The sequence below is a fragment of the Astatotilapia calliptera genome, chromosome 18, assembly GCF_964374335.1.
Source record: "Astatotilapia calliptera chromosome 18, fAstCal68.1, whole genome shotgun sequence".
In the NCBI taxonomy this organism is placed as follows: Eukaryota; Metazoa; Chordata; class Actinopteri; order Cichliformes; family Cichlidae; genus Astatotilapia; species Astatotilapia calliptera.
The window spans coordinates 5,816,810-5,877,253 of record NC_137439.1 but is presented as its reverse complement, the minus strand read 5'-3'; the positions used below and the strand labels follow the sequence as shown (position 1 = coordinate 5,877,253).

At 38.6% G+C, this 60,444-nt stretch overlaps 5 protein-coding genes and 3 long non-coding RNA genes across 10 annotated transcripts; 5 read left to right on the top strand and 3 right to left on the bottom strand.

Moving 5' to 3' along the window:
* Positions 1–5,293: 5,293 nt before the first annotated feature.
* LOC145421849 (tripartite motif-containing protein 16-like) lies at positions 5,294–8,878 on the bottom strand. The gene has a single exon (XM_080292705.1). The coding sequence runs from the start codon at positions 7,428–7,430 to the stop codon at positions 5,763–5,765; it is 1,668 nt and encodes a 555-aa protein (XP_080148831.1). The 5' UTR covers positions 7,431–8,878; the 3' UTR covers positions 5,294–5,762.
* A 6,570-nt stretch (positions 8,879–15,448) lies between these two features.
* On the top strand, positions 15,449–19,473 carry LOC145421983 (uncharacterized). Its single transcript, XM_080293048.1, has one exon. It carries the CDS (start codon positions 16,325–16,327, stop codon positions 18,014–18,016), a length of 1,692 nt encoding a protein of 563 aa, XP_080149174.1. The 5' UTR covers positions 15,449–16,324; the 3' UTR covers positions 18,017–19,473.
* A 2,780-nt stretch (positions 19,474–22,253) lies between these two features.
* On the top strand, positions 22,254–29,162 carry LOC145421848 (uncharacterized). Of its 3 annotated transcripts, XR_013903207.1 has the most exons (5): positions 22,254–22,362; positions 25,498–25,561; positions 27,008–27,208; positions 27,302–27,382; positions 27,990–29,162. It is a non-coding gene; the product is annotated as an uncharacterized LOC145421848 (long non-coding RNA). The 3 variants fall into 3 exon arrangements; XR_013903205.1 differs by having other exon boundaries at positions 27,302–29,162; XR_013903206.1 differs by having other exon boundaries at positions 22,259–22,362; positions 26,624–27,208; positions 27,302–29,162.
* Positions 29,163–29,964: 802 nt separating this feature from the next.
* On the bottom strand, positions 29,965–31,966 carry LOC113010482 (tripartite motif-containing protein 16-like). The gene has a single exon (XM_026149558.2). The coding sequence runs from the start codon at positions 31,898–31,900 to the stop codon at positions 30,434–30,436; it is 1,467 nt and encodes a 488-aa protein (XP_026005343.2). The 5' UTR covers positions 31,901–31,966; the 3' UTR covers positions 29,965–30,433.
* An 831-nt stretch (positions 31,967–32,797) lies between these two features.
* Positions 32,798–34,933, top strand: LOC145421847 (uncharacterized). Its single transcript, XM_080292704.1, has 3 exons — positions 32,798–33,651; positions 33,797–34,079; positions 34,207–34,933. Exons 1-3 carry the CDS (start codon positions 33,179–33,181, stop codon positions 34,876–34,878), a joined length of 1,428 nt encoding a protein of 475 aa, XP_080148830.1. The 5' UTR covers positions 32,798–33,178; the 3' UTR covers positions 34,879–34,933.
* A 5,605-nt stretch (positions 34,934–40,538) lies between these two features.
* Positions 40,539–43,404, bottom strand: LOC113010483 (tripartite motif-containing protein 16-like). Its single transcript, XM_080292703.1, has one exon. It carries the CDS (start codon positions 42,664–42,666, stop codon positions 41,008–41,010), a length of 1,659 nt encoding a protein of 552 aa, XP_080148829.1. The 5' UTR covers positions 42,667–43,404; the 3' UTR covers positions 40,539–41,007.
* A 10,154-nt stretch (positions 43,405–53,558) lies between these two features.
* On the top strand, positions 53,559–54,714 carry LOC145421846 (uncharacterized). The gene is made up of 2 exons (XR_013903204.1): positions 53,559–53,684; positions 54,262–54,714. It is a non-coding gene; the product is annotated as an uncharacterized LOC145421846 (long non-coding RNA).
* A 4,051-nt stretch (positions 54,715–58,765) lies between these two features.
* LOC113010485 (uncharacterized) lies at positions 58,766–59,098 on the top strand. Its single transcript, XR_003270349.2, has 2 exons — positions 58,766–58,931; positions 59,025–59,098. It is a non-coding gene; the product is annotated as an uncharacterized LOC113010485 (long non-coding RNA).
* Positions 59,099–60,444: the final 1,346 nt, after the last annotated feature.

Sequence of the window (60,444 nt, the reverse complement as noted above, 5' to 3'; positions counted from 1 at the left end):
GTATATCTCAGATTTCTGTAAAGTTATTTATTTCATATTCTGTATAGTTTTTCATATTTATATCCTGTTCATAGCCTGTACATAGCTTGTACTCACTACAGCCTGTACATACTTAGTTATAGAATATTCACAACATACTTCATACGTGTACATTATAACATACCATAATAGACCCATTTCTGTAATATACTTACATATCTATACTATTGCTAATATATATTGTAATATATCTATATCACTAAAGCACTTCTGGATGGATGCAAACTGCATTTCGTTGCCCTGTACCTGTGCATGTGCAATGACAATAAAGTTGAATTCTATTCTATTCTATTCTAAAATAAAACTTCCTTTTGCCGTCCCCATTTTCTGAACACAATACAAATAAACTTTGTAACTTAAGAGGTAGTGTTTTATTTTTTGCCCTAAACATAATAGTTAAAGTCTGTAATTTCACTATGTCTTCTAGTTTTAACAATTTCGATTTTATAAACAAATTATTAGTGTGTTCTCTATATTTAACAATATGCATAATTCGAATCGCTCTCTTCTGTAATAAATATAATGGTTTCATATTAGTCACGTATGTATTCCCCCATACTTCAACACAATAGCTCAGATAGGGTAGAAACAATGAAAAATATAATATTGTCATTGTCTTGTAATCTAATATATATCTAACATTACCCAGGATATAAATACTTTTAGCCAACTTTTTTTTAACATGTTCAATATGTGATTTCCATGTTAACTTGTCATCCACTATTACACCCAGAAAACGGAATTCTGTCACTCTTTCAATTAATACTCCCTCTATAGATAATACTATCTCTTCCTCCTTTACACGGTTTCCGAATATCATAAACTTTGTTTGTTCCAAATTCAGTGATAACTCATTTACATCAAACCATTTTTTCATTTTTTTCATTTCAATAACCATAATTTTAGCCAATTCTTTCAAGTTCTCTCCGGAACAATAAAAATTTGTATCGTCTGCAAACAAAACAAAATTCAACATTTTTGACACATCACAAATGTCATTTATATATAAATTAAAAAGTTTTGGTCCTAAAACAGAACCTTGAGGGACCCCACATTCTATTTTCATTCTATCAGATGAATTGCCTAAACACTGCACATACTGAAACCTATTATGTAAATAGCTGCTTAACCAGTTCAATACTATTCCTCTCACACCATAAGTTCTTAACTTAGAAATCAAGATGGAGTGTTGCAGAGTGTCAAAAGCTTTTCTTAAATCAATGAATAGTATATTTATTATGATGTGTTGCTGATGAAATGTCTTCAATAGTATTCATTAATGCTATTGCTGTTGATCTGTTCCGTCGAAATCCGTACTGACTTTCGCTTAACAGTTGATGTTTTTCAATGAAACTATCAAATCTTTGTGCAAAGAGTTTTTCAAGCACTTTAGAAAACTGTGATAGCAATGATATTGGTCTATAATTATTAAAACTATGTCTGTCTCCCGATTTATGAAGAGGGATAACTTTTACCACTTTCATTCGGTCAGGAAATACAGCCGAATAAAATGAGAGATTAAAAATATAACAGAGAGGTTCGATTATACAATCCAAGGTCTTTTTTACGATGACCATGCCTAACCCATCATGGATGTCTTGTTTTTAGATTCTGCTACAATGATTTCTTTTTCAGTGATTTCCCCTAAAAACATAGACTTTACCACTCCATCTCAAAATCATCTCAAATCATCTCAAACTGGTTTCTTGAACATGAAGATGAGTTCACTGTACTCCAATAGAGCATCTTTGGGATGAGGTGGAACGGCAGATTCAAGTCAACAATTAATGAACATGACTTCATGACGCAGTTCTGTCAGCAACAGGGGTCATACCTGCTATAAACAAGGTGTACCTAACAAAGTGACCAGTAATTGCATATATGCTGTTATGATGGATGTTTATAATAAATATTAACTGAGAGAGAAAAGATACACCAACGCTACTCTAGGGTAATAAAAAAATGAGGGAAATTAACAAACTACATCTAACTGTTTTGGATTCAGAACAATTATTTTCAGCCTTTTATAAGGATTAAAATTTAATTCTGGATTTATTTTGGCAGCTTGAACTAGTTAAAGAAGATGCTGCCTATCCTGACATTTATATGAAAAGTCAAAACTACTATTTAAGCACAATGACGACAGACTCCAGGCAGACAATCCTGTAAAACATGCAAATATGAAGCATCTCTGATGGCTCAACACAGTAAGAAGAAGGGATGGAAATGATGTATAACTAGTTGAATACTGGAATCAGTGTTTTAAGCTGTGATGTAATAAACTAGTGCTGGGAAAATGAAAAAGAAAGAAGACAAATGTTTCCCTTTTGTGTTTTCCCGATTATGTGTCCGATATTTAAAAAACAACAACAACTATCTATCATGTACAGACTCTTTACAGGAATAAACCTGAAACCAATTGTTCTGCTGGGGAAGTTTTGTAAACGGTACGAAGTTTAAAAACCACCATTCACCTGAGGGAGGCTCCCAGGAGCTCAGGTCTGACTGGTTTCAGCGACCAGAAACTGGAATGTACGGTGAGCAAACTGTGTTAAAATGCAGTGACTGATAAAAGACGGATGAGCACCATCACCATCACAATTAGTTGATCAATATTCTCAATAATATAACAAAAGGCTTTCTTACAGACTGTATTATAATACAAATACAAACCACACATGGATTATTGCATGGTCCTGAAGCCAGCAGCGCCCTTGGTCATGAGATTGGTTTTAAATGTTTGCTGTATTATTGTTTTTAAATCATTGGAGTATACAGATTTTAAAAGCGTTTTATGATTACAATAGTTCGTAAAGTAGCAGAAGTATTCACACATCACAGTGATGGAGGTTAAAGGTTAATTATCAACCTTCTGTGGAGGAAATAAGGTGCTTGTTGTGCATTACGTTCAACATTTTCCTAATGTACCTTCAAACAGCTAATACCGCTTGAGCATTCCTGTCTGTGCCTAATGTCGAGTCATAGTCATGTAGTTTCTCTTTTCAAGTTCTTCTTGATGAAAATCACACTTTAACCTTTGACTTTCATAAATGATGTGACAGACTTAACACCATGTTAAGTCTATTTGGCAAATTCTGATCAATTATGAAGGATTATCCAGAATATTCTGACCGGCTACCTTTGATAACGCAGAAACAGAACTCTTGAGTTGTGGTATCAGGGTGCTCAGCCCACAGATATTGAACTTCACATACCCCATCTGCCTCCATTTGGGACTGCAATGGCCTTAAAAGCCCTACACATATCTTCCCTACTTAAGTGCAGCCTTTTTTCTAATGGAATTACAATATCGGCATCTGGTCTCTGACTTCTCATCAATTGTGTGGGCATCCTTTAGAGGACATTTCATCGGAATAAAGGCAAATACGGTGGTGCCTTTATCTGCAGAAATATGTGGCCTGTAGCCAGTGGGTGGGGCACCACATGCTCGCTCTCACTGTTAGATTGGATAGAAAAGTCTGCAGCAGGACAAGCGAATATTAATGACGTTAATACGTTAGTACCTGAAAGATCCCTTTGGACTGCTGTGCCATGGATAGTGGGAGGATCTTTCCATTGATGAGCATCAGTAGTCTAATCAGTTTAGATTCTTAAATTCAACTTCGTTCTTTGACTTTTCCCATTTGTCTGCAGAACAATTTCACAACATTTTGAATTCCTCTATAAACATTAATCTCGTTTTTTTCCTTTTGTCTGCAACACTTGTCCCTAGCATGTCCTCGTCCATGAAAGCATTTAATCTTATCTGAGCAATTCCTCTTGGTCTCCTGTATCACTGCTCATCATTCGACATGCTTTTCCCAGTATATCCACGGCCATTTTTGTATTTATGCTTGTATTTTCTCCCAGACTGGTAAACATCAACAGAGCTCAGCAAAAGAACTTTTAGTTCCTATTTGAACTTTATTAATACAAGTGTTTAACCTTTTCATGTTTATAGTTTTATCTTTCTTTGTAAAGTCAGCTGTTCTGCTGCTCTGTATGTGATTGGTCAAATGCCCCCAACGCCACCCCTTTCATGTAAACAGGCTAGTAGCTAAAATGAGAAACCCTGGTTTACCTTATAGAGTTGATAACTAGCGTCATGTGATCACTTAGTCTGATTGACAATGTTGGGATAAGTTAATCAAGATAACAGAAAGATTTCTTGAGTATGATGAACAATGAATTTAACTCCTAAATGTGACTTCCTAACACAGAATGTGATGACGTCATACGCTTTGTACTTTGATGTGTGGTGATTGGAAGTGTCTGTGTGGTGCAGCCTGGACAGACCAGACCAGCTGCACCACACAGACACTTCAAGAGAATGATTGTTATGAAACTTCCATACAAATTGAGTGAAAAATGGAGAGTTGTTGCCTATGAATTGCAGGAACAAAATGGTCACAGAGCAGTGTTCACTGATCTGGTTGCCTTCATAATAAAACAGGTGAAAGTAGCATAAGATCCAGTGTTTGGCAACATCCAAGACTCACAATCTGGAAACAGCTTTAAAGTTTCAAGTTCCACCAAGCAAAGAAAAAAGGGAAGTAGTTTTGCCACTAATGTCAGTACAGTTCCAGGAGTCAAAACTCAATCAACTGGAAGCAGAACAAATTCCACTGTTCTGCATAGTTGTTTGTTTTGTTCACACAGCAATCATTTACTAGAGAATTGTAAGCAGTTTAAAGCTAAAATGCATCGGGATAAGTTGACTTTTATCAAGGAAAGGGGAATTTGTTTTGGTTGTTTAAAAGTTGGTCACATAAGCAAAGACTGTAGGAGTCGTTTGAGACACAGCAGCTGAGCAAATGATCATTTCATGCTGAAGACGTCCTCAGACAGAATTAAACACATACATAAACACAGCCTGGTGCCAATAACACAGCTAATGACACTGCTGTATCACTGGCTTTACTGATTAAAGACCATATCTGAAGGAAATCTTTGAACACAACAGAAAGTGACCTTTTAAACCTGCCACACTGATGCTGCATTCAAGGACCATTAAAAACATTTGAAAGGACTTCAGAACATCAAGAAAATGTGACTTGTTTCTCTGTAATGAAGCTGTTTTAGTGAAGAAAGTTGAAAGGTCACAGAGCGACTGCTGAATCTTCTGCTCTAAACATGAACTCTAAACTTTGTGATGCTTCGGGAGGAAAACTGCTTCGGTTATTCTCTCAGATTAGTTTCATATTTTCTGCATCAGATTTGAGTGAGATCCTGGAATGACGACAGAAGAAAAGACTTTGTTCAAAGTTTGATTTATAGTCAAACCTTCCAGTTTATTCACACAATAAAACATCAACACAATATATGAATTCATTCATTAAAATCACAGTTTTTCCTCATTTGTTTGATGATTTTGACCAAAACAAACACAAACACACACACACGGTCTGCCATACTCATAAAGAGAAATGTCGACATTTTTCAATACAAATATTCCAGAAACATTTAGAGGATAGAGAAGTTTACATTTTCATGTGGAGAAATATTTTAGTAAATCAAAATGATGATGAGCAGTGATAGCCTCCATAAACAGTCACAGGAAAGATCTCCTTTAAAAACTCAGAAACATCAAGAGAACAACTAGAAGATGTGGCGGTACCACCCATAATGTTTGACTGACAGCTGATCTCTGTGCAGAAATGATGGAGAGAAAATAAAATGAAACTAAAACACAGATTTAGACCCACAATATGAAAGACTTCAGTCTATTTGAGCTTAATCAACTCAGCTGTGTCTCCATAATTATAGTAAACCAACAGTCCAGCATAGAGCGGCTGAGTGAATGTGGTCTGGACTCTGTGGAGGAGAGTCATGGTTTCAGAGACGCTGTAGAAGGACAAAATACCTGCTCTGTGATCCAGGTACACTCCTACTCTGGAGGAACGAGGACCTGAGACACGAGTTTTGATGTTGTTGTACCAACATGTAAAACTGTTGTTGTTACAATTTAATACCCAAGATTTGTCATTACATCCAAAAACACATTCATAACCTCCTTTTCTGCTGATATTCTTGTATGCGACTGCTACACAAACTCCTTCCCCTCTCCACTCCACCTCCCAGTAACAACGTCCAGTCAGACTCTCTCTACTCAGAACCTGAAACCATCCAGTGAATCTGTCTGGATGATCAGAATAAGACTGTTGTTGAATCACTGCTGTTGCTTTTCTGTTCCCCTCTGATAATAACAGCAGTTTGTTTGCTGTGTTTGGATCCAGTGTGATGTTACGCGAATATTTTAAGAATCCAGCTCTGGTCTTTGGCTCTGCTGGTGGATCTGGCACTAAAACATCCACTTCAGTGACTGTCAGTGAGATGTTTGTCCGTTCCTCTCTCAGAATGTCCTGTAGTTTATCTCTGACCTCTGACACAGCTGCTGTCACATCCTCAAAGTAGCTCAGAGGACGGATATTGATGCTGGATGAGTCTGTAGACTCACTGAGTGCTGACAGTGAGGGGTAGTTGTGTAGAAACTGGATGTGATCCTCTGTGTGTGAGAGCTGCTTCAGCTCAGCATCTTTCCTCTTCAGCTCAGTGATCTCCTGCTCCAGCTTCTCCTGAAGCTCTTTGACTCGACTCACTTCAGTTTCCTGCTGGGATCTGATCTGCTGCTTCACATCAGAGCTTCTTTTCGGGATGAGATGGATCAGCTCAGTGAAGCTCTTCTCACTGTGCTCCACTGTTTGATCAGCAGACTGATTGATGGCCTCCACCTCCTGTTGAAGCAGCTTCACATCTTTCTCTCTGTCCTGGATTCTCTGCTGGATGTTTTGTCGACTCACCTCCAGCTCTCTCTGCCTCTCAGTCCTTTCTGCTGCAGCTGAGACTGTGTCGTGGCCTTTATGTTCATCCACAGGGCAGAGATAACAGATACTCTGCTGATCAGTACGGCAGAACATCTTCATCACCTCATCATGACGAGAGCAGATGTTCTCCTGGAGCTTCTTGGAGGGCTCCACCAGCTTGTGTTTCTTGAATGTAGGTGAATCATAATGAGGCTGAAGGTGTTTCTCACAGTAAGATGCCAGACAGACTAAACAGGACTTGAAGGCTTTCATTTTTCTTCCAGTGCAGACATCACAGGCCACATCTTCAGGTCCAGCATAGCAGTGATCAGCAGGAGCAGCTTGGAGTCCAGTCTTCTTCAGCTCCTCCACTAAATCTGCTAACATGGTGTTTTTCACCAGGACAGGCCTCGCTGTGAAAGTCCTCCGGCACTGAGGGCAGCTGTAGATTTTCTTCTCTTCCTCTTCATCCCAGAAGCTTTTAATACAGTTCATGCAGTAGCTGTGTCCACAGGGAATAGTCACCGGATCCTTCAGTAGATCCAAACAGACTGAACAGCAGATTTTTGTTTGATCCATTTGATTCATGTGCTGTGCCGTTTCACCGTCTCTCAGTGACTGTCAGACAGTTTCACTTCCTCTGAACAGAAACTACCTCTGTGCTCTGAAGGGAAACAGATCTCTGCTCTTGTTCACCTTTAGACCCATCCTGATACAGACACATCTGTGAAGGGAGATATATTCTTACAGAGCGACCAAGAGCCAATCACATGATGCAGGGTGTGGTATGTGTGATTACATCATGCAGTAACAAGTCTGACCCAGTTAAAGTTTAATAGTTTATCTTTACTTGGTGCTTTGAAATGTGACAGTCAACACTCAGCGAGTTCATTTTATATTTCAAAAAGTTCAGCAAAGTTTAGGATGCTGTGATGAATAAAAATAAATCAAACTTTATATTTTGACATTTTCTAATCTTAGTTCATTCTCACACTTACAGAATGATGCATGGGAACAACTGACTCCACTAAATCAAACCTATGTTCAAATGAGATTATGATCATTAAATAGTAACAAATATTTAAATTTAGCAACAACAAATGCAGATCGCTCCACAGTGTTTACAAAACAAACAAACACATTATTTTGTAGTTTTTCCTGTGTACACAGTCACAGTGGAGTTTAAATGAAAACTTTCAAGTTTAATTCAAGGTTTTAGTAAAATTTTGCCTGAACTGTTTAGTAATTTTTCACAAAGTGTCCATGTCAGTAATTCATTCAAATGTATTTTTGTCTTAAACTGATCCAGTAAATGTAACTTTTTCTCACCTACTTAATCGAGTATTTTAGTTGTTTAACTGTCATTATAACTAAACTGAACATCCAAAGCTTTTCTCACTGCAGTTTTGTTGTGCAGTTATAGCAGCACTTTGAATCATCCACAGTTTTATAGAACTGTCTGTTGAATTGTTGTTTTGTTTGGTGCAATGCTTGCTTTTATTTAAATATTGATGATAATTTGATATATTTGATTATTTATTACAGGTGCAAACAATATTTTTTTTGTTTCACACATGGTACAGCAGTAATGCATTCCCATACACAACCTTCCTTTCAATTAAAGTAACACTGTTTCCATGCATGAAAAGGAGCAGGAAGAAGAATCAATTCTTATTGATACCTGCCCCCTATCTGTGGTAATACAAGTAGGCAACCAAAATTACACTATGACAATTTTCTGCACATAACAAAACAAAGCAAACAGAACAATATACTCAACAATGAGCAATACCACTAAATATCAAACTAAAAGGATCATTTTTCTGCAATTAAATTCAATTCTTTTCAACTTCTTCATATTGGTTTATCATTTTATTCTTATAGCAGATTTTAAATTGAGAAACATTTATACAACACTTAAGATGATCACTGAGAGAATTCCAGTTTCTTATGCCGATGACTGTTGGACACATTTGCCTTTGTGTGGTTCGAGCAAACAGGTGCTTAAAATAAAACTTCCTTCTGCCGTCCCCATTTTCTGAACACAATACAAATAAACTTTGTAACTTAAGAGGTAGTGTTTTATTTTTTGCCCTAAACATAATAGTTAAAGTCTGTAATTTCACTATGTCTTCTAGTTTTAACAATTTCGATTTTATAAACAAATTATTAGTGTGTTCTCTATATTTAACAATATGCGTAATTCGAATCGCTCTCTTCTGTAATAAATATAATGGTTTCATATTAGTCACGTATGTATTCCCCCATACTTCAACACAATAGCTCAGATAGGGTAGAAACAATGAAAAATATAATATTGTCATTGTCTTGTAATCTAATATATATCTAACATTACCCAGGATATAAATACTTTTAGCCAACTTTTTTTTAACATGTTCAATATGTGATTTCCATGTTAACTTGTCATCCACTATTACACCCAGAAAACGGAATTCTGTCACTCTTTCAATTAATACTCCCTCTATAGATAATACTATCTCTTCCTCCTTTACACGGTTTCCCAATATCATAAACTTTGTTTTTTCCAAATTCAGTGATAACTCATTTACATCAAACCATTTTTTCATTTTTTTCATTTCAATAACCATAATTTTAGCCAATTCTTTCAAGTTCTCTCCGGAACAATAAAAATTTGTATCGTCTGCAAACAAAACAAAATTCAACATTTTTGACACATCACAAATGTCATTTATATATAAATTAAAAAGTTTTGGTCCTAAAACAGAACCTTGAGGGACCCCACATTCTATTTTCATTCTATCAGATGAATTGCCTAAACACTGCACATACTGAAACCTATTATGTAAATAGCTGCTTAACCAGTTCAATACTATTCCTCTCACACCATAAGTTCTTAACTTAGAAATCAAGATGGAGTGTTGCAGAGTGTCAAAAGCTTTTCTTAAATCAATGAATAGTATATTTATTATGATGTGTTGCTGATGAAATGTCTTCAATAGTATTCATTAATGCTATTGCTGTTGATCTGTTCCGTCGAAATCCGTACTGACTTTCACTTAACAGTTGATGTTTTTCAATGAAACTATCAAATCTTTGTGCAAAGAGTTTTTCAAGCACTTTAGAAAACTGTGATAGCAATGATACTGGTCTATAATTATTAAAACTATGTCTGTCTCCCGATTTATAAAGTGGGATAACTTTTACCACTTTCATTCGGTCAGGAAATACAGCCGAATAAAATGAGAGATTAAAAATATAACAGAGAGGTTCGATTATACAATCCAAGGTCTTTTTTACGATGACCATGTCTAACCCATCATGGATGTCTTGTTTTTAGATTCTGCTACAATGATTTCTTTTTCAGTGATTTCCCCTAAAAACATAGACTTTACCACTCCATCTCAAAATCATCTCAAATCATCTCAAACTGGTTTCTTGAACATGAAGATGAGTTCACTGTACTCCAATAGAGCATCTTTGGGATGAGGTGGAACGGCAGATTCAAGTCAACAATTAATGAACATGACTTCATGACGCAGTTCTGTCAGCAACAAGGTGTACCTAACAAAGTGACCAGTAATTGCATATATGCTGTTATGATGGATGTTTATAATAAATATTAACTGAGAGAGAAAAGATACACCAACGCTACTCTAGGGTAATAACAAAATGAGGGAAATTAACAAACTACATCTAACTGTTTTGGATTCAGAACAATTATTTTCAGCCTTTTATAAGGATTAAAATTTAATTCTGGATTAATTTTGGCAGCTTGAACTAGTTAAAGAAGATGCTGCCTATCCTGACATTTATATGAAAAGTCAAAACTACTATTTAAGCATAATGACGACAGACTCCAGGCAGACAATCCTGTAAAACATGGAAATATGAAGCATCTCTGATGGCTCAACACAGTAAGAAGAAGGGATGGAAATGATGTATAACTAGTTGAATACTGGAATCAGTGTTTTAAGCTGTGATGTAATAAACTAGTGCTGGGAAAATGAAAAAGAAAGAAGACAAATGTTTCCCTTTTGTGTTTTCCCGATTATGTGTCCGATATTTAAAAAAACAACAACAACTATCTATCATGTACAGACTCTTTACAGGAATAAACCTGAAACCAATTGTTCTGCTGGGGAAGTTTTGTAAGCGGTACGAAGTTTAAAAACCACCATTCACCTGAGGGAGGCTCCCAGGAGCTCAGGTCTGACTGGTTTCAGCGACCAGAAACTGGAATGTACGGTGAGCAAACTGTGTTAAAATGCAGTGACTGATAAAAGACGGATGAGCACCATCACCATCACAATTAGTTGATCAATATTCTCAATAATATAACAAAAGGCTTTCTTACAGACTGTATTATAATACAAATGCAAACCACACATGGATTATTGCATGGTCCTGAAGCCAGCAGCGCCCTTGGTCATGAGATTGGTTTTAAATGTTTGCTGTATTATTGTTTTTAAATCATTGGAGTATACAGATTTTAAAAGCGTTTTATGATTACAATAGTTCGTAAAGTAGCAGAAGTATTCACACATCACAGTGATGGAGGTTAAAGGTTAATTATCAACCTTCTGTGGAGGAAATAAGGTGCTTGTTGTGCACTACGTTCAACATTTTCCTAATGTACCTTCAAACAGCTAATACCGCTTGAGCATTCCTGTCTGTGCCTAATGTCGAGTCATAGTCATGTAGTTTCTCTTTTCAAGTTCTTCTTGATGAAAATCACACTTTAACCTTTGACTTTCATAAATGATGTGACAGACTTAACACCATGTTAAGTCTATTTGGCAAATTCTGATCAATTATGAAGGATTATCCAGAATATTCTGACCGGCTACCTTTGATAACGCGGAAACAGAAATCTTGAGTTGTGGTATCAGGGTGCTCAGCCCACAGATATTGAACTTCACATACCCCATCTGCCTCCATTTGGGACTGCAATGGCCTTAAAAACCCTACACATATCTTCCCTACTTAAGTGCAGCCTTTTTTCTAATGGAATTACAATATCGGCATCTGGTCTCTGACTTCTCATCAATTGTGTGGGCGTCCTTTAGAGGACATTTCATCGGAATAAAGGCAAATACGGTGGTGCCTTTATCTGCAGAAATATGTGGCCTGTAGCCAGTGGGTGGGGCACCACATGCTCGCTCTCACTGTTAGATTGGATAGAAAAGTCTGCAGCAGGACAAGCGAATATTAATGACGTTAATACGTTAGTACCTGAAAGATCCCTTTGGACTGCTGTGCCATGGATAGTGGGAGGATCTTTCCATTGATGAGCATCAGTAGTCTAATCAGTTTAGATTCTTAAATTCAACTTCGTTCTTTGACTTTTCCCATTTGTCTGCAGAACAATTTCACAACATTTTGAATTCCTCTATAAACATTAATCTCGTTTTTTTCCTTTTGTCTGCAACGCTTGTTCCTAGCATGTCCTCGTCCATGAAAGCATTTAATCTTATCTGAGCAATTCCTCTTGGTCTCCTGTATCACTGCTCATCATTCGACATGCTTTTCCCAGTATATCCACGGCCATTTTTGTATTTATGCTTGTATTTTCTCCCAGACTGGTAAACATCAACAGAGCTCAGCAAAAGAACTTTTAGTTCCTATTTGAACTTTATTAATACAAGTGTTTAACCTGTTCATGTTTATAGTTTTATCTTTCTTTGTAAAGTCAGCTGTTCTGCTGCTCTCTATGTGATTGGTCAGATGCCCCCAACGCCACCCCTTTCATGTAAACAGGCTAGTAGCTAAAATGGGAAACCCTGATTTACCTTATAGAGTTGATAACTAGCGTCATGTGATCACTTAGTCTGATTGACAATGTTGGGATAAGTTAATCAAGATAACAGAAAGATTTCTTGAGTATGATGAACAATGAATTTAACTCCTAAATGTGACTTCCTAACACAGAATGTGATGACGTCATACGCTTTGTACTTTGATGTGTGGTGATTGGAAGTGTCTGTGTGGTGCAGCCTGGACAGACCAGACCAGCTGCACCACACAGACACTTCAAACCTCACCTGAGGACAAAAAGCACAAGAACAACAACAAAAAAAGAAAGAAAACAAACCTTAGAAACATGCAGGGTTACAGGAGAAGCCAGCCGTGCAGAGTCTGAATTTAACTCCTATTTATGACTTCCTACCAAAGAATGATTATGGGAGAATTTCGATTTATTTATTAACAGATTTATTACGCATTAGTTTTATGGGTCTGTTCCACTTAAGGTCAGATTGGTGTCTATGTACCAAAATGAGTTTCACACCAAGACTAAACTCGTGTCATGGTTTGCATTATGCAGTGGTTACAGTGGTGACACTTATTAGACTCTGAAGTCTGTGCACCAGTTTTTCAGGGTCCTATAGGTGCAATTGTTGCGACCACTTTAAATAAGATAAGAGAGATAAGATAGAACTTTATTAATCCCTCGGGTGGGTTCCTCTGGGAAATTCGATTTCCAAAAAAGCACAGCACCGACAGAAGTTACAGAGTTATACACACACACATATATATAAATACAGAGACAATATAAATAAAATATACGAAGGGGATAAATAGAATAAATAGGAATAAAAATAAAAATACAAGTGAATTGCACATTTCAAGTATTGAGTCTATTGCACCGTTGACTATTTACAAAAGTATTGCACAAAAGGTATTGCACAGTGAGGTGAAGAGGCACTACAGCTTAGTTGTTCCCCCCTCCTTTGTCCTCCTGTTTCCCCTCCCTCTCCCCTCCAGAGAGGAGTTAAACAGTTTGATGGCGTGTGGGACAAAGGAGTTTTTAAGTCTGTTAGTTCTTGTCTTTGGGAGAAGCAACCTGTCACTGAACAGACTCTTCTGGTTGTTAATGGCCGTGTGCAGAGGATGCCTGGCATTGTCCATAATGTCCATCAGTTTCTTTAATGTCCTTTTCTCTGCCACTGTCACCAGAGTGTCCAGCTTCATGCCGACCACAGAGCTAGCCCTCCTGATCAGTTTCTCCAGCCTGGATGAGTCCTTCTTTGCTGTGCTGCTCCCCCAGCACACCACAGCATAGAAAAGTACTCCAGCAACCACCGACTGGTAAAACATCCTCAGGAGCTTCCTGCAGATGTTAAAAGACCTCAGCCTCCTGAGGAAGTACAGTCGGCTTTGGGCTTTTTTATACAGGTGCTCTGTGTTGCATGACCAGTCCAGTTTATTGTCCACCCACAGCCCGAGGTACTTGTACTTGTTGACCACCTCCACCTCCTCCCCCTCTATCTGAACCGGCAGTGGACCTGCTCTAGACCTCCCGAAGTCCACAACCAGTTCCTTAGTCTTTGAGGTGTTGAGTTGCAGGTGGTTTGTGTGACTCCATGCGACAAAGTTCCTCACCAGACTTCTGTACTCCTCTTCCTGATCATCCCAGATACACCCCATGATGGCTGTGTCGTCTGCAAACTTCTGAATGTGGCATAATTCAGAGTTGTAGCAGAAGTCAGAGGTGTACAGGGTGAAGAGAAGAGGGGACAGCACAGTTCCCTGTGGTGCTCCTGTGCTGCTGACCACTGTGTCAGACGTGATGTCCTTCAGCCTGACGTACTGTGGTCTGTCGGTGAGGTAGTCGGAGATCCAAGCCACCAGGCAGGGGTCCACCTCCATCCTGTTCAGTTTTTCTTGAAGCATACAGGGCCGGATGGTATTAAAGGCACTGGAAAAGTCAAGAAACAGGATCCTGACCGTGCCTTTTCCCCCATCCAGGTGTGAGTGGGCTCTGTGTAGGAGGTACAGGATGGCATCCTCCACTCCGACACCCGCCTTGTATGCAAACTGTAGTGGGTCCTGGGCATGTTGTACCTGTGGTCGGAGGAGGTTGAGGAAGAGCCGCTCTAGAGTCTTCATAAGATGTGACGTCAGTGCCACCGGTCGGAAGTCATTCAGCTCATTGGGCCGGTTCTTTTTGGGGACCGGGACAATGCAGGATGTCTTCCATAGGGCGGGCACTCTCCCCAGTCGCAGACTGAGGTTGAAGACTCGTTGTAGCGGCTCCCCAAGTTCAGCAGCACACGCCTTTAGCATCCTAGGACACACCTTGTCTGGGCCTGCTGCCTTTCTGGGGCGAAGCTTCCTCAGTTGTCTCCTGACCTGATCCACTGTGACACTGGGAGATGTTTGGGAAGAGGGGAGGGGGGGAGATGTCTTGCTGCTGAGAGAGGGATTGGAGGAGGGGGGTGTCATGGTGTCAGGAAGGGGGGGAAGCGAGGGAGGCAGGAGAGTGGGGAGAGGACTCTGTAGTGAAGGTGAGGGTGAGGGTGGGGGGGTTGTGGGCTGGTCAAACCTGTTGAAGAAGTTGTTGAGTTCGTTTGCCTTCTCCACAGTCCCCCCCACTGTGCTTTTCTTGGTGTTGTGGCCTGTGATGGTTTTCACACCATTCCAGACCTCCCTCATATTGTTCCTCTCCATGTGACACCATCACAGAAAAATGGTATAAAATCAGAAGAAGAAAGAGAACTCTAATATGATGGCTGCACACCAGCTGGATCATTATAACAACATCACATCACATGAGTAACTTCAACATGATGAGACTTCAAGGACTCCAACAATGTTCATACAGTGAGGATAAATAATGTTTTTTATTATTTATTATAAAAAGGACACAATATAGATATATAAAATGCAGCCAGAACTCCAATAACTAACATGTCCATTAATTTGACACGTTGATTTATATATAATTTCTTTTTCTCTCTTAGCTTTTCAGCTCCACATTTTTGCCATTTCTTCCACACTCAACTCTTTTCTACAAGCTGAGCACACAGTGAAGGTAGGGGAGGGCTGGTGGCATTAAGAGATTTGATTGGGCAATCTAGGGGCCAGTTAGTTCTTTCCTTTGGTGAAAGTTGGGCTCTTCAATTCAGCATGGTACAACTCCAAAGATTCTGCAACATCAAACCCTCTGTCTGCTAATATTACATCCAGTTACAAGATGAGCTTCCCGACCCCCTGAACTACAGATGCCCTACATGACTGTTAGGACAACTTATGTATTGCAAGTATGCAGTACTAAGAATAACTTGATGTTTCTGACTTTGCATTATGAATTGTTTATCCACTGACAAACATTTCAAGTTCTACTAAATTAAAAGACAATTTGTGGTAACCTGATTAGGATTCAAAAAGAATAATTAACAACACTTCTTGTAATGGTGTTAAAATCAGCCCAGCTTTTATTTTCATATGCAAAAAGTAAAAGCAAATCAGCCAACATACTGGACACATAATTGTCAATTATACTGTCACCATTGTTACTGGTATTGAAAGCTTATTGATAATTTGTCCAAGTAAGGAATGCCCTCTCACAAATGTCATGTGACAACCTCATTGGCTTACGGAACTGTGATGTCACACACATTTAGAATCTTACCACCACTGTGATCCTTCGATCCTTTGATCCTAAAACCTATAAATAGGGGTGAGACGCAAGAACTTTTAGTCCGTTATTCGCAGCATTTATGTTTGCAGCATTCAAACGAACGTTCGCCAGAGAAGCCCTTTTTGGATCCTTTTCAGAGTCACTGTTAACAGATTCCAACATGTCTCCAAGAAAGCAGAAAAAAAGAGAAAACGTAAAGCCCAGCGCTCCTCCTTGCAATCGAGAAGACGATACGCAACTGCAGAAGATGTGCTTGGAAGAAATGCATGAGGAAAATCTAATGAACAATCACAATACGCGACACCCGCCCCAGCCAGAGTACACCAATTACATCTGGGAAAGTTTTTTTAAACAACGAACGGAGATTATCTCCGTATTACTGAGAGAGCACTGTGAGAGAAGGACCGCTGAAGCAGATAAACTGTTCAGACAGCTTCTCGATAAGGAAGATATTATAAAGGAGAAAGAAATGGAACTCCTAGACATGCAGGGAAGGATCTTTGAGCTCCAAGCAAAGCTTAATAAAGTACAAGAAAAACCAACAGAAGAAATCCTCCAACAGAAGAAAAACGAGAAAGAGAGGGAAAAAAAGATTCAGGAGCTGCAAGTAAAGCTGGATGAAGCTCTGCAAAAAAATCAAGAACTCCTCCAAGAGAAGAAACAACTGGTCATAAAACTCCAAGGCACTGAGATAAATGAAAAAGTGCTGAAAGGAAGGGTTGAGTTTCTTCGAAAGAAAGCGCAACAGACCATGAAAAAGGAAGATATGGATTGCAAGCTTCAGGACAGCGAGAAACACAAGGAAGCCTTGCAAATAAAGCTTGATGAAGCTCTGCAAAAAAATCAAGAACTCCTCCAAGAAAAAGAACAAATGGACATAAAGCAGCGCAAACTGCAAGGCATGGAGGGAAAGTACAAAGCACTGCAGGCGAAGCTTGATAAAACACTGAACAAAAATAAAGAGTTGCTTCAAGAAAAAAAGCAACTAGAAATTAAACAGAAAGAAACGGACTCCAAGCTTGAAGGCGTGGAGGAAAAATACACCGCGCTGAAAATAAAGCTTGATAAAACAGTGCAAAGAAATAAGGATTTCCTACAAGACAAAGAACAATGGGAAATAAAGCAGAAAGAAGATAAACAAATTCTCCAGGACTTTGAGAGGAAAAACCAACAACTGCAAGACCGTTATAACCAACTGAACTCCAAAACAACTGAGCTGGAGGGGGAAAAGAAAAAAGTGCAAAAACAATGCTCAGAGATGCAGAGTAAGCTCAGTGACATGCTGAGAAAAAACACAGAACTGGAGAAACTTTCCAACAATTTGAAGTGCAAAAACACTGAGGTGCAGATGTTAAAGCAGCAAGTAGAGAAAACAAACAAAGACCTGCAGTGTACACTTCAAGAACTCGAGAGAAGTCAGCAGCTACAAGACGCACACAACAAATTACAACACAGTTATACAGAGATGCACGAGGCAAAGCTTATGCAGGAGGCCAAATGTAAAGAACTGAAAGAAAGGCTCGAAGAAAAACAAGCCAAATTAGAAGAAGTGGAGACAACATGCAGGAAACTTGAGAAGGAAAACACACAAACAATTGATGAGTTACGAACCCTCATCCTAGAGAAAAGAGTGCTCGTGGAAAAGATCACGGAAAAGAAGAAAAAACGCTTCCGCTTCTTCTGGAGAAAGAGCACTCCTGCTTTTTCTACTTTTTCTACTTTTCCTTCTGCTGATGTCACCCCGTCTTCCTCCTCCACCGTTGCATCGTAATTTTCACCTTAACTCCTAACACCTGCCCCATCCCCCCCTCTCTCTTTCACCCTCACCCCCCAACCAGTCCCGACAGTTGACTGGCCCCTCTAGAGCCTGGTTCTGTCATAGGTTTCTTCCTTTAAAGGGAGTTGTTCCTATCCACTGTCGCACCCAGTGCTTGCTCAGAGGGCATAGTTGGGGTTCTCTCTCCTCTCTTTCCTCCTTTCTATCCCTTTCCTTTACCCTCTTCTTTAACCCCCACCCCTCCCCCCTTTTCTATTCCTCCGCTTTTCTATTTCCTTAATAATTAAATAATAAACTCAATTGGCTACATTTTAAATGTGTCTGATCAACGTCTTCATTCAAGAATGAATTGTCTTTCTCACGGAGTCATGTGTATTTTGTGTTTTCCTCGGGCTGGTGATCCCCGCGGTCGTTCAGCCCCGGAGTCCAGAGTTTTAGTGTTTTAATCACATTTAGTGTTACATTTTAGATCACCACAATAGGATATCCATAATTTAGGATTCAGGCATTTGTTTTAGTTCAATATCGTAATCATTCTATGACTGAGTAGTTTACAGAACCTTCAGTCTGCACCAATAACTTCTGTTGGAGCTATTTGTTCTTATTTTTTTATTATTTTGAAATTAGTTAAAGTTTGTTGTTAGTTTACTTATATTTTGGGGTTTATTTACAAGTTTATTTGTAGGTTAATATTTGTTTCAATGTTTTGTTTGTTTGATGTTACCTTGTTAAATTAGTCAGTAAAAGCTGTAGGGCCATTTTGTTTCTATAAATAAAGAGACTGGTATAGGACCAGCATGCACTGGGGTGAGCCTATGGTTTTTTTTACTAGAGCAGGAGAAGCAGCAGGACGTAACTAAAAATGGATCTTGTTATTGCTTGCCAAACTGGATAAAATAAACCATAAAAACACAACAACAATCAGCTGTCAAACTGTACAAGAAGTTCACAGTAATGTAAAAGAAGTTATATCACTTTATTTTTAAATGTACGCACTCAGGGTCAGGACTGAAGACACTGATCGAGAAAATACTCTAAATATAAATATTCACCTAAACATTCAAAATTATTCAATTGCATGAAAAGAAATATGAACTCTCTACAATACTGGCTTCTGATTGGTTGAAAAAGCAGGTGCTGAACTTCAGAAGAGCTAAAGCTGCAAAACTGTGTAAACCCAGAGTGGATGCTGCCCTCTGACCTTTCAGAAGTACGATCTTTTTATGAAGACACAGAGGCAGAGTTATTATTCATCACTTTAAAGATGATATTCGTTACATGTTCCTCACTCGTTGTCTAGTAAAGTCCAGAGAATGAGACACATGATTTCAAAACATACAGCTGCATGTTAGAGATCACAGAGTTCTTCAGTCTTATGAGAACTCATGGAGACTAAATGTCAGACACATCAACAGTAAATGTCGTTCCTCCCCCCGTCAGTTTGTGTCCTCCACACTTGTTTACACAAACATCTGAGGTTTGAACAGTGTGCAAAACCACATGTTACAAAGCTGCTGAGCTACTGAATACTGGAATATTTCATTCAATATCACCATCTGACCAAAGGACAAACACAGAGAGGATTAGAGCGCCAAACTTTGTTTCAAACTGTTTCAGATTTTAGAGGCAAAAAGCAGAATTTCTACCTGGACAAAGAAATCAAAGCAGGAGAAAAACAAGCTTTTTACATTTATTCAAAGGCATTATGTGAATGTACTCTGAGCCACAGCCTCCTAAAGTAAAGACATTTGATCATCTAAACCAGACAGAGTCATGTTTTCAGCAGTGTCTGTATCCTCCATATAGACCATGCCATGGTCCACCTAGGGTGACCAGGTGTCTGACTTTATGTGGGACTACACAGCGCTCAGTCCTTGTTTGCCTGTGCCACACACACATTGAGCCAATGTCCAGTTTTTTTATTGACTCTAGTTTCTGTCGATCGCTAGGCCCACAAAAAAACCCTGTACAGGAAGTAGATTTCATCTCTCTGATAAAAGGAGTTCTAATCCCTGATCCTATGAGTCTGACCCAGTAGATAATATTGATATGATCATATTTATGCCTTTGTTGTTCAGGCACGTCCAGAGGGGGGGGCTATAGGGGCTTGAGCACCCGCCCCTTTCCTGATGGGTGCCCAAAGTGCCCTTTTGTTGAGGCAACTTTTTAAAAAAAAATTATTATTTTTTTTATGTGTGTGTGTGTGCGTGCGGAGTCCTGTCTGTGCCCATCAACAATAATATTTAACTATTAACCCTCTGATGCATAGTGGTCACTGGAGTGGACGGCTACTAAAACGTACATATCTCTTTAATGCATTGGTTTCTATGGTGGAACTGCATATTAGCCTCTAGAGTGCTCTCTGCTGCCATGCTCCATTGAGGTCAATTCAGTGTTCAGTTAGTGCAACTGCAAGTAAATTTCCTCTGAATCAAAGATGGCAGACAAACTGTCACCCCTGCCGACCACTGCTGGCATATCCTGTCAATCCTTCTATGCTAAAAGAGCCCAACAGGTAAAAAAAATATGATGATATGCAGTAACATCTAGGGAAGGATATTATCTGTTTGGAATAAGAAATTGTTATGTCTAATATGTAGAAAACTACGATTAACCATGTGTCCACTGTAGTGGACATCATGCATTACCCACTATATTTTTTTAACATAAGTCATAAATTGTCTCACTGTGTTTTGGGACTGTTTTGGTTATTATTAAGCATATAATTGTTACATTTATAAGCTACTCATTTAAAATATATATTTCTGTGCAGATCAGCTGTAGTTTGAGTTACTATAATAATTAAACAACAGGAACCTTTCCCCCGTTTTCCTTTTCTTTAGATCACACAGCGATTTGCGATGTTTTATCATATTTTGTAGACTTCAAATGCAGCAAAGAATAAGGCAGCGTACAGAATAGTCCAGGAAATTCCATCCAGCTCCAGTGATGATGATTTCATTGATGAGTGCAGTGATGAGGAGTTCAGTGATAAGTCCAGTGATGATGAGAGTGGCTGCCAGAGCAGAACAGAGACATAGGAACTACGGATGATGAAGACACAGACAGTCAGGATGCAGAAAGTGAGAACGATGAGGGGCAGGATGAAGAGGAAGGTCAGTATGATCAGGGAGCTGTGGGAGATGGGTACATGGCACCTGACCATACTCAAGCCCGCAAAAATATTTGGAAAGTCCAAGACAATGACTTGGTTGGAGACTTGCCTCCTTTTCTAGGAGAGTGGAAATTGAATGTGGAGGGGAAGGATCCCATAGATTTCTTCAGACATCTGTTTCCAGCAGATCTAATTGATAATATAACATACAACACCAACTTGTATGGGAAAGAACTGTCAGTAACAAGAGAAGAGATTCACCCTCCAGCAATGCAAAAGAGGAAGACCCAGTGGGACCCCACAACCCGTGAAGTGGAGAGCAGTCACCAAAGTAGCCTGTGAGGTCAGGTTTGCCACAGGATATCACTGGCCCCAACTGACCGAGGTGAAAAATGCAAACAGGTGCCATGATGTTGCGTGCACACGGAAGACCAAATACATCTGCATGCAATGCTGTGTGCCATTGTGCCCTGGATGCGTTGCAAACTTTCGCACAGCCTAGGTGTGATGAACATAGAACTGTTTGGAGATGCAGAGACTAAGATGTCAGTTTGTGTTTTCTTCCAGCATGCTACTAAGGGCTTGGTAATACTGTCCTGCATCGTTATAGAACTGTGTAGACTCAAAAATGTTTCTCTTGTTGGAGATAGTTTGCCATATTCAGGTGTAGGATTCACAGCTAGGACTGTTGATTGGTTTTGTTATTTACGTCTAAACATTGGGGCCTTATGAGTTGAAAGTTCCAAAAAAATTGCTGAGATGTTTTTCAAAGGATACAAGCAAACAAGTGTTTGTATATTTACAATAGAACACGAGGTAATTAATTTTTACAGTAAATTCACAGTATTTCATGCTAAGTGCTCAGGCGCATGTAGTCCACTGGAGTGGACAAGTTTATAACTTTATAAAAAAACATATTTTTGGAAAAAAAAGAGTTAAACATTTTTTTTCATGTCCTGAGAAGAATAAAAGCACTTAAGAAAAAAATCTTGACCAAGGCTTTCATAATTCATGCATCAGAGGGTTAATCACAGTTTTGCTAAATAAAAGGATCTGGCTTGCATCAGTCACATGATCACATTTAACCAATGATCGCCCTTGACGACAGAACGCGCTGGTTACGAGCCGGGAACGAGCTCACAAAGAGCACGCGCATTTTTAGCGGTCCGGAGCTGTATGAGAAACACAAGTTAACTCAGAGACACAGACTGATGCGACAAAACCAGTAAGTAGGTGTACAGCGCACACTGTAGTGTATAGCACACAGGAGTATTGGCTTATTACGTACACGTTGGTAAGCTGTCTTGTTGCAACTGACGAACTGAAACAAACGAGCGTGCTGTGTGTGCAACAGCGTGACAAACATTACCTGTCCTTTTATTAACTACACAAGTTGTGCTGGTCACAGCTGCTGGCTACCTGTGTAAGGCTGTCATGGGTCTGTAGCTCTGTCACCGTTTTAGGGAACATATTTAGTTTTAAAGTATTTAGAACATATTTAGTTTTAAAGTATTTAGAACATATTTAGTTTTAAAGTATTTAGAACATATTTAGTTTTAAAGTAAGTTTCCGGGCTTTTCCTGCCTTTCTGGAGGGATTATATTTCACTAAAAAACGATCTAATATGCATGTCCACATAATAATTATTATAATTATAATATATTAAAACACACACGCTGTATTTTAAAGAACATACATTAAGAAGCAGATTATATTAGATTTATATTTTAAATAAGACAAAATTTGGATTTTACAGCAGTAAAATTATTGTATCTCTACAGTTTAAAAATGTAATAAGCTTTGCCCTGCACAGAGTGGATAGTGAAACAAATGGAATCATCATAATGACATTATTTCATATTTATTACTTCCCCCTCCTCATTGCTTTATTATTGTAGCTCTAGTAATAAATAATAATGTAAGGATTCTGGATCAGCACCATGATGCCCATAGTATATACAGTATTCTGAAGAAGGTCTAAAATGTCACTGTGTGTGTGTGCATGTGTGTGTTTTATTTAGATGGATTTTAAAAAAAAATATTACTCATGATATAACATTGTCCAGACATGCCTAGTAAGGACATGAGGAGGAAACATATCTATATTTAAACATATCTATATTTACATATCTATATTATTGCTAATATTTACTGCAATATATCTATATCACTAAAGCACTTCTGGATGGATGCAAACTGCATTTCGTTGCCCTGTACCTGTGCATGTGCAATGACAATAAAGTTGAATTATATTCTATTCTATTCTAAACAGTAGGAGCTGTGTGAGGCTACTAAAGGCAGGGCTATAACATTTTTCTGTCATCATTTTATTATAGATTAAGTGCAAGAGTTGTTAGGTGTGGATAATTAGATTATAGTTTATTGCAATAGCAAGTTGTGCCTTGTTCTCACATAGCAAGTGGAGAGTGATATATGAAATGATGGGATGGAAGGAAGAAGAGAAGCAAAGAGTGATTCACAGGCAGAGCCTAAATTATTTCTCACAGTTTTTTGTTGCCTTATGGTTCCAAGCGCTGTCACCAATCTTTGCATTTTGTTATTATCTCATGACACTTGTTTAATCAGCTACCATCTCTCCTATGGACTTTTTAATGTCTACAGTCTCAGATCAACATAGCCCTGCCCTTCCCATATTAGATTCTTGATGAATGTGTGTTGTTGTTATTCAGCCTGGTTCAATGTGCCCCTTTTTAACTTTGAGCACCCGCCCCTTTAAACCTCTCTGTACGGCCCTGTTGTTGTTTCACAAAGGGTTAAAAACATTCACAGGTTGGACTGTGGTTCTCCTTTTAGCGTCTCTGCTGGAATTTTAACTGTGAACCTCTTAGATCCAAACTTCTGAACTGCTCATCTCACAGAGGACAAAAGGGAAGAACCCCGAATCTCTTCTTCACCTCACTTTTATACCTGCTCACCCTTTCTCCCCCCCTTCCCTCAGTGGACGTCACATCTTCACACTTGGGCCAATCAGGTTGTTGACATTTGATCATCTGATGTCCACCCACACCTCATCTCTCTCTCTCTCTCTGACTCACAAGATTTAACACAAAGTTTAAACTTTAAAATCACTTCATTACATTTTCTTTGTTATTCTTAACACAGAAAATTCACATTCAAAAACTTAACACAGAATAAAACAGAGTAGCCAGTAGTGGGACATGGTTCCAGCAACTCTGATGGTGACGGCCCGTTTGAAGCTGAAGCTCCGGCACATGTGTCAAAAAATCAACACACTGCTTCAGAAACGCTGTGCTGAGGCTTGGTTTGACTGAACAGAGTCACGTGATCAATGACGTCTGAAGCTTCATTCAGCACGTCACTGCTTCAGTACCTGATTCAATGATTTATTGAAATCATTGGTGGGATTTGTGCCGTGTTTTGGTGGTTTTGTGAGAGCGAATCAGTGTGTGACATAATTATAGACATGGAGCCAGGAAGAGAGGACGCTCTGCCTGTTCCTGAATAAAAACCAGTTCATCAGCATTTCTGCTCCCAGGTCTAAAATGTACATAAGAAATATGATGTACACATAATTATAATGATATAACTTATAGTATATTATATATAAACGTACCAGTCTGCTGGTTAATTACATAATCAGGTGGAAGCAGTGACCTCACAACCTCCTATAAGCTTTAAGTTAAGGTTACTTTATTTATACCCACAGGTAAATTTGCTTTACAGAACAATGATAGCATTTGGCCTCCCTTCACAAACACACACACCTAATGAAACCTGACAAAACACATATTTAGTAATTAAACAAAGTGAATCAAATCAAAAACAATTCTTATTGAGTTCAGTGACAGCAGCAGGGACAAAGCTGTTTTTATAATGCTTTGTCCTGCATCTTGGAACTAGAAACCTCCGTCCTGAAGAAAGAAGCTAAATCCACCCCGTAGAGGATGGGAACCATTTTTAAGGATTGATTAAGCCATCTGTGGTACCTGTTTAGAGTACAGGGAGTCTAAACAGGCCTGTGACTCATCTATCAGACGACTGGACCATCTCACTCACTAATTCAGTCAATTTTTCTCTGTGACAGAGGTCTGACTGAACCATGGCACCAAACAAAAAGATAAAACAGACTCAATAAAAGAACAAGAAAACAAAGTTAAAATCTTTCGCTCAATGTGGAAATGAGCAAGTTTCCTGAGGCAGTAAAGGCACTGGTGACCCTTTTTACAGACCGATTTGCAATAAAAGTTCAGTTTTTCATTGATTATGGTCCCAAGATATTTATATGATTGCACTTGCTCTATTTTCTGACCTTTAATTAAAGTGACTCTGTGCCCATTTAGTTGTTTCCTAAAATCAATAACCATATCTTTTGTTTTAGATATGTTCAATTGGAGATAAGACTCCTCCCACCACTGAACAAAGCCATCAATGATTGGACTATGGTGAGTTTCACCCTCTTTCAGTAAGCTGACAATAACAAAGTCATCTGTAAATTTAATGATGGCCCTGTTTTCATATCTGCTCTGACACATGTTTGTAAAGAGAATGAATAATAAGGGCGATAAGAGACCCTGGAGGAGAAGCTGTGGAGGAGAACACTGGGTCAGACAGAACCCCATTTATTCTCACTCTTTGTGACCTGTCAGTTAAAAGATCTAAAATCCAGCAAACCAGGTTTTTCCTGATTTCAAACTCTTCTAAAAGTCTTTTCATTAAAATATGGGGCTGTATTGTATTAAAAGCAGAAGAAAAATCAATGAAAAGAAGTCTTGCAAAAGTCCCTTTACTCTCTACATGTTTAAGAATCAGATTTAGTCGAGTCAAAAGCGCGTCCTGCACTCCTCTGTTGGGCCTGTACGCAAATTGCATTGGATCCAGCTGATATTCAATCTCTTCCATAATCACATTTCTGAGGATTTTTTCAAAGACTTTCATGACAACTCAGGTGAGGCAACAGGCCTGAAGTCATTCAGGACGTTTGGACGACTAGATTTAGGGACATGAACGACGACAGCTTCCTTCCAAAGCGAGGGCACATTTTGTATTTGAAAGGATTTATTGAAAATAAGCTGAAATTTAGGACTGAGCTCTTTAGCACAAGATTTAATTAGGCGGCACTAATGTTATCAGGGCCCTGGCTCTTGTTCACATTAACTGTATGAAAGGCCTTTTGGACATCGCTGAGTTCAGTGATGAAGTGTTGAGTAACTTTCAGTTTCTGTTTCAGTTCAGAAGAACTAAAACGAGCATCAAGCATATTCAAATCTCTGTCTGGCTTAAAACCGTCTACAATGATCTGACTGCTGCTCTGGGGATTTTGAAACCCTGATATGGTTTTCATACAAGTCCAGGCAGACCCAAAATTTTTTGCAGCAAATTTTCTTTCAAGAAGGTTTTTGTAGATCTGTTTTGCTTTCAAGAGCTCGATTTTCAAGTCTTTGGTGACTGCCTGAAAGTCAGTAACAGCCCCCTCTTTTAAAGCCTGTCTCTTTTTCCTTGAACAGGATTTGATGCATTTGGTGACCCATGGCTTATTGTTAGGGTACACTTTAGCACGCTTAAGGGGTATAATCATGTCTTTACAAAACCTGCATATGAGCTAACATCCACCAAAGCATCAAGACTGAATAAAAACTTCCCAATCTGTAAATTGAAAACATTCCTGCAAGGTAAGCACAGATTCTTCTGACCACATGATTGATTGATGATAACACAATTTTATCACCCCCCGAAAATTCATGTTCAAAGCAACATATCAGCCCGATATCACACAGAACTGTCACATGACATCAAACACAAGCTGTCAGCTCTGCAGAGTGGGCAATCATAATGAAGCAGTTCATTATAAGCTGCAGACTCAAGCTGCTCTTCATATATTTGTCCACCAGATGTCACCAAAGAGGACTGTGATGAAAGCTTCGAGTAATGAACCGTTTTTCATTACAAGCTTGGCCAACTGACTACAATCTACAATAAACTAATATGGCTTTTCAATCCTCTCTTCAATCACTTGGTACCACCAGGAACCTTTAAATGGGCACTCAAGCTGCCTGGAGACTGTTTTGTCGTGCACATCAGAGAAACCACAGGTAAGACAATCTTATCCAAAAGGTCAGTGTAACAGTATTGTTTTCCACCAGCTTAACCAAACTTCCCACACTAACTGAAATTTCTTTTCCCAGGCAAACATTAAACAGCAGCAGCTGGAAAACTGGAAAACCTAAAGCCAAATAATCAATAAGACACAACAAACTTTTGTATGAGTGAGTATTGATAAACTGAGCATAATTAAACCTCAGTGAAACCACATATAAGTTCTGGTAACTGGCACATATTTATGTTTAATATGTTGTTTTATATTTTGATCAGTTTCAGGTGTTTGTGCGACTGTGTTAACCATCAGTAAAACCACATATAAATCACACTTCTGTGTTTAACAATTACAACACTTGATGCTGTTTTTCTGATTCAGGATTATGTGTGTGATGAGTTGGCCACACAGTTCTTATCTTTCTGCTTCAGACACACACAAAACTGCCGAGGTTGAAGCTTCAGTCTCTTTCTACCCCAGGTCTCACCACATTTCCAAAATGTAAACTCTGAGTCTCATAAGAAATGTGGTTCAAAAAGATGTGCTGATCTATGAATGCATCCTTACTGAAAGCTAAAGATGTCCAGCAGACAAAAACAGCAGCTGAATGAACAGTTATCATGAGCGAGTGTACAAACACTATCACAGGAAATAACAGAAATAAACTGTAGTTTCCATTTATACCTGTAGTATTTTTTCAGCTCCATGTCATCTTCCAATATGTCAAAATATGATTTCATTGTATCTTAAACAAATACAAACTTCTTTCTTCCCCCCAGAGAGCCAACAGTTTACTATCAGAACTGAGGCTGATCATTAACAGGGAGCAGCAGGTAACAAGGTCATCAGCAGTGGAGGAAAGTATGGAAGTAATACTCAGCTTCATATTTGAAGATACTCGAGTATCTTAGCTGCAGGTCTGGAACAATGGTTTTATTTCCTTTCCCATTAAACATCTCACACAGCCCCTCATCTGTGACCCTTAGCAAACCCACTGGATATCTACCTGTACATAAAGGAGATCAGATCAGTTCCATCTAGACCAGCTGTAACAGGAAAATGCTGCTTACACTTTGATGCATCACTTTCAGTTTGTCATATAAGACAATATATCAGATTGAGGCATTATTTTCCTGCAGTGAGTAAATTTACTTTGTACTTTACTCTTTTCTTTTAGGTAAAGGCTCTAAACAGCACTTGTACACTGTGGAAATCCCATAAGAACGTCTCCTGAACTCTGAAAAATAACAAAACAAAGACTAAAAGGAGGTCATGGGTGCTGATGATGATGCTGATGATGAAGAGGAGTAGCATGCATTTAAAAAGTGACTGATGTCCTAGAATACAACAGAACAGTGTCTCTACAAACTTATGAAAACATGACAGTCTTGCATTAGTTTGTATTGTTATGATTTCAAAAAACGAGGGAAAAATCTCCTTGAAATGCACAATTCCTTTTTGTTATTTCTTAGTGTGTGACGTATTTTATTGGCTTTATGATTGGTGCAAACAGTTTCCTGATTCATAATGGAAATAGATTTTAGACACAGGAGGAACACGCAGTGATCAGCAGGAGCAGCTTGGAGTCCAGTCTTCTTCACACTGAGGAGGGACATATATGCAGGAACAGTTGTCATAACTGTTACAACCACCAGATGGCGAAAGAGTCCCACTGCAACTTTAAGCCATGAAGGATGTGTCTTGATGTTTGCTTGTGATAAATCTGCTTTATGTGAGTCTTTTTCAGAGAGTAACAGTAATATGTCTGATTATATGTCTTTAATCAGTAAAGTCTCGCTTTGCTAGAAATAAATAAATAAATAATAAAATTGTAAACATGCAGCTGTATGTTAGAAGTCAAAGGGTCCTTAAGTCTTCTGTAAATTGACGGGGATCAAATGAAGGACACAAGTATCTGTTCTTACTCTAATAAATGCTGCTTTAATATCCAACAGACTATTTTCCTTCCTCATCAGCAGTAAACAGCTCGACTGCGTCTGTGCATTTGTGTCCTCCATACTTGTTTCCACAGACATCTCAGGCTTGATGCCACGATGCAGTGTAGAAACCTGACAACCCTCTGACTCATGTTCAAATGTTCAAGGACATTTCTCAGGATCATGTATGACCCCTTTTTGACATTTGGACTTTCATTAATAATATTTGTGTTTCTGAGTCATTTTTGTGGAGACTTCTGTCCAACGTAGTGTCCAAATGAAGCCTGAAGCTTTTCTTCACCCTCTTGTCAGATGGTCAGCAACAAAACTCTGTTCCAACCAATGTCTGATAAGAGATGAGACACAGCAGCTGAGCAAATGATCATTTCATGCTGAAGACATCCTCAGACAGAATTAAATACATACATAAACACAGCCTGGTGCCAATAACACAGCTAATGACACTGCTGTATCACTGGCTTTACTGATTAAAGACCATATCTGAAGGAAATCTTTGAACACAACAGAAAGTGACCTTTTAAACCTGCCACACTGATGCTGCATTCAAGGACCATTAAAACATTTGAAAGGACTTAAGAACATCAAGAAAATGTGACTTGTTTCTCTGTAATGAAGCTGTTTTAGTGAAGAAAGTTGAAAGGTCACAGAGCGACTGCTGAATCTTCTGCTCTAAACATGAACTCTGAACTTTGTGATGCTTCAGGAGGAAAACTGCTTCAGTTATTCTCTCAGATTAGTTTCATATTTTCTGCATCAGATTTGAGTGAGATCCTGGAATGAAGACAGAAGAAAAGACTTTGTTCAAAGTTTGATTTATAGTCAAACCTTCCAGTTTATTCACACAATAAAACATCAACACAATATATGAATTCATTCATTAAAATCACAGTTTTTCCTCATTTGTTTGATGATTTTGACAAAAACAAACACAAACACACACACATGGTCTGCCATACTCATAAAGAGAAATGTCGTCATTGTTCAAGACAAATATTCCAGAAACATTTAGAGGATAGAGAAGTTTACATTTTCATGTGGAGAAATATTTTAGTAAATCAAAATGATGATGAGCAGTGATAGCCTCCATAAACAGTCACAGGAAAGATCTCCTTTAAAAACTCAGAAACATCAAGAGAACAACTAGAAGATGTGGCGGTACCACCCATAATGTTTGACTGACAGCTGATCTCTGTGCAGAAATGATGGAGAGAAAATAAAATGAAACTAAAATACAGATTTAAACCCACAATATGAAAGACTTCAGTCTATTTCACTTTAATCAACTCAGCGGTGGCTCCATAAACATAAATCCTCAGACCAGCATAGAGCGGCTGAGTGAATGTGGTCTGGACTCTGTGGAGGAGAGTCATGGTTTCAGAGACGCTGTAAAAGGACAAAATACCTGCTCTGTGATCCAGGTACACTCCTACTCTGGAGGAACGAGGACCTGAGACAGGAGTTTGGATGTTGTTGTACCAACATGTAAAACTGTTGTTGTAACAATCTAATGACCAAGATTTGTCATTATGTCCAAAGGCACATTCATAACCCTCTCCTTTTCTGCTGATATTCTTGTATGAGACTGCTACATAAACTCCTCCCCCTCTCCACTCCACCTCCCAGTAACAACGTCCAGTCAGACTCTCTCTACTCAGGACCTGACAACATCTAGTGAATCTGTCTGGATGATCAGAATAAGACTGTTGTTGATTCATTAATGTTGCTTTTCTGTTCCCCTCTGATAATAACAGCTTTTTGTTTGCTGTGTTTGGATCCAGTGTGATTTCACATGAATATTTTAAGAATCCAGCTCTGGTCTTTGGCTCTGCTGGTGGATCTGACAGTAAAACATCCACTTCAGTGACTGTCAGTGAGATGTTTGTCCATTCCTCTCTCAGAATGTCCTGTAGTTTATCTCTGACCTCTGACACAGCTGCTGTCACATCCTCAAAGTAGCTCAGAGGACGGATATTGATGCTGGATGAGTCTGTAGACTCACTGAGTGCTGACAGTGAGGGGTAGTTGTGTAGAAACTGGATGTGATCCTCTGTGTGTGAGAGCTGCTTCAGCTCAGCATCTTTCCTCTTCAGCTCAGTGATCTCCTGCTCCAGCTTCTCCTGAAGCTCTTTGACTCGACTCACTTCAGTTTCCTGCTGGGATCTGATCTGCTGCTTCACATCAGAGCTTCTTTTCTGGATGAGATGGATCAGCTCAGTGAAGATCTTCTCACTGTGCTCCACTGTTTGATCAGCAGACTGATTGATGGCCTCCACCTCCTGTTGAAGCAGCTTCACATCTTTCTCTCTGTCCTGGATTCTCTGCTGGATGTTTTGTCGACTCACCTCCAGCTCTCTCTGCCTCTCAGTCCTTTCTGCTGCAGCTGAGACTGTGTCGTGGCCTTTATGTTCATCCACAGGGCAGAGATAACAGATACTCTGCTGATCAGTACGGCAGAACATCTTCATCACCTCATCATGACGAGAGCAGATGTTCTCCTGGAGCTTCTTGGAGGGCTCCACCAGCTTGTGTTTCTTGAATGTAGGTGAATCATAATGAGGCTGAAGGTGTTTCTCACAGTAAGATGCCAGACAGACTAAACAGGACTTGAAGGCTTTCATTTTTCTTCCAGTGCAGACATCACAGGCCACATCTTCAGGTCCAGCATAGCAGTGATCAGCAGGAGCAGCTTGGAGTCCAGTCTTCTTCAGCTCCTCCACTAAATCTGCTAACATGGTGTTTTTCTCCAGGACAGGCCTCGCTGTGAAAGTCCTCCGGCACTGAGGGCAGCTGTAGTTTATCTTTACTTGGTGCTTTGAAATGTGACATCAACACTCAGCGAGTTCATTTTATATTTCAAAAAGTTCAGCAAAGTTTAGGATGCTGTGATGAATAAAAATAAATCAAACTTTATATTTTGACATTTTCTAATCTTAGTTCATTCTCACACTTACAGAATGATGCATGGGAACAACTGACTCCACTAAATCAAACCTATGTTCAAATGAGATTATGATCATTAAATAGTAACAAATATTTAAATTTAGCAACAACAAATGCAGATCGGTCCACAATGTTTAAAAAACAAACAAACAAACATTATTTTGTAGTCTTTCCTGTGTACACAGTCACTGTGGAATTTAAATGAAAACTTTCAAGTTTAATTCAAGGTTTTAGTAAAATTTTGCCTGAACTGTTTAGTAATTTTTCACAAAGTGTCCATGTCAGTAATTCATTCAAATGTATTTTGGTCTTAAACTGATCCAGTAAATGTAACTTTTTCTCACCTACTTAATCGAGTATTTTAGTTGTTTAACTGTCATTATAACTAAACTGAACATCCAAAGCTTTTCTCACTGCAGTTTTGTTGTGCAGTTATAGCAGCACTTTGAATCATCCACAGTTTTATAGAACTGTCTGTTGAATTGTTGTTTTGTTTGGTGCGATGGTTCATTTATTTAAATATTGATGATAATTTGATATATTTGATTATTTATTACAGGTGCAAACAAATTTTTTTTTTGTTTCACACATGGTACAGCAGTAATGCATTCCCATACACAACCTTCCTTTCAATTAAAGTAACACTGTTTCCATGCATGAAAAGGAGCAGGAAGAAGAATAAATTCTTATTACAGTTTTTCTCGATTGCTTAAACACTATAACCAGGCTTTTAAACTAAAATTTCAAAACCGTAACGCTATTTTTCAAAAAGCTCACCCATTTCCCTGAACTATAAACACTATTCCCTGCTTTGACACATGAGTCAAATTTGGTGAACTGTTACTGCAAAACTCTACACACAAATCCCTACATTTTTCAGTGCTTACACCATGTAGTCATTTAGAAAGCACTAGCATTCAATAATGTTAACTTAAGTCAGCATAGCTTGAGCTCAATTAGCACACAATTAACCAGGTGGAAACACTAGGAGTCAAAATTTATCACACACCAATCAGAACCTTCGATGGATAGATAAAAGGGCCAAAGTCAGCTCATTCAGGTTTGAAACAATGGATCCAAAGAGATGCAAAGGAAGAGGACGTGGTGGAGAAAGAGGACGTGTTGAAGGAGGAGGACGTGGTGGAGGAAGAGGACATGGTGAAAGAGGAGGACGTGGTGAAAGAGGAGGACGTGGTGAAAGAGGAGGACGTGGTGAAAGAGGAGGACGTGGTGGAGGAAGAGGACGTGGTGAAAGAGGAGGAGGAGGAGGTGGTCTAGGACAACAGGAAGGTGGTGGTGGAGGAGGGAGAGGTGGAGGAGGAGGAGGACGTGGTGAAGGAGGTGGAGGTGGAGAACGACGGCGACAAGGAAGGGGAAGAGCAAGGGCACGAAGACAGTCAGTCTCGGATGAAATTCGAGCCACTTTAGTTGACCATGTCCTTGTCCATGGGATGACTATGAGGGAGGCTGGGCAACGAGTACAACCAAATTTGAGTCGCTTCACTGTTGCCTCCATCATCAGAACCTTCAGGGAGGAAAACAGGTAGGTGTACTTGCAGTAAGACTGCTTTGTACAGTAACATTTAAGTTACTGAACTTATGTTTCTTGAGTTTCAGTATGTTTCCATTATTTGCCTGTAAAAAGAATGTGTGACAGTTACAGTAATGAGTGCTTCTATTTTTTGTAGGACACAGAGACGACCACCTGGTGGAGGCAGGTTAAGGCTTTTGTCGGAGGGGCAAGAGAGGGAACTTGTAAACATGGTAATTGCAAATAATGTAATCCGCCTGCAAGAGATTCAAAGGAGAGTGATTGAGGATGATCATCTTTTTCGAGGCATAAATGCCATCAGCCTCTCCACAATTGACCGCATCCTCCGAAAGAATCAATTCCGGATGAAACAGGCATACCGAGTCCCTTTCGAACGAAACTCTGACAGAGTGAAAAACCAACGTGTGGAATATGTTCAGGTATGAGTTTGGATATTGTATAAAGTATTGTGTACCATCACAGCATGGCAGTTTATGCTGCCATTTCAGCACTCTTGAACTGTGGTTCAGGGTACCGATTGACTCTACTGTGTTATGTGTTTTGCAGAGAATCTTTGAGAGTGAAGGACGGCCTGTTCCCCATGAAATAATCTTTGTGGATGAGGCAGGTTTTAACCTGACCAAAAGAAGGAAAAGGGGGAGGAACATAATTGGCCATCGGGCTATTGTAAATGTCCCTGGTCAGCGTGGAGGGAATGTCACTATGTGCGCAGCCATCAGCCAACGAGGGGTACTCCACCGCCATGCCGTACTAGGACCCTATAACACTATGCTTCTCCTTGCTTTTCTTGATGGTTTAAGACAACATATGTTCCAGCTGGACTACAGGGAACCAGCACAGCCAGAGCAGCCTCACTACGTTGTTGTGTGGGATAACGTCAGCTTCCATCGCGCTGCTCTGGTTCGTGACAGGTTTACCAATAACCCAAGGTTTTCTAATATCTTTCTGCCTGCATACTCTCCCTTTCTAAACCCGATAGAGGAGTTATTTTCGGCATGGCGGTGGAAAGTGTATGACCGAGAACCTTATGTCCGTGTTCACCTCCTTCAGGCCATGGAAGAAGCCTGCCTAGACATATCAGTAGATGCATGCCAGGGGTGGATCAGGCATGCAAGAGGATTTTACCCCCGCTGCCTGGCTAGGGCCAATATAGCCTGTGATGTGGATGAGATTCTCTGGCCTGACCCAGACCAAAGACAAGATGCTGAGGTGGAATAATGTTTTTTGGTGTGTGTTGTACTGTATAGTACATGAATAAAAATGTGCCACTGTACATACATTGGTTGCGTCTTTTGTGTTTATCATGTGAAAAGGTTTTTGAAGGGGAGAACCATAAGCAACCTAATTGTTTTGGAACTATTGTTTTGAATTAATTGTACCAGTGTGCAAAACTCTGTTGTAGTGTGTGTGTTTTTGAGGGCTTGTGTTTGATGTCTGAGGGCAAAGTTTGGTTTTTCAGCAAGAGTGAATAGTTTTGAGTGTAGAGCTTCATTTTGACCTGGAAATAGGATGTTTGGGAAATTGAGTGAGATGTTATGGATTTGTGTTTACTGTTGTGAGAATATGAGGCATAGTTTCAAGAAATGTGTTTTAGCAATCGAGAAAAACTGTAATACCTGCCCCCTATCTGTGGTAATACAAGTAGGCAACCAAAATTACACTATGACAATTTTCTGCACATAACAAAACAAAGCAAACAGAACAATATACTCAACAATGAGCAATACCACTAAATATCAAACTAAAAGGATCATTTTTCTGCAATTAAATTCTATTCTTTTCAACTTCTTCATATTGGTTTATCATTTTATTCTTATAGCAGATTTTAAATTGAGAAACATTTATACAACACTTAAGATGATCACTGAGAGAATTCCAGTTTCTTATGCCGATGACTGTTGGACACATTTGCCTTTGTGTGGTTCGAGCAAACAGGTGCTTAAAATAAAACTTCCTTCTGCCGTCCCCATTTTCTGAACACAATACAAATAAACTTTGTAACTTAAGAGGTAGTGTTTTATTTTTCGCCCTAAACATAATAGTTAAAGTCTGTAATTTCACTATGTCTTCTAGTTTTAACAATTTCGATTTTATAAACAAATTATTAGTGTGTTCTCTATATTTAACAATATGCATAATTCGAATCGCTCTCTTCTGTAATAAATATAATGGTTTCATATTAGTCACGTATGTATTCCCCCATACTTCAACACAATAGCTCAGATAGGGTAGAAACAATGAAAAATATAATATTCTCATTGTCTTGTAATCTAATATATATCTAACATTACCCAGGATATAAATACTTTTAGCCAACTTTTTTTTAACATGTTCAATATGTGATTTCCATGTTAACTTGTCATCCACTATTACACCCAGAAAACGGAATTCTGTCACTCTTTCAATTAATACTCCCTCTATAGATAATACTATCTCTTCCTCCTTTACACGGTTTCCGAATATCATAAACTTTGTTTTTTCCAAATTCAGTGATAACTCATTTACATCAAACCATTTTTTCATTTTTTTCATTTCAATAACCATAATTTTAGCCAATTCTTTCAAGTTCTCTCCGGAACAATAAAAATTTGTATCGTCTGCAAACAAAACAAAATTCAACATTTTTGACACATCACAAATGTCATTTATATATAAATTAAAAAGTTTTGGTCCTAAAACAGAACCTTGAGGGACCCCACATTCTATTTTCATTCTATCAGATGAATTGCCTAAACACTGCACATACTGAAACCTATTATGTAAATAGCTGCTTAACCAGTTCAATACTATTCCTCTCACACCATAAGTTCTTAACTTAGAAATCAAGATGGAGTGTTGCAGAGTGTCAAAAGCTTTTCTTAAATCAATGAATAGTATATTTATTATGATGTGTTGCTGATGAAATGTCTTCAATAGTACTCATTAATGCTATTGCTGTTGATCTGTTCCGTCGAAATCCGTACTGACTTTCGCTTAACAGTTGATGTTTTTCAATGAAACTATCAAATCTTTGTGCAAAGAGTTTTTCAAGCACTTTAGAAAACTGTGATAGCAATGATACTGGTCTATAATTATTAAAACTATGTCTGTCTCCCGATTTATAAAGTGGGATAACTTTTACCACTTTCATTCGGTCAGGAAATACAGCCGAATAAAATGAGAGATTAAAAATATAACATAGAGGTTTGATTATACAATCCAAGGTCTTTTTTACGATGACCATGTCTAACCCATCATGGATGTCTTGTTTTTAGATTCTGCTACAATGATTTCTTTTTCAGTGATTTCCCCTAAAAACATAGACTTTACCACTCCATCTCAAAATCATCTCAAATCATCTCAAACTGGTTTCTTGAACATGAAGATGAGTTCACTGTACTCCAATAGAGCATCTTTGGGATGAGGTGGAACGGCAGATTCAAGTCAACAATTAATGAACATGACTTCATGACGCAGTTCTGTCAGCAACAAGGTGTACCTAACAAAGTGACCAGTAATTGCATATATGCTGTTATGATGAATGTTTATAATAAATATTAACTGAGAGAGAAAAGATACACCAACGCTACTCTAGGGTAATAAAAAAATGAGGGAAATTAACAAACTACATCTAACTGTTTTGGATTCAGAACAATTATTTTCAGCCTTTTATGAGGATTAAAATTTAATTCTGGATTAATTTTGGCAGCTTGAACTAGTTAAAGAAGATGCTGCCTATCCTGACATTTATATGAAAAGTCAAAACTACTATTTAAGCATAATGACGACAGACTCCAGGCAGACAATCCTGTAAAACATGCAAATATGAAGCATCTCTGATGGCTCAACACAGTAAGAAGAAGGGATGGAAATGATGTATAACTAGTTGAATACTGGAATCAGTGTTTTAAGCTGTGATGTAATAAACTAGTGCTGGGAAAATGAAAAAGAAAGAAGACAAATGTTTCCCTTTTGTGTTTTCCTGATTATGTGTCCGATATTTAAAAAACAACAACAACTATCTATCATGTACAAACTCTTAACAGGAATAAACCTGAAACCAATTGTTCTGCTGGGGAAGTTTTGTAAGCGGTACGAAGTTTAAAAACCACCATTCACCTGAGGGAGGCTCCCAGGAGCTCAGGTCTGACTGGTTTCAGCGACCAGAAACTGGAATGTACGGTGAGCAAACTGTGTTAAAATGCAGTGACTGATAAAAGACGGATGAGCACCATCACCATCACAATTAGTTGATCAATATTCTCAATAATATAACAAAAGGCTTTCTTACAGACTGTATTATAATACAAATACAAACCACACATGGATTATTGCATGGTCCTGAAGCCAGCAGCGCCCTTGGTCATGAGATTGGTTTTAAATGTTTGCTGTATTATTGTTTTTAAATCATTGGAGTATACAGATTTTAAAAGTGTTTTATGATTACAATAGTTCGTAAAGTAGCAGAAGTATTCACACATCACAGTGACGGAGGTTAAAGGTTAATTATCAACCTTCTGTGGAGGAAATAAGGTGCTTGTTGTGCACTACGTTCAACATTTTCCTAATGTACCTTCAAACAGCTAATACCGCTTGAGCATTCCTGTCTGTGCCTAATGTCGAGTCATAGTCATGTAGTTTCTCTTTTCAAGTTCTTCTTGATGAAAATCACACTTTAACCTTTGACTTTCATAAATGATGTGACAGACGTAACACCATGTTAAGTCTATTTGGCAAATTCTGATCAATTATGAAGGATTATCCAGAATATTCTGACCGGCTACCTTTGATAACGCGGAAACAGAAATCTTGAGTTGTGGTATCAGGGTGCTCAGCCCACAGATATTGAACTTCACATACCCCATCTGCCTCCATTTGGGACTGCAATGGCCTTAAAAGCCCTACACATATCTTCCCTACTTAAGTGCAGCCTTTTTTCTAATGGAATTACAATATCGGCATCTGGTCTCTGACTTCTCATCAATTGTGTGGGCGTCCTTTAGAGGACATTTCATCGGAATAAAGGCAAATACGGTGGTGCCTTTATCTGCAGAAATATGTGGCCTGTAGCCAGTGGGTGGGGCACCACATGCTCGCTCTCACTGTTAGATTGGATAGAAAAGTCTGCAGCAGGACGAGCGAATATTAATGACGTTAATACGTTAGTACCTGAAAGATCCCTTTGGACTGCTGTGCCATGGATAGTGGGAGGATCTTTCCATTGATGAGCATCAGTAGTCTAATCAGTTTAGATTCTTAAATTCAACTTCATTCTTTGACTTTTCCCATTTGTCTGCAGAACAATTTCACAACATTTTGAATTCCTCTATAAACATTAATCTCGTTTTTTTCCTTTTGTCTGCAACGCTTGTCCCTAGCATGTCCTCGTCCATGACAGCATTTAATCTTATCTGAGCAATTCCTCTTGGTCTCCTGTATCACTGCTCATCATTCGACATGCTTTTCCCAGTATATCCACGGCCATTTTTGTATTTATGCTTGTATTTTCTCCCAGACTGGTAAACATCAACAGAGCTCAGCAAAAGAACTTTTAGTTCCTATTTGAACTTTATTAATACAAGTGTTTAACCTGTTCATGTTTATAGTTTTATCTTTCTTTGTAAAGTCAGCTGTTCTGCTGCTCTCTATGTGATTGGTCAAATGCCCCCAACGCCACCCCTTTCATGTAAACAGGCTAGTAGCTAAAATGGGAAACCCTGGTTTACCTTATAGAGTTGATAACTAGCGTCATGTGATCACTTAGTCTGATTGACAATGTTGGGATAAGTTAATCAAGATAACAGAAAGATTTCTTGAGTATGATGAACAATGAATTTAACTCCTAAATGTGACTTCCTAACACAGAATGTGATGACGTCATACGCTTTGTACTTTGATGTGTGGTGATTGGAAGTGTCTGTGTGGTGCAGCCTGGACAGACCAGACCAGCTGCACCACACAGACACTTCAAGAGAATGATTGTTATGAAACTTCCATACAAATTGAGTGAAAAATGGAGAGTTGTTGCCTATGAATTGCAGGAACAAAATGGTCACAGAGCAGTGTTCACTGATCTGGTTGCCTTCATAATAAAACAGGTGAAAGTAGCATAAGATCCAGTGTTTGGCAACATCCAAGACTCACAATCTGGAAACAGCTTTAAAGTTTCAAGTTCCACCAAGCAAAGAAAAAAGGGAAGTAGTTTTGCCACTAATGTCAGTACAGTTCCAGGAGTCAAAACTCAATCAACTGGAAGCAGAACAAATTCCACTGTTCTGCATAGTTGTTTGTTTTGTTCACACAGCAATCATTTACTAGAGAATTGTAAGCAGTTTAAAGCTAAAATGCATCGGGATAAGTTGACTTTTATCAAGGAAAGGGGAATTTGTTTTGGTTGTTTAAAAGTTGGTCACATAAGCAAAGACTGTAGGAGTCGTTTGAGACACAGCAGCTGAGCAAATGATCATTTCATGCTGAAGACATCCTCAGACAGAATTAAATACATACATAAACACAGCCTGGTGCCAATAACACAGCTAATGACACTGCTGTATCACTGGCTTTACTGATTAAAGACCATATCTGAAGGAAATCTTTGAACACAACAGAAAGTGACCTTTTAAACCTGCCACACTGATGCTGCATTCAAGGACCATTAAACACATTTTAAAGGACTTAAGAACATCAAGAAAATGTGACTTGTTTCTCTGTAATGAAGCTGTTTTAGTGAAGAAAGTTGAAAGGTCACAGAGCGACTGCTGAATCTTCTGCTCTAAACATGAACTCTGAACTTTGTGATGCTTCAGGAGGAAAACTGCTTCAGTTATTCTCTCAGATTAGTTTCATATTTTCTGCATCAGATTTGAGTGAGATCCTGGAATGACGACAGAAGAAAAGACTTTGTTCAAAGTTTGATTTATAGTCAAACCTTCCAGTTTATTCACACAATAAAACATCAACACAATATATGAATTCATTCATTAAAATCACAGTTTTTCCTCATTTGTTTGATGATTTTGACAAAAACAAACACAAACACACACACATGGTCTGCCATACTCATAAAGAGAAATGTCGACATTTTTCAAGACAAATATTCCAGAAACATTTAGAGGATAGAGAAGTTTACATTTTCATGTGGAGAAATATTTTAGTAAATCAAAATGATGATGAGCAGTGATAGCCTCCATAAACAGTCACAGGAAAGATCTCCTTTAAAAACTCAGAAACATCAAGAGAACAACTAGAAGATGTGGAGGTACCACCCATAATGTTTGACTGACAGCTGATCTCTGTGCAGAAATGATGGAGAGCAAATAAAATGAAACTAAAATACAGATTTAAACCCACAATATGAAAGACTTCAGTCTATTTCACTTTAATCAACTCAGCTGTGGCTCCAACATAGTAAACCCAAAGTCCAGCATAGAGCGGCTGAGTGAATGTGGTCTGGACTCTGTGGAGGAGAGTCATGGTTTCAGAGACGCTGTAGAAGGACAAAATACCTGCTCTGTGATCCAGGTACACTCCTACTCTGGAGGAACGAGGACCTGAGACACGAGTTTTGATGTTGTTGTACCAACATGTAAAACTGTTGTTGTTACAATCTAATGACCAAGATTTGTCATTATGTCCAAATTTACATTTAATCCCTTTTCTGCTGATATTCTTGTATGCGACTGCTACATAAACTCCTCCCCCTCTCCACTCCACCTCCCAGTAACAACGTCCAGTCAGACTCTCTCTACTCAGAACCTGAAACAACCAAGTGAATCTGTCTGGATGATCAGAATAAGACTGTTGTTGATTCATTAATGTTGCTTTTCTGTTCCCCTCTGATAATAACAGCAGTTTGTTTGCTGTGTTTGGATCCAGTGTGATTTCACATGAATATTTTAAGAATCCAGCTCTGGTCTTTGGCTCTGGTGGATCTGACAGTAAAACATCCACTTCAGTGACTGTCAGTGAGATGTTTGTCCATTCCTCTCTCAGAATGTCCTGTAGTTTATCTCTGACCTCTGACACAGCTGCTGTCACATCCTCAAAGTAGCTCAGAGGACGGATATTGATGCTGGATGAGTCTGTAGACTCACTGAGTGCTGACAGTGAGGGGTAGTTGTGTAGAAACTGGATGTGATCCTCTGTGTGTGAGAGCTGCTTCAGCTCAGCATCTTTCCTCTTCAGCTCAGTGATCTCCTGCTCCAGCTTCTCCTGAAGCTCTTTGACTCGACTCACTTCAGTTTCCTGCTGGGATCTGATCTGCTGCTTCACATCAGAGCTTCTTTTCTGGATGAGATGGATCAGCTCAGTGAAGATCTTCTCACTGTGCTCCACTGTTTGATCAGCAGACTGATTGATGGCCTCCACCTCCTGTTGAAGCAGCTTCACATCTTTCTCTGTGTCCTGGATTCTCTGCTGGATGTTTTGTCGACTCACCTCCAGCTCTCTCTGCCTCTCAGTCCTTTCTGCTGCAGCTGAGACTGTGTCGTGGCCTTTATGTTCATCCACAGGGCAGAGATAACAGATACTCTGCTGATCAGTACGGCAGAACATCTTCATCACCTCATCATGACGAGAGCAGATGTTCTCCTGGAGCTTCTTGGAGGGCTCCACCAGCTTGTGTTTCTTTAATGGAGCCACATCATAATGAGGCTGAAGGTGTTTCTCACAGTAAGATGCCAGACAGACTAAACAGGACTTGAAGGCTTTCATTTTTCTTCCAGTGCAGAAATCACAGGCCACATCTTCAGGTCCAGCATAGCAGTGATCAGCAGGAGCAGCTTTGAGTCCAGTCTTCTTCAGCTCCTCCACTAAATCTGCTAACATGGTGTTTTTCACCAGGACAGGCCTTGCTGTGAAAGTCTGTCTGCACTGAGGGCAGCTGTAGATTTTCTTCTTTTCCTCTTCATCCCAGAAGCTTTTAATACAGTTCATGCAGTAGCTGTGTCCACAGGGAATAGTCACTGGATCCTTCAGTAGCTCCAAGCAGACTGAACAGCAGATTTTTGTTTGATCCATTTGATTCATGTGCTGTGCCGTTTCACCGTCTCTCAGTGACTGTCAGACAGTTTCACTTCCTCTGAACAGAAACAACCTCTGTGCTCTGAAGGGAAACAGATCTCTGCTCTTGTTCACCTTTAGACCCATCCTGATACAGACACATCTGTGAAGGGAGATATATTCTTACAGAGCGACCAAGAGCCAATCACATGATGCAGGGTGTGGTATGTGTGATTACATCATGCAGTAACAAGTCTAACCCAGTTAAAGTTTAATAGTTTATCTTTACTTGGTGCTTTGAAATTTGACAGTCAACACTCAGTGAGTTCATTTTATATTTCAAAAAGTTCAGCAAAGTTTAGGATGCTGTGATGAATAAAAATAAATCAAACTATATATTTTGACATTTTCTAATCTTAGTTCATTCTCACACTTACAGAATGATGCATGGGAACAACTGACTCCACTAAATCAAACCTATGTTCAAATGAGATTATGATCATTAAATAGTAACAAATATTTAAATTTAGCAACAACAAATGCAGATCGCTCCACAGTGTTTACAAAACAAACAAACACATTATTTTGTAGTTTTTCCTGTGTACACAGTCACAGTGGAATTTAAATGAAAACTTTCAAGTTTAATTCAAGGTTTTAGTAAAATTTTGCCTGAACTGTTTAGTAATTTTTCACAAAGTGTCCATGTCAGTAATTCATTCAAATGTATTTTGGTCTTAAACTGATCCAGTAAATGTAACTTTTTCTCACCTACTTAATCGAGTATTTTAGTTGTTTAACTGTCATTATAACTAAACTGAACATCCAAAGCTTTTCTCACTGCAGTTTTGTTGTGCAGTTATAGCAGCACTTTGAATCATCCACAGTTTTATAGAACTGTCTGTTGAATTGTTGTTTTGTTTGGTGCGATGGTTCATTTATTTAAATATTGATGATAATTTGATATATTTGATTATTTATTACAGGTGCAAACAATTTTTTTTTTGTTTCACACATGGTACAGCAGTAATGCATTCCCATACACAACCTTCCTTTCAATTAAAGTAACACTGTTTCCATGCAAGAAAAGGAGCAGGAAGAAGAATAAATTCTTATTGATACCTGCCCCCTATCTGTGGTAATACAAGTAGGCAACCAAAATTACACTATGACAATTTTCTGCACATAACAAAACAAAGCAAACAGAACAATATACTCAACAATGAGCAATACCACTAAATATCAAACTAAAAGATCATTTTTCTGCAATTAAATTCTATTCTTTTCAACTTCTTCATATTGGTTTATCATTTTATTCTTATAGCAGATTTTAAATTGAGAAACATTTATACAACACTTAAGATGATCACTGAGAGAATTCCAGTTTCTTATGCCGATGACTGTTGGACACATTTGCCTTTGTGTGGTTCGAGCAAACAGGTGCTTAAAATAAAACTTCCTTCTGCCGTTCCCATTTTCTGAACACAATACAAATAAACTTTGTAACTTAAGAGGTAGTGTTTTATTTTTCGCCCTAAACATAATAGTTAAAGTCTGTAATTTCACTATGTCTTCTAGTTTTAACAATTTCGATTTTATAAACAAATTATTAGTGTGTTCTCTATATTTAACAATATGCGTAATTCGAATCGCTCTCTTCTGTAATAAATATAATGGTTTCATATTAGTCACGTATGTATTCCCCCATACTTCAACACAATAGCTCAGATAGGGTAGAAACAATGAAAAATATAATATTGTCATTGTCTTGTAATCTAATATATATCTAACATTACCCAGGATATAAATACTTTTAGCCAACTTTTTTTTAACATGTTCAATATGTGATTTCCATGTTAACTTGTCATCCACTATTACACCCAGAAAACGGAATTATGTCACTCTTTCAATTAATACTCCCTCTATAGATAATACTATCTCTTCCTCCTTTACACGGTTTCCGAATATCATAAACTTTGTTTTTTCCAAATTCAGTGATAACTCATTTACATCAAACCATTTTTTCATTTTTTTCATTTCAATAACCATAATTTTAGCCAATTCTTTCAAGTTCTCTCCGGAACAATAAAAATTTGTATCGTCTGCAAACAAAACAAAATTCAACATTTTTGACACATCACAAATGTCATTTATATATAAATTAAAAAGTTTTGGTCCTAAAACAGAACCTTGAGGGACCCCACATTCTATTTTCATTCTATCAGATGAATTGCCTAAACACTGCACATACTGAAACCTATTATGTAAATAGCTGCTTAACCAGTTCAATACTATTCCTCTCACACCATAAGTTCTTAACTTAGAAATCAAGATGGAGTGTTGCAGAGTGTCAAAAGCTTTTCTTAAATCAATGAATAGTATATTTATTATGATGTGTTGCTGATGAAATGTCTTCAATAGTATTCATTAATGCTATTGCTGTTGATCTGTTCCGTCGAAATCCGTACTGACTTTCGCTTAACAGTTGATGTTTTTCAATGAAACTATCAAATCTTTGTGCAAAGAGTTTTTCAAGCACTTTAGAAAACTGTGATAGCAATGATATTGGTCTATAATTATTAAAACTATGTCTGTCTCCCGATTTATGAAGAGGGATAACTTTTACCACTTTCATTCGGTCAGGAAATACAGCCGAATAAAATGAGAGATTAAAAATATAACAGAGAGGTTTGATTATACAATCCAAGGTCTTTTTTACGATGACCATGTCTAACCCATCATGGATGTCTTGTTTTTAGATTCTGCTACAATGATTTCTTTTTCAGTGATTTCCCCTAAAAACATAGACTTTACCACTCCATCTCAAAATCATCTCAAATCATCTCAAACTGGTTTCTTGAACATGAAGATGAGTTCACTGTACTCCAATAGAGCATCTTTGGGATGAGGTGGAACGGCAGATTCAAGTCAACAATTAATGAACATGACTTCATGACGCAGTTCTGTCAGCAACAGGGGTCATACCTGCTATAAACAAGGTGTACCTAACAAAGTGACCAGTAATTGCATATATGCTGTTATGATGGATGTTTATAATAAATATTAACTGAGAGAGAAAAGATACACCAAAGCTACTCTAGGGTAATAACAAAACGAGGGAAATTAACAAACTACATCTAACTGTTTTGGATTCAGAACAATTATTTTCAGCCTTTTATGAGGATTAAAATTTAATTCTGGATTAATTTTGGCAGCTTGAACTAGTTAAAGAAGATGCTGCCTATCCTGACATTTATATGAAAAGTCAAAACTACTATTTAAGCACAATGACGACAGACTCCAGGCAGACAATCCTGTAAAACATGCAAATATGAAGCATCTCTGATGGCTCAACACAGTAAGAAGAAGGGATGGAAATGATGTATAACTAGTTGAATACTGGAATCAGTGTTTTAAGCTGTGATGTAATAAACTAGTGCTGGGAAAATGAAAAAGAAAGAAGACAAATGTTTCCCTTTTGTGTTTTCCTGATTATGTGTCCGATATTTAAAAAACAACAACAACTATCTATCATGTACAGACTCTTTACAGGAATAAACCTGAAACCAATTGTTCTGCTGGGGAAGTTTTGTAAGTGGTACGAAGTTTAAAAAACAACATTCACCTGAGGGAGGCCCCCAGGAGCTCAGGTCTGACTGGTTTCAGTGACCAGAAACTGGAATGTACGGTGAGCAAACTGTGTTAAAATGCAGTGACTGATGAAAGACGGATGAGCACCATCACCATCACAATTAGTTGATCAATATTCTCAATAATATAACAAAAGGCTTTCTTACAGACTGTATTATAATACAAATACAAACCACACATGGATTATTGCATGGTCCTGAAGCCAGCAGCGCCCTTGGTCATGAGATTGGTTTTAAATGTTTGCTGTATTATTGTTTTTAAATCATTGGAGTATACAGATTTTAAAAGTGTTTTATGATTACAATAGTTCGTAAAGTAGCAGAAGTATTCACACATCACAGTGACGGAGGTTAAAGGTTAATTATCAACCTTCTGTGGAGGAAATAAGGTGCTTGTTGTGCACTACGTTCAACATTTTCCAAATGTACCTTCAAACAGCTAATACCGCTTGAGCATTCCTGTCTGTGCCTAATGTCGAGTCATAGTCATGTAGTTTCTCTTTTCAAGTTCTTCTTGATGAAAATCACACTTTAACCTTTGACTTTCATAAATGATGTGACAGACTTAACACCATGTTAAGTCTATTTGGCAAATTCTGATCAATTATGAAGGATTATCCAGAATATTCTGACCGGCTACCTTTGATAACGCGGAAACAGAAATCTTGAGTTGTGGTATCAGGGTGCTCAGCCCACAGATATTGAACTTCACATACCCCATCTGCCTCCATTTGGGACTGCAATGGCCTTAAAAGCCCTACACATATCTTCCCTACTTAAGTGCAGCCTTTTTTCTAATGGAATTACAATATCGGCATCTGGTCTCTGACTTCTCATCAATTGTGTGGGCGTCCTTTAGAGGACATTTCATCGGAATAAAGGCAAATACGGTGGTGCCTTTATCTGCAGAAATATGTGGCCTGTAGCCAGTGGGTGGGGCACCACATGCTCGCTCTCACTGTTAGATTGGATAGAAAAGTCTGCAGCAGGACAAGCGAATATTAATGACGTTAATACGTTAGTACCTGAAAGATCCCTTTGGACTGCTGTGCCATGGATAGTGGGAGGATCTTTCCATTGATGAGCATCAGTAGTCTAATCAGTTTAGATTCTTAAATTCGACTTCATTCTTTGACTTTTCCCATTTGTCTGCAGAACAATTTCACAACATTTTGAATTCCTCTATAAACATTAATCTCGTTTTTTTCCTTTTGTCTGCAACGCTTGTTCCTAGCATGTCCTCGTCCATGAAAGCATTTAATCTTATCTGAGCAATTCCTCTTGGTCTCCTGTATCACTGCTCATCATTCGACATGCTTTTCCCAGTATATCCACGGCCATTTTTGTATTTATGCTTGTATTTTCTCCCAGACTGGTAAACATCAACAGAGCTCAGCAAAAGAACTTTTAGTTCCTATTTGAACTTTATTAATACAAGTGTTTAACCTTTTCATGTTTATAGTTTTATCTTTCTTTGTAAAGTCAGCTGTTCTGCTGCTCTCTATGTGATTGGTCAGATGCCCCCAACGCCACCCCTTTCATGTAAACAGGCTAGTAGCTAAAATGGGAAACCCTGGTTTACCTTATAGAGTTGATAACTAGCGTCATGTGATCACTTAGTCTGATTGACAATGTTGGGATAAGTTAATCAAGATAACAGAAAGATTTCTTGAGTATGATGAACAATGAATTTAACTCCTAAATGTGACTTCCTAACACAGAATGTGATGACGTCATACGCTTTGTACTTTGATGTGTGGTGATTGGAAGTGTCTGTGTGGTGCAGCCTGGACAGACCAGACCAGCTGCACCACACAGACACTTCAAACCTCACCTGAGGACAAAAAGCACAAGAACAACAACAAAAAAAGAAAGAAAACAAACCTTAGAAACATGCAGGGTTACAGGAGAAGCCAGCCGTGCAGAGTCTGAATTTAACTCCTATTTATGACTTCCTACCAAAGAATGATTATGGGAGAATTTCGATTTATTTATTAACAGATTTATTACGCATTAGTTTTATGGGTCTGTTCCACTTAAGGTCAGATTGGTGTCTATGTACCAAAATGAGTTTCACACCAAGACTAAACTCGTGTCATGGTTTGCATTATGCAGTGGTTACAGTGGTGACACTTATTAGACTCTGAAGTCTGTGCACCAGTTTTTCAGGGTCCTATAGGTGCAATTGTTGCGACCACTGTAAATGTGACACCATCACAGAAAAATGGTATAAAATCAGAAGAAGAAAGAGAACTCTAATATGATGGCTGCACACCAGCTGGATCATTATAACAACATCACATCACATGAGTAACTTCAACATGATGAGACTTCAAGGACTCCAACAATGTTCATACAGTGAGGATAAATAATGTTTTTTATTATTTATTATAAAAAGGACACAATATAGATATATAAAATGCAGCCAGAACTCCAATAACTAACATGTCCATTAATTTGACACGTTGATTTATATATAATTTCTTTTTCTCTCTTAGCTTTTCAGCTCCACATTTTTGCCATTTCTTCCACACTCAACTCTTTTCTACAAGCTGAGCACACAGTGAAGGTAGGGGAGGGCTGGTGGCATTAAGAGATTTGATTGGGCAATCTAGGGGCCAGTTAGTTCTTTCCTTTGGTGAAAGTTGGGCTCTTCAATTCAGCATGGTACAACTCCAAAGATTCTGCAACATCAAACCCTCTGTCTGCTAATATTACATCCAGTTACAAGATGAGCTTCCCGACCCCCTGAACTACAGATGCCCTACATGACTGTTAGGACAACTTATGTATTGCAAGTATGCAGTACTAAGAATAACTTGATGTTTCTGACTTTGCATTATGAATTGTTTATCCACTGACAAACATTTCAAGTTCTACTAAATTAAAAGACAATTTGTGGTAACCTGATTAGGATTCAAAAAGAATAATTAACAACACTTCTTGTAATGGTGTTAAAATCAGCCCAGCTTTTATTTTCATATGCAAAAAGTAAAAGCAAATCAGCCAACATACTGGACACATAATTGTCAATTATACTGTCACCATTGTTACTGGTATTGAAAGCTTATTGATAATTTGTCCAAGTAAGGAATGCCCTCTCACAAATGTCATGTGACAACCTCATTGGCTTACGGAACTGTGATGTCACACACATTTAGAATCTTACCACCACTGTGATCCTTCGATCCTTTGATCCTAAAACCTATAAATAGGGGTGAGACGCAAGAACTTTTAGTCCGTTATTCGCAGCATTTATGTTTGCAGCATTCAAACGAACGTTCGCCAGAGAAGCCCTTTTTGGATCCTTTTCAGAGTCACTGTTAACAGATTCCAACATGTCTCCAAGAAAGCAGAAAAAAAGAGAAAACGTAAAGCCCAGCGCTCCTCTTTGCAATCGAGAAGACGATACGCAACTGCAGAAGATGTGCTTGGAAGAAATGCATGAGGAAAATCTCATGAACAATCACAATACGCGACACCCGCCCCAGCCAGAGTACACCAATTACATCTGGGAAAGTTTTTTTAAACAACGAACGGAGATTATCTCCGTATTACTGAGAGAGCACTGTGAGAGAAGGACCGCTGAAGCAGATAAACTGTTCAGACAGCTTCTCGATAAGGAAGATATTATAAAGGAGAAAGAAATGGAACTCCTAGACATGCAGGGAAGGATCTTTGAGCTCCAAGCAAAGCTTAATAAAGTACAAGAAAAACCAACAGAAGAAATCCTCCAACAGAAGAAAAACGAGAAAGAGAGGGAAAAAAAGATTCAGGAGCTGCAAGTAAAGCTGGATGAAGCTCTGCAAAAAAATCAAGAACTCCTCCAAGAGAAGAAACAACTGGTCATAAAACTCCAAGGCACTGAGATAAATGAAAAAGTGCTGAAAGGAAGGGTTGAGTTTCTTCGAAAGAAAGCGCAACAGACCATGAAAAAGGAAGATATGGATTGCAAGCTTCAGGACAGCGAGAAACACAAGGAAGCCTTGCAAATAAAGCTTGATGAAGCTCTGCAAAAAAATCAAGAACTCCTCCAAGAAAAAGAACAAATGGACATAAAGCAGCGCAAACTGCAAGGCATGGAGGGAAAGTACAAAGCACTGCAGGCGAAGCTTGATAAAACACTGAACAAAAATAAAGAGTTGCTTCAAGAAAAAAAGCAACTAGAAATTAAACAGAAAGAAACGGACTCCAAGCTTGAAGGCGTGGAGGAAAAATACACCGCGCTGAAAATAAAGCTTGATAAAACAGTGCAAAGAAATAAGGATTTCCTACAAGACAAAGAACAATGGGAAATAAAGCAGAAAGAAGATAAACAAATTCTCCAGGACTTTGAGAGGAAAAACCAACAACTGCAAGACTGTTATAACCAACTGAACTCCAAAACAACTGAGCTGGAGGGGGAAAAGAAAAAAGTGCAAAAACAATGCTCAGAGATGCAGAGTAAGCTCAGTGACATGCTGAGAAAAAACACAGAACTGGAGAAACTTTCCAACAATTTGAAGTGCAAAAACACTGAGGTGCAGATGTTAAAGCAGCAAGTAGAGAAAACAAACAAAGACCTGCAGTGTACACTTCAAGAACTCGAGAGAAGTCAGCAGCTACAAGACGCACACAACAAATTACAACACAGTTATACAGAGATGCACGAGGCAAAGCTTATGCAGGAGGCCAAATGTAAAGAACTGAAAGAAAGGCTCGAAGAAAAACAAGCCAAATTAGAAGAAGTGGAGACAACATGCAGGAAACTTGAGAAGGAAAACACACAAACAATTGATGAGTTACGAACCCTCATCCTAGAGAAAAGAGTGCTCGTGGAAAAGATCACGGAAAAGAAGAAAAAACGCTTCCGCTTCTTCTGGAGAAAGAGCACTCCTGCTTTTTCTACTTTTTCTACTTTTCCTTCTGCTGATGTCACCCCGTCTTCCTCCTCCACCGTTGCATCGTAATTTTCACCTTAACTCCTAACACCTGCCCCATCCCCCCCTCTCTCTTTCACCCTCACCCCCCAACCAGTCCCGACAGTTGACTGGCCCCTCTAGAGCCTGGTTCTGTCATAGGTTTCTTCCTTTAAAGGGAGTTGTTCCTATCCACTGTCGCACCCAGTGCTTGCTCAGAGGGCATAGTTGGGGTTCTCTCTCCTCTCTTTCCTCCTTTCTATCCCTTTCCTTTACCCTCTTCTTTAACCCCCACCCCTCCCCCCTTTTCTATTCCTCCGCTTTTCTATTTCCTTAATAATTAAATAATAAACTCAATTGGCTACATTTTAAATGTGTCTGATCAACGTCTTCATTCAAGAATGAATTGTCTTTCTCACGGAGTCATGTGTATTTTGTGTTTTCCTCGGGCTGGTGATCCCCGCGGTCGTTCAGCCCCGGAGTCCAGAGTTTTAGTGTTTTAATCACATTTAGTGTTACATTTTAGATCACCACAATAGGATATCCATAATTTAGGATTCAGGCATTTGTTTTAGTTCAATATCGTAATCATTCTATGACTGAGTAGTTTACAGAAGCTTCAGTCTGCACCAATAACTTCTGTTGGAGCTATTTGTTCTTATTTTTTATTATTTTGAAATTAGTTAAAGTTTGTTGTTAGTTTACTTATATTTTGGGGTTTATTTACAAGTTTATTTGTAGGTTAATATTTGTTTCAATGTTTTGTTTGTTTGATGTTACCTTGTTAAATTAGTCAGTAAAAGCTGTAGGGCCATTTTGTTTCTATAAATAAAGAGACTGGTATAGGACCAGCATGCACTGGGGTGAGCCTATGGTTTTTTTTACTAGAGCAGGAGAAGCAGCAGGACGTAACTAAAAATGGATCTTGTTATTGCTTGCCAAACTGGATAAAATAAACCATAAAAACACGACAACAATCAGCTGTCAAACTGTACAAGAAGTTCACAGTAATGTAAAAGAAGTTATATCACTTTATTTTTAAATGTACGCACTCAGGGTCAGGACTGAAGACACTGATCGAGAAAATACTCTAAATATAAATATTCACCTAAACATTCAAAATTATTCAATTGCATGAAAAGAAATATGAACTCTCTACAATACTGGCTTCTGATTGGTTGAAAAAGCAGGTGCTGAACTTCAGAAGAGCTAAAGCTGCAAAACTGTGTAAACCCAGAGTGGATGCTGCCCTCTGACCTTTCAGAAGTACGATCTTTTTATGAAGACACAGAGGCAGAGTTATTATTCATCACTTTAAAGATGATATTCGTTACATGTTCTTCACTCGTTGTCTAGTAAAGTCCAGAGAATGAGACACATGATTTCAAAACATACAGCTGCATGTTAGAGATCACAGAGTTCTTCAGTCTTATGAGAACTCATGGAGACTAAATGTCAGACACATCAACAGTAAATGTCGTTCCTCCCCCCGTGAGTTTGTGTCCTCCACACTTGTTTACACAAACATCTGAGGTTTGAACAGTGTGCAAAACCACATGTTACAAAGCTGCTGAGCTACTGAATACTGGAATATTTCATTCAATATCACCATCTGACCAAAGGACAAACACAGAGAGGATTAGAGCGCCAAACTTTGTTTCAAACTGTTTCAGAGTTTAGAGGCAAAAAGCAGAATTTCTACCTGGACAAAGAAATCAAAGCAGGAGAAAAACAAGCTTTTTACATTTATTCAAAGGCATTATGTGAATGTACTCTGAGCCACAGCCTCCTAAAGTAAAGACATTTGATCATCTAAACCAGACAGAGTCATGTTTTCAGCAGTGTCTGTATCCTCCATATAGACCATGCCATGGTCCACCTAGGGTGACCAGGTGTCTGACTTTATGTGGGACTACACAGCGCTCAGTCCTTGTTTCCCTGTGCCACACACACATTGAGCCAATGTCCAGTTTTTTTATTGACTCTAGTTTCTGTCGATCGGTAAGCCCACAAAACAACCCTGTACAGGAAGTAGATTTCATCTCTCTGATAAAAGGAGTTCTAATCCCTGATCCTATGAGTCTGACCCAGTAGATAATATTGATATGATCATATTTATGCCTTTGTTGTTCAGGCACGTGCAGAGGGGGGGGGGGCTATAGGGGCTTGAGCACCCGCCCCTTTCCTGATGGGTGCCCAAAGTGCCCTTTTGTTGAGGCAACTTTTTAAAAAAAAAAAATCCTTTTGTGTGCGTGCGTGCGGAGTCCTGTCTGTGCCCCTCAACAATAATATTTAACTATTAATCACAGTTTTGCTAAATAAAAGGATCTGGCTTGCATCAGTCACATGATCACATTTAACCAATGATCGCCCTTGACGACAGAACGCGCTGGTTACGAGCTGGGAACGAGCTCACAAAGAGCACGCGCATTTTTAGCGGTCCGGAGCTGTATGAGAAACACAAGTTAACTCAGAGACACAGACTGATGCGACAAACCCAGTAAGTAGGTGTACAGCGCACACTGTAGTGTATAGCACCCAGGAGTATTGGCTTATTACGTACACGTTGGTAAGCTGTCTTGTTGCAACTGACGAACTGAAACAAACGAGCGTGCTGTGTGTGCAACAGAGCGACAAACATTACCTGTCCTTTTATTAACTGCACAAGTTGTGCTGGTCACAGCTGCTGGCTACCTGTGTAAGGCTGTCATGGGTCTGTAGCTCTGTCACCGTTTTAGGGAACATATTTAGTTTTAAAGTAAGTTTCCGGGCTTTTCCTGCCTTTCTGGAGGGATTATATTTCACTAAAAAACGATCTAATATGCATGTCCACATAATAATTATTATAATTATAATATATTAAAACACACACGCTGTATTTTAAAGAACATACATTAAGAAGCAGATTATATTAGATTTATATTTTAAATAAGACAAAAGTTGGATTTTACAGCAGTAAAATTATTGTATCTCTACAGTTTAAAAATGTAATAAGCTTTGCCCTGCACAGAGTGGATAGTGAAACAAATGGAATCATCATAATGACATTATTTCATATTTATTACTTCCCCATCCAGATCCCTCAGGTCATCTGGATCCGGTCTTTTATCAGTTCCCAGAGTCAGAACCAGACACGGAGAAGCTGCATTCAGCTTTTATGCTCCTTATATCTGGAACAAACTTCCAGAAAGCCTCAGATCAGCTGAAACACTCAGTTTATTTAAATCCAGGTTGAAGACTCACCTGTTCTCAGCTGCATTTGAATAAAGCACCAAATCCACACTTTAAGCTTAAATTTCAAAACTTACATTTAACTACTGATTTTATCTACTGTTCTGATTTTATCTGTTTTGATTTTATATACTGTTGTTTGTTTGTTTGTTAATTAGTTAGTTAGTTTATTTGCTTGTTTTATTCAATTTTAAATCATGCTTTTTATTTGTTCTTGTTTCTAATGTCTCTGTAAAGCACTTTGAATCACCTTGTTGTTGAATTGTGCTATACAAATAAACTTGCCTTGCCTTGCCTTGCCTCCTCATTGCTTTATTATTGTAGCTCTAGTAATAAATAATAATGTAAGGATTCTGGATCAGCACCATGATGCCCATAGTATATACAGTATTCTGAAGAAGGTCTAAAATGTCACTGTGTGTGTGTGCATGTGTGTGTTTTATTTAGATGGATTTAAAAAAAAATATTACTCATGATATAACATTGTCCAGACATGCCTAGTAAGGACATGAGGAGGAAACATATCTATATTTAAACATATCTATTTAAACATATCTATATTTACATATCTATATTATTGCTAATATTTACTGCAATATATCTATATCACTAAAGCACTTCTGGATGGATGCAAACTGCATTTCGTTGCCCTGTACCTGTGCATGTGCAATGACAATAAAGTTGAATTATATTCTATTCTATTCTAAACAGTAGGAGCTGTGTGAGGCTACTAAAGGCAGGGCTATAACATTTTTCTGTCATCATTTTATTATAGATTAAGTGCAAGAGTTGTTAGGTGTGGATAATTAGATTATAGTTTATTGCAATAGCAAGTTGTGCCTTGTTCTCACATAGCAAGTGGAGAGTGATATATGAAATGATGGGATGGAAGGAAGAAGAGAAGCAAAGAGTGATTCACAGGCAGAGCCTAAATTATTTCTCACAGTTTTTTGTTGCCTTATGGTTCCAAGCGCTGTCACCAATCTTTGCATTTTGTTATTATCTCATGACACTTGTTTAATCAGCTACCATCTCTCCTATGGACTTTTTAATGTCTACAGTCTCAGATCAACATAGCCCTGCCCTTCCCATATTAGATTCTTGATGAATGTGTGTTGTTGTTATTCAGCCTGGTTCAATGTGCCCCTTTTTAACTTTGAGCACCCGCCCCTTTAAACCTCTCTGTACGGCCCTGTTGTTGTTTCACAAAGGGTTAAAAACATTCACAGGTTGGACTGTGGTTCTCCTTTTAGCATCTCTGCTGGAATTTTAACTGTGAACCTCTTAGATCCAAACTTCTGAACTGCTCATCTCACAGAGGACAAAAGGGAAGAACCCCAAATCTCTTCTTCACCTCACTTTTATACCTGCTCACCCTTTCTCCCCCCTTCCCTCAGTGGACGTCACATCTTCATACTTGGGCCAATCAGGTTGTTGACATTTGATCATCTGATGTCCACCCACACCTCATCTCTCTCTCTCTCTCTGACTCACAAGATTTAACACAAAGTTTAAACTTTAAAATCACTTCATTACATTTTCTTTGTTATTCTTAACACAGAAAATTCACATTCAAAAACTTAACACAGAATAAAACAGAGTAGCCAGTAGTGGGACATGGTTCCAGCAACTCTGATGGTGACGGCCCGTTTGAAGCTGAAGCTCCGGCACGTGTGTCAAAAAATCAACACACTGCTTCAGAAACGCTGTGCTGAGGCTTGGTTTGACTGAACAGAGTCACGTGATCAATGACGTCTGAAGCTTCATTCAGCACGTCACTGCTTCAGTACCTGATTCAAAGATTTATAAGGAATTGAACCATTGGTGGGATTTGTGCCGTGTTTTGGTGATTTTGTGAGAGCGAATCAGTGTGTGACATAATTATAGACATGGAGCCAGGAAGAGAGGACGCTCTGCCTGTTCCTCAATAAAAACCAGTTCATCAGCATTTCTGCTCCCAGGTCTAAAATGTACATAAGAAATATGATGTACACATAATTATAATGATATAACTTATAGTATATTATATATAAACGTACCAGTCTGCTGGTTAATTACATAATCAGGTGGAGGCAGTGACCTCACAACCTCCTATAAGCTTTAAGTTAAGGTTACTTTATTTATACCCACAGGTAAATTTGCTTTACAGAACAATGATAGCATTTGGCCTCCCTTCAGAAACACACACACCTAATGAAACCTGACAAAACACATATTTAGTAATTAAACAAAGTGAATCAAATCAAAAACAATTCTTCTTGAGTTCAGTGACAGCAGCAGGGACAAAGCTGTTTTTATAATGCTTTGTCCTGCATCTTGGAACTAGAAACCTCCGTCCTGAAGAAAGAAGCTAAATCCACCCCGTAGAGGATGGGAACCATTTTTAAGGATTGATTAAGCCATCTGTGGTACCTGTTTAGAGTACAGGGAGTCTAAACAGGCCTGTGACTCATCTATCAGACGACTGGACCATCTCACTAACTAATTCAGTCAATTTTTCTCTGTGACAGAGGTCTGACTGAACCATGCCACCAAACAAAAAGATAAAACAGACTCAATAAAAGAACAAGAAAACAAAGTTCAAATCTTTCGCTCAATGTGGAAATGAGCAAGTTTCCTGAGGCAGTAAAGGCACTGGTGACCCTTTTTACAGACCGATTTGCAATAAAAGTTCAGTTTTTCATTGATTATGGTCCCAAGATATTTATATGATTGCACTTGCTCTATTTTCTGACCTTTAATTAAAGTGACTCTGTGCCCATTTAGTTGTTTCCTAAAATCAATAACCCTATCTTTTGTTTTAGATATGTTCAATTGGAGATAAGACTCCTCCCACCACTGAACAAACTAATCAATGATTGGACTATGGTGAGTTTCACCCTCTTTCAGTAAGCTGACAATAACAAAGTCATCTGTAAATTTAATGATGGCCCTGTTTTCATATCTGCTCTGACACGTGTTTGTAAAGAGAATGAATAATAAGGGCGATAAGAGACCCTGGAGGAGAAGCTGTGGAGGAGAACACTGGGTCAGACAGAACCCCATTTATTCTCACTCTTTGTGACCTGTCAGTTAAAAGATCTAAAATCCAGCAAACCAGGTTTTTCCTGATTTCAAACTCTTCTAAAAGTCTTTTCATTAAAATATGGGGCTGTGTTGTATTAAAAGCTGAAGAAAAATCAATGAAAAGAAGTCTTGCAAAAGTCCCTTTACTCTCTACATGTTTAAGAATCAGATTTAGTCGAGTCAAAAGCGCGTCCTGCACTCCTCTGTTGGGCCTGTACGCAAATTGCATTGGATCCAGCTGATATTCAATCTCTTCCATAATCACATTTCTGATGACTTTTTCAAAGACTTTCATGACAACTCAGGTGAGGCAACAGGCCTGAAGTCATTCAGGACGTTTGGACGACTAGATTTAGGGACATGAACGACGACAGCTTCCTTCCAAAGCGAGGGCACATTTTGTATTTGAAAGGATTTATTGAAAATAACCTGAAATTTAGGACTGAGCTCTTTAGCACAAGATTTAATTAGGCGGCACTAATGTTATCAGGGCCCTGGCTCTTGTTCACATTAACTGTATGAAAGGCCTTTTGGACATCGCTGAGTTCAGTGATGAAGTGTTGAGTAACTTTCAGTTTCTGTTTCAGTTCAGAAGAACTAAAACGAGCATCAAGCATATTCAAATCTCTGTCTGGCTTAAAACCGTCTACAATGATCTGACTGCTGCTCTGGGGATTTTGAAACCCTGATATGGTTTTCATACAAGTCCAGGCAGACCCAAAACGTTTTGCAGCAAATTTTCTTTCAAGAAGGTTTTTGTAGATCTGTTTTGCTTTCAAGAGCTGGATTTTCAAGTCTTTGGTGACTGCCTGAAAGTCAGTAACAGCGCCCTCTTTAAAAGCCTGTCTCTTTTTCCTTAAACAGGATTTGATGCATTTGGTGACCCATGGCTTATTGTTAGGGTACACTTTAGCACGCTTAAGGGGTATAATCATGTCTTTACAAAAAACTGCATATGAGCTAACATCCACCAAAGCATCAAGACTGAATAAAAACTTCCCAATCTGTAAATTTAAAACATTCCTGCAAGGTAAGCACAGATTCTTCTGACCACATGATTGATTGATGATAACACAATTTTTTCACCCCCCAAAAATTCATGTTCAAAGCAACATATCAGCCCGATATCACACAGAACTGTCACATGACATCAAACACAAGCTGTCAGCTCTGCAGAGTGGGCAATCATAATGAAGCAGTTCATTATAAGCTGCAGACTCAAGCTGCTCTTCATATATTTGTCCACCAGATGTCACCAAAGAGGACTGTGATGAAAGCTTCGAGTAATGAACCGTTTTTCATTACAAGCTTGGCCAACTGACTACAATCTACAATAAACTAATATGGCTTTTCAATCCTCTCTTCAATCACTTGGTACCACCAGGAACCTTTAAATGGGCACTCAAGCTGCCTGGAGACTGTTTTGTCGTGCACATCAGAGAAACCACAGGTAAGACAATCTTATCCAAAAGGTCAGTGTAACAGTATTGTTTTCCACCAGCTTAACCAAACTTCCCACACTAACTGAAATTTCTTTTCCCAGGCAAACATTAAACAGCAGCAGCCGGAAAACTGGAAAACCTAAAGCCAAATAATCAATAAGACATAACAAACTTTTGTATGAGTGAGTATTGATAAACTGAGCAGAATTAAACCTCAGTGAAACCACATAAGTTCTGGTAACTGGCACATATTTATGTTTAATATGTTGTTTTATATTTTGATCAGTTTCAGGTGTTTGTGCGACTGTGTTAACCATCAGTAAAAACCACATATAAATCACACTTCTGTGTTTAACAATTACAACACTTGATGCTGTTTTTCTGATTCAGGATTATGTGTGTGATGAGTTGGCCACACAGTTCTTATCTTTCTGCTTCACACACACAAAACTGCCGAGGTTGAAGCTTCAGTCTCTTTCTACCCCAGGTCTCACCACATTTCCAAAGTGTAAACTCTGAGTCTCATAAGAAATGTGGTTCAAAAAGATGTGCTGATCTATGAATGCATCCTTACTGAAAGCTAAAGATGTCCAGCAGACAAAAACAGCAGCTGAATGAACAGTTATCATGAGCGAGTGTACAAACACTATCACAGGAAATAACAGAAATAAACTGGAGTTTCCATTTATACCTGTAGTATTTTTTCAGCTCCATGTCATCTTCCAATATGTCAAAATATGATTTCATTGTATCTTAAACAAATACAAACTTCTTTCTTCCCCCCAGAGAGCCAACAGTTTACTATCAGAACTGAGGCTGATCATTAACAGGGAGCAGCAGGTAACAAGGTCATCAGCAGTGGAGGAAAGTATGGAAGTAATACTCAGCTTCATATTTGAAGATACTCGAGTATCTTAGCTGCAGGTCTGGAACAATGGTTTTATTTCCTTTCCCATTAAACATCTCACACAGCCCCTCATCTGTGACCCTTAGCAAACCCACTGGATATCTACCTGCACATAAAGGAGATCAGATCAGTTCCATCTAGACCAGCTGTAACAGGAAAATGCTGCTTACACTTTGATGCATCACTTTCAGTTTGTCATATAAGACAATATATCAGATTGAGGCATTATTTTCCTGCAGTGAGTAAATCTACTTTGTACTTTACTCTTTTCTTTTAGGTAAAGGCTCTAAACAGCACTTGTACACTGTGGAAATCCTATAAGAACGTCTCCTGAACTCTGAAAAATAACAAAACAAAGACTAAAAGGAGGTCATGGGTGCTGATGATGCTGATGATGATGAGGAGTAGCATGCATTTAAAAAGTGACTGATGTCCTAGAATACAACAGAACAGTGTCTCTACAAACTTATGAAAACATGACAGTCTTGCATTAGTTTGTATTCTTATGATTTCAAAAAACGAGGGAAAAATCTCCTTGAAATGCACAATTCCTTTTTGTTATTTCTTAGTGTGTGACGTATTTTATTGGCTTTATGATTGGTGCAAACAGTTTC

Excerpts from the sequence above, each read along its gene's own strand:
- LOC145421849 (XM_080292705.1), bottom strand. The coding sequence starts at position 7,430 with ATGAATCAAATGGATCAAACAAAAATCTGCTGTTCAGTCTGTTTGGAT.
- LOC145421983 (XM_080293048.1), top strand. The coding sequence starts at position 16,325 with ATGTTTGCAGCATTCAAACGAACGTTCGCCAGAGAAGCCCTTTTTGGA.
- LOC113010482 (XM_026149558.2), bottom strand. The coding sequence starts at position 31,900 with ATGTTAGCAGATTTAGTGGAGGAGCTGAAGAAGACTGGACTCCAAGCT.
- LOC145421847 (XM_080292704.1), top strand. The coding sequence starts at position 33,179 with ATGGATCCAAAGAGATGCAAAGGAAGAGGACGTGGTGGAGAAAGAGGA. Across the intron at positions 33,652-33,796 it reads ACCTTCAGGGAGGAAAACAG|GACACAGAGACGACCACCTG; the intron begins GTAGGTGTACTT and ends TATTTTTTGTAG. Across the intron at positions 34,080-34,206 it reads AACGTGTGGAATATGTTCAG|AGAATCTTTGAGAGTGAAGG; the intron begins GTATGAGTTTGG and ends TGTGTTTTGCAG.
- LOC113010483 (XM_080292703.1), bottom strand. The coding sequence starts at position 42,666 with ATGAATCAAATGGATCAAACAAAAATCTGCTGTTCAGTCTGCTTGGAG.